This window comes from Arachis ipaensis, chromosome B5 (assembly GCF_059453495.1).
Source record: "Arachis ipaensis isolate K30076 ecotype BB chromosome B5, ASM5945349v1, whole genome shotgun sequence".
NCBI lineage: Eukaryota > Viridiplantae > Streptophyta > Magnoliopsida > Fabales > Fabaceae > Arachis > Arachis ipaensis.
In genome coordinates this window covers 45,109,293-45,181,381 of record NC_142440.1, presented here as the reverse complement: position 1 = coordinate 45,181,381, position 72,089 = coordinate 45,109,293, and the positions used below count along the sequence as shown (strand labels likewise).

The 72,089-nt window shown below is 38.5% G+C and overlaps 1 protein-coding gene and 2 non-coding genes across 3 annotated transcripts; 2 read left to right on the top strand and 1 right to left on the bottom strand.

Annotated features, from left to right (window-relative positions):
- Positions 1 to 21,091: 21,091 nt before the first annotated feature.
- LOC148564044 (small nucleolar RNA R71) lies at positions 21,092 to 21,199 on the top strand. The gene has a single exon (XR_015884453.1). It is a non-coding gene; the product is annotated as a small nucleolar RNA R71 (small nucleolar RNA).
- A 37,266-nt stretch (positions 21,200 to 58,465) lies between these two features.
- On the bottom strand, positions 58,466 to 59,913 carry LOC110272005 (uncharacterized). The gene is made up of 2 exons (XM_021123756.1): positions 59,445 to 59,913; positions 58,466 to 59,211 (listed from the first exon to the last, which is right to left on the bottom strand). The coding sequence occupies exons 1-2, from the start codon at positions 59,911 to 59,913 to the stop codon at positions 58,466 to 58,468; spliced, it is 1,215 nt and encodes a 404-aa protein (XP_020979415.1).
- Positions 59,914 to 67,962: 8,049 nt separating this feature from the next.
- On the top strand, positions 67,963 to 68,070 carry LOC148564043 (small nucleolar RNA R71). The gene has a single exon (XR_015885374.1). It is a non-coding gene; the product is annotated as a small nucleolar RNA R71 (small nucleolar RNA).
- Positions 68,071 to 72,089: the final 4,019 nt, after the last annotated feature.

Here is a 72,089-nt window from a genome sequence, read left to right as displayed (position 1 = left end):
CGCAGCACGCGTTTCTTTAATGAAATCACGTGCAGGGACCTGTGTGCATCCGCACACTCGGCTGAAAATTGACCTGTGCGTACGCACACATGGAAATTCTTCCTGTGCGCGCCCACGCTGAGCTGTGCGCACGCACACTTCGCTGTGTGTGCTTTTCCTTGTTTTCTACATGTTTTCTCCCTTGTACATGCTTTCTTCCTCTTTTGGCCATCCATTCTTGCCTTTAAGGCCTGAAATCACTCACAAACCATATCACGGCATCAAATGGAATAAGAGTGGAATTAAATTGCTCATTTCAAGTACAAAATTGCATGTTTTCACATTTAAGATCAAATCAGGGATCAAACACAAAAGTATGCTATTTTGGTGCTTAAGTGTGAGTTCATGTGCTAGAATCCATCCAAATTGAGTCGAAATATATCATCAAATATGGACTCATCACTGGAGCTCACATTGAGGGAGATACCCCCAATTGGCATTGAGAGACCAATCACAAAGAAGTATATGGAGCATGCTAGAGAGTTTAGGCATGGACCGCAGTAGGAGCCAGTTCCACTGCCTCCACAGGATCTTCCAGAGATGCCTCAGGGAGTTTACTTCCCTCCCCGTGACTACTGGGATCAGTTGACCACATCTATAGCGGAGCTGACATCATCAGTTGATCAGCTGAGGCTAGAGCAGAGGAGGCAGGGGCGTAATATAGAGGAGCTTAAGCGCTCTAGAGGATTTCCCGGAGGGAGCAGCAGCCACTATCACTGAGGTGGTTGAGTTTCATTCTCTCTTCCTTTATCTTATTTCTGTTTTTCAGTATTTTATTCTATTTCCTGTTTTCTTTTCTAAGTTTGCATGATCACTATTAGGATTTTCCTGCTTTCTATTATGAGCTATATATTGTATGTTCTAGTCATTTTGATGCGGTGACACTATCTCTATTCAGAATGTATAAATTAATTGTGCATTTTTTATTTTGGAGTTGAGAATATTGGTTCTTGAGGAACAGGAACTTAGAGAAGTATTATTGATTCTCTAAAATAAGAAAAAGATTGATTCTTATAGCAAAACAAATAGCAAAAGAATTGAAATAAAAAGATAAATCAAAAGAAAAAGTGATAAACCACTATTTTATGGTTTATCTTGTGCTAAATTGAGTGGTTTTTATTAGTTCTTCACACACTTATTCATACAAACTGCATGGTTTTACAAATCCTTCATAATTTTGTTCCATGATTGAAAACTTGCTTCCTAAGCCTTTAAATTGTCTATTTTTAATTTTCCTTTATACCATTTGATGCCGTGATCTGTGTGTTAAGTGTTTTCAGACTGTATAAGGCAGGAATGCCTTAGAGGATGGAAAGGAAGCATGTAAAAGTGGAAGGAACACAAAAAACTAAGGAGCTGAGCAGCGAGGATCGACGCGCACGCATACCTGACACGTGCGCGTGCATTGGCGCATCGTACATAGACGCGTACGCGTGACTGACGCGTACTGACAAATGGATTTTTGAAGGTAATGAATTTCACAAATAATATCTCGTTGCAAGTATAGCTTCTGAACTAACAATAATCCTTTCGTACAAAAAATTGGTTGTCACAAGTAACAAACCCCTAATAAAATTGATAACTGAAGTAATTAAACCTCGGGTCGTCTCTCAAGGAATTGCAGGGAGGTGTATTTATTATTGGTTATGGAAGATTATCTTTTTGGGATTTTTGAATAATGAACAGGAAAAGCAAATTGCAAGAATTAAAGTAATAACTAATAAATCTCTTAGCAAGGTATGAGAACTAGAAATCCTATCCTAGTTATCCTTATCAATTGTGATGAGAATTGTTCATTACTCCTACTTAGTTAACCCTTACTAAATAAAGGAAAGTCAAGTGGACTAATCAATTTGATTCCTCAAGTCTTAGTCAACTCCTAAGGAAAGACTAGCTTTAAAGGGATCCAAATCAACCAGCAAATTCCAATTACTAATCAACAAAGGAGTTTGATAACTCAAGTGTCACCAATTACTCAACCAAAGCCAAAAAGAGAGAAATCTAAATATTGAAAGAATCAACCACATAAATTGAAGAAAGCAACCATAAATCTGAAATACCTCAAATTGCATTAAATAAAGAAATCAAATCTAACATGGAGTTCATAAACCAAATTGGGAAAAATAAACAAATTAAAGTAATAGAATAAATAAAAGTAGAAGAGAAACTAAATTAAAGGAACATTGAACCTGGAATGGAGAAGAAGTAAACCTAACCTAAGAGAAATCCTAAATTCTAAAACCTAGAGAGAGGAGAGAGCCTCTCTCTCTCTAGAAAAACTACATCTAAAACCTAAAATGTGAATAATGAATGAATGATCTATGATTCCCCCATTCTCCAGCCTCTATTCTGTGTTCTTGGGCTTGGAATTGGGCCAAAAAGGAGCCCAGAAATCGCCCCCAGTGCTTTCTGCAACTTTCTGCACGTGGCGCATGTCACGCGTGCGTGTCATTTGGCAAAATTCCTTTTCACACGTACGCGTTAGTCATGCGTACGCGTCGCTCGTCTTCTACGCTAGGCACACGTGCGCGTCGTCCATGCGTGCGCTGGTGTGCGAAATCGTGATCATTCCTTCCTTGGTAACGGCGCCAAAAACTCAATACGCATGTTCATGTTCTTAATTCTGTTTCACAACTTCGTACAACTAACCAGCAAGTGCACTGGGTCGTCCAAGTAATAAACCTTACGTGAGTAAGGTCGATCCCACGGAGATTGTCGGCTTGAAGCAAGCTATGGTCACCTTGTAAATCTCAGTCAGGCGGATTCAACTGATTTTATGAATTGATAAGTAAAAGATAAATAAAATATAAAATAGGATAGTGGTACTTATGTATTTCATTGGTGAGAATTTCAGATAAGTGTATAGAGATGCTTTCGTACCTCTGAACCTCTGCTTTCCTGCTGTCTTCATCCAATCCTTCCTAATTCTTTCCATGGCAAGCTGTATGTTAGGCATCACCGTTGTCAATGGCCACCTGTCCTCTCAGTGAAAATGGTCCAATGCGCTGTCACTGCATGGCTAATCATCTGTCGGTTCTCGATCATACTGGAATAGGATCCATTGATCCTTTTGCGTCTGTCACTACGCCCAGCACTCGCGAGTTTGAAGCTCGTCACAGTCATTCAATCCCTGAATCCTACTCGGAATACCACAGACAAGGTTTAGACTTTCCGAATTCTCAAGAATGGCAGTCCATAGGTTCTAACTTATACCACGAAGACACTAATAACTCGGTCTCGGTCCCCTGTATTAGATATCCAAGAGATACCCATTCAATCTAAGGTAGAGCGGAAGTGGTTGTCAGGCACGCGTTCATAAGTTGACAATGATTATTGAAGTGTGAATGAATATCTTAGAAGCGGAATAAGTTGAATTGAATAGAAAAACAGTAGTACTTTGCATTAATCTTTGTGGAATAGCAGAGCTCCACACCTTAATCTATGGTGTGTAGAAACTCTACCGTTGAAAATACACAAGTGATAAATAATCAGGCATGGCCGAATGGCCAGCCCTCACAAAAGTCTAAGATAGCATAAAACTAATCAAAAATGATCCAAAAGATATAAACATAATAGTAAAAAGTTCTATTTATACTAAACTAGTTACTAGGGTTTGCAGAATCGAGTAAATGATGCAGAAATCTACTTCTGGGGCCCACTTGGTGTGTGATTGGGCTCAGCATTAAGCTTTACACGTGTAGAGGCTTCTCTTGGAGTTGAACGCCAGTTTGTAACCTATTTCTGGCATTTAACTCCACTTTGCAACCTGTTTCTGGCGTTTAACTCCAGAATGCAGCATGGAACTGGCGTTGAATGCCAGTTTGCGTTGTCTAAACGTGGGCAAAGTATGGACTATTATATATTGCTGGAAAGCCTGGATGTCTACTTTCCAACGCAATTGAGAGCGCGCCATTTGGAGTTCTGTAGCTCCAGAAAATCCACTTTGAATACAGGGAGGTCAGAATCCAACAGCATCTGCAGTCCTTCTTCAACCTCTGAATCTGATTTTTGCTCAAGTCCCTCAATTTCAGCCAGAAAATACCTGAAATCACAGAAAAACACACAAACTCATAGTAAAGTCCAAAAATGTGAATTTTAATTAAAAACTAATAAAAATATACTAAAAACTAAATAAATTATACTAAAAACTATGTAGAAACAATGCCAAAAAGCGTATAAATTATCCGCTCATCACAACACCAAACTTAAATTGTTGCTTGTTCCCAAGCAACTGAAAATCAAATAGGATAAAAAGAAGAGAATATACTATAAATTCCAAAATATCAATGAAACTTAGCTCCAATCAGATGAGCGGGACTTGTAGCTTTTTGCCTCTTGAATAGTTTTGGCATCTCACTTTATCCATTGAAGCTCAGAATGATTGGCGTCTATAGGAACTTAGAATTTAGATAGCGTTATTGATTCTCCTAGTTCAGTATGTTGATTCTTGAACACAGCTACTTTATGAGTCTTGGCCGTGGCCCTAAGCACTTTGTTTTCCAGTATTACCACCGGATACATAAATGCCACAGACAAATAACTGGGTGAACCTTTTCAGATTGTGACTCAACTTTGCTAAAGTCCCCAATTAGAGGTGTCCAGGGTTCTTAAGCACACTCTTATTTTTTCTTTGGACCTTGACTTTAACCGCTCACTCTCAAGTTTTCACTTCACACCTTCACGCCACAAGCACATGGTTAGGGACAGCTTGGTTTAGCCGCTTAGGCCATGATTTTATTCCTTTAGGCCCTCCTATCCACTGATGCTCAAAGCCTTGGATCCTTTTTATTACCCTTGCCTTTTGGTTTTAAGGGCTATTGGCTTTTTGCTCTTGCCTTTTGGTTTAAAGAGCTTTCGGCTTTTTCTGCTTGCCTTTTCTTTTTCTTTCTCTTTTTTTTTCGCTATTTTTTTTCTTTTCTTTCTGCAAGCTTTTGTATTCACTGCTTTTTCTTTCTTCAAGAATGATTTTTATGATTTTTCAGATTATCAAATAACATGTCTCCTTTTTCCTTATTCTTCAAGAGCCAACATATTTAACATTCATAAACATCAACTTCAAAAGACATATGCACTGTTCAAGCATTCATTCAGAAAACAAAAAGTATTGTCACCACATCAAAATAATTAAACTAGTTTCAAGGATGAATTCGAAACCATGTACTTCTTGTTCTTTTGTAACTAAAACATTTTTCATTCAAGAGAGGTGATGGATTCATATTCATAACTTTAAGGCATAGACACTTAGACACTAATGATCATGTAATAAAACACAAATATAAATAAACATAAAGCTCAAAAATTGAAAAACAGGAAAATAAATAAACAAGGAGATTAAGGAATGAGTCCACCTTAGTGAGGGTGGCGTCTTCCTCTTCTTGAAGAACCAATGGTGCTCTTGAGCTCCTCTATGTCTCTTCCTTGCCTTTGTTGCTCCTCCCTTATGGCTCTTTGATCTTCTCTAATTTCATGGAGGATGATGGAATGCTCTTGGTGCTCCACCCTTAGTTGTCCCATATTGGAACTTAATTCTCCTAGGGAGGTGTTGATTTGCTCCCAATAGTTTTGTGGAGGAAAGTGCATCCCCTGAGGCATCTTAGGGATTTCATGGTGGGAAATTTCCTCATGCTCTTGTTGAGGTCCATGATCTCTTGTTTGTTCCATCTTTTTCTTTGTGATGGGCTTGTCCTCTTCAATGAGGATGTCTCTGGCCTTAGGTGCCATAAATGGTTATGGAAAAACAAAAAGCAATACTTTTACCACACCAAACTTAAAATGTTTGCTCGTCCCCGAGCAAAAAAAGAAAGAAAGAAGTAGAAGAAGAAGAGAAATGGAGGAGAGGGAAATTATTTTGAATTTGAAGGTGGGTGGGGTTTTTGGGGAAGAGAAGAAGGATGTGATTAGTGAAGAGGTGATGGGGAAGAGTGATTGAGTTGATTGGTGAGGGGTATTTGGGGAAGAGAGTTATGAAAAGGTGTGAAGAGGAGAGAAGAAGGTTAGGTGGGGATCCTGTGGGGTCCACAGATCCTGAGGGAATTTTGTGGGGTCCATAGATCCTGAGGTGTCAAGGATTTTTCATCCCTGCACCCTTTAGACGTGTAAAACGCCCTCTGTAGGCAATCCTGGCGTTTAACGCCAGATTGTAGCATGTTTCTGGCATTAAACGCCACTTCCTTGCTTGTTGTCTATAGCATGTTTCTAGCGTTGAACGCCAGTATGGTGCATGTTTCTGGCGTTAAACGCCAGTCTGATGCTTGTTTCTGGCGTTTAACGCCAGATTTCCTCTGGGTGCAATCCTGGCGTTTAAATGCCAGACTGCTGCTTGTTTCTGGTGTTTAACGCCAGTTTCATGCTCTGTTTTGGCGTTAAACGCCAGCCAGATGCTCCTTACTGGCGTTTAAATGCCAGTAAGCCCTTCCTCCAGGGTGTGCTATTTTCAATGCTATTTTTCATTCTGTTTTCAATTTTTCAGTAGTTTTTGTGACTCCACATGATCATCAACCTAATAAAACATGAAATAACAAAGAGAAAATAAAATAAAAATGATTAAATAACATTGGGTTGCCTCCCAACAAGTGCTTCTTTAATGTCAATAGCTTGACAGTGAGCACTCATGGAGCCTCACAGATAATCAGAGCAAGGTTGGGACCTCCCAACACCAAACTTAGAGTTTGGTTATGGGGATTCAACACCAAACTTAGTGTTTGGTTGTAGCCTCCCAACACCAAACTTAGAGTTTGACTGTGGGGGCTTTTGTTGGCTCTGCAGTGAGAGAAGCTTTTCATGCTTTCTCTCCATGGTTACAGAGGGAGATCCTTGAGTTTGAAACACAAGGTCATCCTCATTCAGTTGAAGGACTAACTCTCCTCTGTCTACATCAATCACAGCTCTTGCTGCGGCTAGGAAGGGTCTTCCAAGGATGATGGATTCATCCTCATCCTTCCCAGTGTCTAGGATTATAAAATCAGCAGGGATGTAAAGGCCTTCAACCTTTACTAGTACGTCCTCTACTTGTCCATAAGCCTGTTTTCTTGAGTTGTCTACCATCTCTAATGAGATTCTGGCAGCTTGCACCTCAAAGATTCCCAGTTTCTCCATTACAGAGAGTGGCATGAGGTTTATCCCTGACCCAAGGTCACATAAAGCCTTCTCAAAGGTCATGGTGCCTATGGTACAAGGTATTAAGAACTTTCCAGGATCCTGTTTCTTCTGAGGCAATGTCAGTTGATCCAGATCACTCAGTTCATTGATGACCAAGGGAGGTTAATCTTTCCAAGTCTCATTACCAAATAATTTGGCATTCAGCTTCATGATTGCACCAAGGTACTTGGCAACTTGCTCTTCAGTAACATCTTCATTCTCTTCAGAAGAAGAATATTCATCAGAGATCATGAATGGCATAAGGAGGTTTAATGGAATCTCTATGGTCTTCAGATGAGCCTCAGAGTCCTTTGGTTCCTCAGAGGGAAACTCCTTATTGATCTCTAGACATCCCAAGAGGTCTTCCTCACTGGGGTTCACGTCCTCTCCCTCCTTTGTAGGTTCGGCCATGATGATCAATTCAATGGCCTTGCACTCTCCTTTTGGGTTTTCTTCTGTATTGCTTGGGAGAGTACTAGGAGGGGTTTCAGTGATCCTTTTACTCAGCTGGCTCACTTGTGCTTCCAAATTTCTAATGGAGGACCTTGTTTCATTCATGAAACTTAGAGTGGCCTTAGATAGATCAGAGACTATGTTTGCCAAGCTAGATGGGGTCTGCTCAGAACTCTCTGTCTTTTGCTGAGTGGATGATGGAAAAGGCTTGCTATTGCTAAACCTGTTTCTTCCAACATTATTAAAGCCTTGTTGAGGCTTTTATTGATCCTTCCATGAGAGATTTGGGTGATTTCTCCATGAGGGATTATAGGTGTTTCTGATGAGACACAGAAGTTGGCGAATTAAAAATTATTAAAATAGTTACGTTGCAAGTATAGTTCTTAACTCACCGAAAATCTGCCTATCAATTTAGAAATATGTCACAGAGAGTTTAAATTAAAAATTACTGGGAGTTTAAGTCCCAGGTCGTCTCCCAACGAGTTGCAGAAAAGTGTGCTATTTTATTAATCAGATGTTCCAAGAAGTTGAGTTAAGTAGGTGGAAAATTAAATTGAAAAAATTCAAATAATATGAATAGAAGCCTTGACTGGGAGTTGATTAGTTGGAATCTCTATCATTGATGGGATGATTTCAAGATTAATTTATAATTAATGGTTGTTCTGTTTAGTTATCCTTTACTAGGTAAGGGAAAGTCAAACAAGTTGGAATGCTAGATCTATTCACGAGTTGCAACCCACTTAGTTCAAAGGGATTGGTGTTAGTGATTAGATAACAATCCAACAGTTAACCCAATTACAATTTTTCTTTCAATCCTTCCAACTCAAGAGTTCCTTTCAATCAACTCCCTACCAAGTGGGGGAACTACTCACTCATTGTAAATAATAAATCCATAACACATGAAAGGGAATTAAAAGAAGACATGATTATTGGAATGGAAAATAAATTAAATTGGAAGAAATAAATTAAAATCATGAAAGTATTCAAATGACAAAGTTGAACAAAGCAAAGAATATGGAAGAATAAAACCAAGTTAAGAGAACGAACTAGAATGATGAAGTCTTGATGAGGAAATAACTCTTCTCAATGTTCCAATGCTAAGACCAATTGAAAATTGAAATTCTTAAACCTAGAGAGAGAAACCTAAGGAGTAAAACTAGATCTAAAACTAAAACTGTGTAGAATGAATGTTCTTCTTTGTTTCTGCATATTCTCTGGCTCTAGTCTGTTGTTCCGGGCCAAAAACTAGGTCGAAATAAGGTCCAAAATCGCCCCCAGCGAATCCTGCAGATTATGCAGATCGCACATGTCACGCGATCGCGTTATCCATGAGGATGCGTCATTCACGCTTTTCCTTGCCACGCGTTCGCGTCGTCCACGCTACCGCGTCGCTTGAGCTTTTCCAATCCGCGCGGCCGCGTGAGCCATGCGGCCGCGTCACTGCAATTTGCTCTCCTTCGCGCGGTCGCGTGAGCCATGCGACCGCGTCACTTCTCGCTGGTTATCTCTTCAAATTCTTGTGTTCCTTCCATTTTTCCTAGCTTCCTTTCCAATCTCCAACTCATTTATGCCCTATAAAGTCTGAAACACTCAACACACAGATCACGGCATCGAATGGAATAAAGGAGAATAAAAATTACATAATTAAAGTCTCTAGGAAACAGTTTTCAAACATGTTATAAATTTAGGAAGGAATTATAATTTCATGCTAATTTAATGAATAAGTGGGTAAGGATCATGATAAAACCACACAATTAAACACAATATAAACCATAAAATAGTGGTTTATCAACCTCCCCACACTTAAACATTAGCATGTCCTCATGCTTAATTGAAGGAGATAAGGAAATAAGTATGAACATGTAGAAACTCATGAAATGCAATGCAAGCCTATATATATATAAATAAGTGCAACTATATGATTCTTGCCCACTTGATCAAAAGTAAATAAGCTCTTCAAAATAATTACAAATCAAATTCCACTAATTCTATCATTAAACAATAAAACAGATAAAGGTGCAAGAAGATAGCTCATGAAAGCAGGGAACATGAAAATTCAAGCATTGAACCCTCACTGATAATGTATGTACGCTCTAATCTCTAGTGTATAGGGTAATCACTCTATCCTTCTCTAATCATGCTTTCTAACTTTTGTTCTTCTCCTAACCAATCAACAATAGTTAATATACCAATGCAAACATCATGAGGTCTTTTCAAGGTTGTAATGGGGCTAAGGTACAGGTAGGGGTATACATTTGGTCAAGTGAGCTAATAAATTGAATCTTTAATTAACCCAAGCTCCAACCCAACTTGTATATTTTTAATGTAATCTTAAAGTTCATACCTAGCTACCCAGAATTCCCTTTTTTAATCCATACTTATGTGTCAACTTTGTATTTGATTTTATCATATGTGCATTGATCTTTGAGTTCTGAATTTAACATTGGGGTAATTTTGTCCCCTTATTTATTTATTATTATTCTTATTATTATTATTTTATTTTTTTTGACATATAGCTTATCAATGCACATAGATTTTTAATTCTTATAGTTTCACATGAGTAGGTATCCAAATTCCCATTAAATTCTCATGACACATTCCCTTAACAACTTTTGTTCCCACAATTTCCCATACTTAACTAGCACACACAATTCTATCTTAAGCTAACCAAAGATTCAATTTGGGATATACAATCATTTTTCAGCTTAAGGTTAGTAACGTGGTAAAATATAGAACAAATGGGATTTAAAGGCTCAAAGTGGTTAACAAAGGTAATTGAAAAGGGTAGGCTTAATTTGGATCAGTGAGTTTAAACAAATAATGGCCTCAATCATGTGCAAGCATGCAAATATAATAAATATTGGACATATAAGATAAAACAAAATATAGATTACAATCATAGAGAAGTAAACACACAAGAATGAAATAATTATGGTTAAATAATGTAACCATACATAAAGGCTCAAATCTTTCACAGGTTGTGTGTTCTTTAGCTCAAATATCATGTTCCAAATACAACTCAAGCAAATTTATCATAAAAATTTTGAAAAATTAGTGAAATTTTGTTCCAAAGATAGAGTCTTAAAAGAAACTTATTGTCTTTTCAATCAAGTAGAACATGCATGTAACTATCCTAACCTATGCAATTTATTTTATTCTATAAAAGAAAGAAAATCTAACTAAAATATCCTAATTATTGGTGCTAGGGAAAAGAAATTACCTCCGAAAGTCAGGTACTGACCGACCTCCCCACACTTAAGGCTTTGCACCGTCCTCGGTGCCGTCTGTCAGGAACAGGGGTGGGCTGGTAGCAGTATCTTCACAGTCGGGACCATTATGGCTCCCGGTGCCGGTAAAAGAAGTGGAGTCCGGGGTATCTGAGTCCCTGAAGTGTCCCTTGAGTAGCTCCTTGAGGTGTTTGAATCGGCGCTCGTTACGGCGCTCTCTCATCTTTGCTTTCTGTGCTTGCCGATCCAACCTCTCGATTATCTGCTGGAGCAATTCATCAGTTGTAGGGGCTTGTGGTGTTGAAGAAGGATAATCTTCAACTGGAGTAGTAGGATGGCTTGTAGTGGCTGCTGGGAGTTTGAGGTATTTCCCGTTAGGGACATACTGATCATCTCGTGGAAGCACGGCCTTGGTGTCACCAGCTCTGTAGGAGACTCCGGCTGCTGAGACAAGATCTGAGACCAAGGCGGGGAAAGGTAAGTTGCCCACAATTTGTACATGTCCCATAGCATTCCGGATATGTCTTGAGAGATGCAGAGGTTGGTCTGTAAGGATGCACCATAGTAGAACAGCCATGTCCGCAGTGAAGGAGGACTCATGAGTTCTCGGAAAGACGTAATGGGACATGATCTGTGCCCAGACGCGAGCCTCCAAGGTGAGTGCTGAAGCCAAGATTCCCTTAAGGCGGGTACGGTGGTATCCGTAGATCCAACGGCTGCCAGGTAATGCGATAACTCTGAGAAAGGAGTCCCAGTCAAATTGGTACCTCTGGCACTTAAATGCGGTTTCTTGGAAGGCGTCCATTCCTTCTGGAATAGGGGAAAGACTCAGAGCTTGCTGAATGGCCTCTTCTGTGATGGGGACTTGCTTCTGCCGGACATAAACAGACTGCAGGGTTGGCATGTAGAAGTTAGAGTAGAACTCAACTACCCAAGAAAGATTGACCTGCCTTGGTTGTCTCCGTAGGAAACCCCATTGTCTTCGTTCAATTTGCGGCTCAACAAAGGTAGCAATATTGGACGGGAGGATAAGAAGGTATTCATTGTTATAGTTTCTTTCTGCCAGGATAGGGAACATCTGCTCACAGTAGCGATTGGGAAATCGTGCAGTGTCCTTTGCTGGAAAGGCTTTCTCCTTTTCATCAACCTTTATTATCCTCTTAACTCTTTTTGTTGAGAGCTTGACTGCGGTTGAAGAGGGCTCTGCTACTAATGCTCTTTTAGTTCCTCTTCTTGCTGGTGGTTTGGAAGTCGCTTTCTCCTTTCCTTTCGTGGTGGCCATCCTGAAAAGAGAGGAGAAAGTAAATTAAATTCAAATAGATATATAGCAAGGAAGAGAATGGAAGAGTGATGATGGATGCACATTAGGATGTCGATGACATTAACACATGCTCTCGAGTACATGTGAAAAGCCAACAATGGAAAATAGCTAGTGCATAGAAAGACAAGTGACTGCAAGGTGTTTATTGGCATGCCGGCAAAGGGCATGAGTAGCATAGACCAAGCAATACTTTGTAACAAACCATCACGTTTGTATTGACAATTAAATTCATTTAATACAATGGTAGAGGAAAGTTGTGAAAAGCAAGCATTGAATAGTATAACAACATAGAGAAGTGCATAATGCCATTTGAGCTTTTTCACAAACACATAGCATGCATGATGAATAAGGTATAGAAAATATGAAGGTGAACATGCAAGCAATCCCTTGAATAGAATAAAAATAATTGTCAAACAATTTGCAACAATCCACAAGCATATAATGAGGGATAATGACTAAAAAAAAAATTTCTAACACCATGTAAAAAGAAAAAGAAAAAGAAAGAAAATATGAATAATGAAAAGAAAAAGAAAAGAAAAGAAAATACATATAAAATAATAAGAATGATAGAAAAAGAAAGAGGGAAGAAGAAAGTAAAACCTTGTTAATGGATGTGAGATAGAGAGTGAAAGGTAAGATAGAAGGGGGAAGGGGGAAATAAGGAAGAAAAAGGAAAATTGGGATTTGGAGGAGAGAAAGATAAGATAAGTGGCAATTTTAGGTTGAGCTGTGCGGCGCATGCGACGCAACCGCGTGGGGCACGCGTTCGCATGGATGCGCTTCAAGTATGGTGACGCGATCGCGTCGGTCACACGGTCGCGTGACCCATGTTATGCGTCTGGCGCGAGTGCAGCCTCGCTCCAGCACAACTCTCTGTTCAAATTAAATTGTTTGCCATAATTGGGACGGCGCGATCGCGTGGGTCACGCGATCGCGTGAGTGTGCGCCAGGAAATGGATGACGCGGCCGCGTCGGCGACGCAGCCGCGTCGGCGACGCGGTCGCGTGATAAAGATTGTGCTTCCAGCACCAATCCAGCATCACTCTCGCACAATATTTCATTGTGCACCCTTTTACGTCGAAAACGCAGGGCACGCGGCCGCGTGGGAGGCCATGATTCCCAAGCGACGCGAATGATTTGTGCCATTGGCACGCCTCCAGCCACACTCCAGCGTAACTTTCTGTTCATTTTTATTTTTCTTTACTCTCCCTGTGACGCGGACGCATCGCTGATGCGATCGCGTCGCATAGCAAAATAATATTTTTTTATATGCAGATGTAAATGCACAAAATGCACTGATAAAAAGAAGAGTTATTGAATAGGAAAAACTAAAAATAAAGAAAAGAACGATCATACCATGGTGGGTTGTCTCCCACCTAGCACTTTGCTTTAACGTCCGTAAGTTGGACGCTCCACTAGCTCAATCTTCTGCTATGTGGGGATCTTCCAAGAGGAAGATCTCAAGCTCCTTGTTTCTCTGCATCTTCTCGCCATGGTATAGCTTCAGGCGTTGTCCATTAACCTTAATAAGTTCAGAGCTTGAAGGATGGCTTAGGTGATAAACTCCGTATGGTTCGGCCTTCTCCACTTTATATGGACCTTCCCATCTTGATCTCAACTTACCTGGCATGAGCCTTAGTCGAGATTTGTAAAGGAGGACTAAATCCCCAGGTTGGAACTCTTTCTTCTTGATGTTTTGATCATGTACAGCCTTCATCTTTTCCTTGTATATTCTGGAGTTTTCATAAGCCTCTAGGCGAAGGCTCTCCAGTTCCTGCAGTTGCAACTTCCTTTCAGCTCTGGCTTTCTCAATTCCCATGTTGCACTCCTTAACTGCCCAAAAAGCTCTGTGTTCTACTTCAACTGGGAGATGACAAGCTTTTCCATAAACCAAGCGGAAAGGGCTCATCCCAATGGGTGTCTTGTATGTTGTTCTATATGCCCAGAGTGCATCTTGTAGCCTGGTGCTCCAGTCTTTTCTATGAGGCTTTACTATCTTTTGCAAGATACACTTAATTTCTCTGTTTGACACCTCGGCTTGCCCATTAGTTTGGGGATGGTAAGCTGTTGCGACTTTATGAATTATCCCATGCTTCTTCATTAATCCTGTTAGTCTCCTGTTACAAAAATGGGTGCCTTGATCGCTCACGATTGCTCGTGGTGATCCGAAGCGACATATAATATGGTTTCTCACAAAGAAAACAACAGTGTTAGCATCATCAGTGTGGGTAGGAATTGCTTCCACCCATTTGGAAACATAATCCACAGCTAACAATATATAAAAATATCCATTAGAATTTGGAAATGGACCCATGAAGTCAATGCCCCAAACATCAAAAATTTCACAGAAAAGCATAATTTGTTGAGGCATCTCATCCCTCCTGGATATATTACCAAATTTTTGGCATCGGAGACAAGATTTACAAAACTCAGCAGCGTCTCTAAAAAGAGTAGGCCACCAGAATCCACAGTCTAAGATCTTTCTAGCTGTTCTTTGAGGGCCAAAATGTCCTCCACTCTCAGATGAGTGACAGGCCTCTAAAATGGACTGGAATTCTGATTGAGGCACACAACGTCTAATTACTTGATCAGCACCACATCTCCATAAATATGGGTCATCCCATGTATAATATTTAGACTCACTTTTCAGCTTGTCTCTTTGATGCTTAGAAAAATTTGGAGGAAATGTGCGGCTAACTAAATAATTAGCAACAGGTGCATACTAAGGGATTACCTCAGATACTGCTTGCAGGTTATCAAAAGGAAAATTATCATCTATAGGAGTAGAATCATCCTTAATATGCTCAAGGCGACTCAAGTGGTCTGCCACTAAATTCTGATTACCACTCCTATCCTTTATTTCTAAATCAAATTCTTGTAACAGCAGTATCCAACGTATAAGTCTTGGTTTGGACTCCTTTTTAGCTAATAGATACTTTAAATCTGCATGGTCTGAATACACTACTACTCTAGTACCAAGTAAATAAGCTCAGAATTTATCCAGAGCAAAAACAATAGCAAGAAGCTCTTTCTCAGTAGTAGTATAGTTGGACTGGGCAGTGTCTAAAGTCTTAGATGCATAGGCAATAACGAAAGGATCCTTACCTTCACGCTAAGCCAGCGCTGCTCCTACTGCATGGTTGGAAGCATCGCACATGATTTCAAACGGCTGGCTCCAATCTGGTCCTCTCACAATTGGAGCTTGAGTCAGAGCAGTCTTCAGCTTATCAAACGCTTGTTTGCAATCCTCACTGAACTCGAACTCAATATCCTTCTGCAATAATCTGGATAAGGGAAGTGCGACCTTACTAAAGTCCTTAATAAATCTCCTGTAAAAACCTGCATGGCCAAGGAACGAACGGACTTCCCTCACAGAAGAGGGGTAAGGTAGACTAGAAATAACATTCACCTTTGCTGGGTCTACAGAAATGCCATTATTAGATACCACATGTCCTAATACAATTCCTTATTTAACCATAAAGTGACATTTTTCGAAATTTAATACAAGGTTTCTATTAACACATCTATCTAATACTCTAGATAATCCATCCAAGCAAAGGCTAAAAGAATCACCATAAACGCTAAAATCGTCCATAAAAACTTCCATACAGTCCTCAATAAGATCAGAGAAAAGACTCATCATGCACCTTTGGAAGGTAGCTGGTGCATTGCACAAGCCAAAGGGCATTCTCTTGTAAGCATAAGTCCCAAAAGGACATGTAAAAGTAGTCTTTTCCTGATCCTCAGGAGCTATATGAATCTGGAAATAACCTGTGTAACCATCTAAAAAGCAATAATGTGATTTACCTGACAGGCGATCCAGCATTTGATCAATGAATGGAAGTGGGTAGTGATCCTTACGGGTAGCTTGGTTGTGACGCCTGTAATCAATGCAGACTCTCCAAGCATTCTGAACTATAGTTGCTATGAGCTCTCCATGCTCATTCTTCACTGTAGTGACTCCAGACTTCTTGGGCACCACTTGTACTGGGCTTACCCATTCACTGTCTGAAATGGGATATATGATACCTGCTTCCAATAGTCTGGTCACTTCCTTTTTGATAACTTCCAAGATGGTGGGATTCAATCTTCTTTGGGGTTGACGGACAGGTCTTGCTCCCTCTTCTAAAAATATTCTGTGCTCACATACTTGAGGGTTGATGCCTACTATGTCTGCCAAGCTCCACCCAATTGCCTTCTTATGCTTCCTCAGCACATCAAGTAACTGCTCTTCTTGTTAAGAAGTAAGTTCCCTTGCAATGATAATTGGGAACCTCTGCTCATCTTCAAGATAAGCATATTTGAGATGCGGAGGGAGGGGTTTCAATTCTAACTTTTGATCATGGGCAGGCTCTGGATTATCTGGAGCTTGTGAAAATGACGAAGTGCCCTCATTGTCAGTTAAGAGGGTCCCCACACTTAGACCTTGTCTAGTGTGCCTCTCTTCAAACTCTTCCTTGTGAACTTCAGCTACACTTTCATCTATGACATCACACTGGAAGATAGAACGATCTTCTGGGGGGTTGTCAATGACTCCATTCAGATTGAAGATTACTATGCGGCCATCTATTTCAAAGGAGTATGTTCCTGAAAAAGCATCCAATTTGAATTTTGATGTCTTCAGGAATAGTCTTCCAAGTAGGATTGATGATGGCTTATCTGAATTATTATGGGGCATCTCCAAGATATAAAAATCAGTGGAAAATGTAAGCCCCTTAATGTTCACCAAAACATCTTCAGCAACTCCAGCCACTGTAATAATGCTTTTATCTACTAACAGAAAACGAGCTGCCGACCTTTTTAAGGGAGGGAGCCTCAAAATATCATATATAGACAAAGGCATTATACTGACACATGCTCCTAAATCACACATGTAATCATAAATTACTACACCACCAATAGTACAGCTAACTATACAAGGACCTGGATCACTACATTTTTCAGGTAATCCTCCCATTAAAGCAGATATAGAACTACCTAAAGGAATAGTTTCTAATTCATTAATTTTTTCTTTATGGATACGTAAGTCTTTTAGAAACTTTGCATATTTAGGTACCTGTTGAATAACATCAAAAAGAGGAACAGTTACCTCAACCTTTTTGAATATTTCTACCATTTTGGGGTCGGGTTCCAGCTGCTTCCTGGGCTTCCTTGCAAGTTGTGAAAATGAAATAGGAGTAGTATTTTCTGTGGTGTCTGCGTCTTTTGATGCTTCCTCCTGTGGTTGAGCTATTTCTTCTTCAGCTATGTCCTGTATGTCCTCTTCCTCTTCAACATCTTCTATTTCTACTACCTCTTCAGCTGAGGTGGGTTCTGGTGAGCTTAGTTCCTCCTGATTCCTCTCCTGTAGTGTGGTTCCAGACCTTAGGGTGATGGCATTAATGCCTCCCTTTGGATTGAGTAATGGTTGAGAGGGGATTCCAGTGGAGCTTGAAGGTTGATTACTGGAATTTTGCGTTCATCCAATCTGTGACATAAGAGCTTGCAAAGTAGAGGTGAGACCATTCAGACTGGCATTAATACTATTCATGATGTTACTTTCCATGGTCTGTTGTCTTCTCTCAAAAGATTGTCGTAGCTCTTCATTAGGAAATAAAGAAGAATGAGTAAATTGAGAGGTCTGTTGTTGATTGTTCTGTAGTCTTTGGTTTTGCCTCAGGTGAGGTGCTCTGTAAGGTTGATTCTGCTACCTGTTGTTGTTATTATTCCACCTCTGATTTCCCTGATTATCTCGGCCTCCTCTGTTATTGTTGTCCCTCAAATTCTGGTTAGAATTGTCCTGCCATCCATGGTTATTATTTCCACTTTGATTGTACCCTTGGTTGGGGCGGTCATAGAAGTTATGAGTGGATGCCACCATGTTGTCTTCTTGTTGGAGCTGCGGGCATTCATCAGTGTAATGGCTATAATCAGCACAGATTCTGTAAATTTTTTGTGGGACTAGTTGTTGGTTTTGCTGTGGTGGAGGAGCTTGAGCTTGCTGAGCCTGTTGTTGATTCAATTGCATCTGTTTCAGTAAGTTGGTCATCTCCCATATACTCTGAGCTAGAGCCGCAGTCTCTCTGCTAGAGGATACTTCTGCAACGGCTTTTGAACGACCTTGCTTTTGTCTGTGGTTCCTAGTAGATTCAGCTAAATCACTGATCAATTGCTAAGCCTCATCAGTGGTCTTGTACTTCTTCATAGACCCATTGCTAGCACTTTCCAATGTGGTCTTATCTTGGGGCCTCATGCCCTGTGTGATATAGCTAAGTAACACTATCTTGTCAATCATGTGGTGGGGGCATGCTTCCAGAAGATTATTGAAGCGCTCCCAGTATTCAAAGAGAGTCTCATTGTCATCCTGAACAATTGTGGAAATATCCTTCCTCAGTTTATCAGTAACTTCAGATGGAAAGAATTTCTCCAAAAACTCCTTTCTGAGTGTATCCCAGTTGGATACATTTGCTAGAGGTTGAGTGTAGTACCACTCTCTTGCTTTTCCCTCGAGAGAAAACGGGAAAGCTTTCAGCAAAATTGAAGTTTCATCAGTACCATCATGCCTGACAGTAGAACAAGCTGCCTGGAAATCTCTCAAGTGCTTAATAGGCTCTTGAGCAGGTAGGCCATGAAACTTGGGCATCAAATTTAGCAGTGCGGTCTTTATTTCAAAATCTGTAGCTACTGCTGGATGATGCGCTTGAAACGGTTGCATTGTAAAATCAGGGGCTCCTTCCTCCTAGATGGTAACTCTCCTAACTGTCATGTTCTGCACGTAAAACAACCGAATCAGTAGAACGGGGGCTGGTTTCTTCCTCAAGTTCACTTTCAGATCCGCCCTCAGAGCGGACTAACCGATGATGTTCTCGCCGTATTCGTGAAATAGTCCTTTCAATTTCAGGATTGAATATTAGCAAGCGCGGATCAGGAAGTGACGCGTCATTTGACGAAAGAAACATACAGCTCATAGTAGCAAAATAAAATAAAATACAAATAAATAAATTCTAATTAATAACTTTAGCACTCTATTGCAACTTCCCGGCAATGGCGCCAAAAATTGATGAGACACAGAAGTTGGCGAATTAAAAATTATTAAAATAGTTACGTTGCAAGTATAGTTCTTAACTCACCGAAAATCTACCTATCAATTTAGAAATATGTCACAGAGAGTTTAAATTAAAAATTACTGGGAGTTTAAGTCCCAGGTCGTCTCCCAACGAGTTGCAGAAAAGTGTGGTATTTTATTAATCAGATGTTCCAAGAAGTTGAGTTAAGTAGGTGGAAAATTAAATTAAAAAAATTCAAATAATATGAATAGAAGCCTTGACTGGGAGTTGATTAGTTGGAATCTCTATCATTGATGGGATGATTTCAAGATTAATTTATAATTAATGGTTGTTCTGTTTAGTTATCCTTTACTAGGTAAGGGAAAGTCAAACAAGTTAGAATGCTAGATCTGTTCACGAGTTGCAACCCACTTAGTTCAAAGGGATTGGTGTTAGTGATTAGATAACAATCCAACAGTTAACCCAATTACAATTTTTCTTTCAATCCTTCTAACTCAAGAGTTCCTTTCAATCAACTCCCTATCAAGTGGGGGAACTACTCACTCATTGTAAATAATAAATCCATAACACATGAAAGGAAATTAAAAGAAGACATGATTATTAGAATAGAAAATAAATTAAATTAGAAGAAATAAATTAAAATCATGAAAGTATTCAAATGACAAAGTTGAACAAAGCAAAGAACATGGAAGAATAAAACCAAGTTAAGAGAACGAACTAGAATGACGAAGTCTTGATGAGGAAATAACTCTTCTCAATGTTCCAATGCTAAGACCAATTGAAAAATGAAATTCTTAAACCTAGAGAGAGAAACGTATGGGAGTAAAACTAGATCTAAAACTAAAACTGTGTAAAATGAATGTTCTTCTTTGTTTCTGCATATTCTCTAGCTCTAGTCTGCTGTTCCGGGCCAAAAACTGGGTCGAAATAAGGTCCAAAATCGCCCCCAGCGAATCCTGCAGATTATGCAGATCGCACATGTCACGCGATCGCGTCATCCATGCGGACGGGTCATTCGCGCTTTTCCTTGCTACGCGTTCGCGTCGTCCACGCTACCGCGTCGCTTGAGCTTTTCCAATCCGTGCGGCCGCGTGAGCCATGCGGCCGCGTCACTGCGATTTGCTCTCCTTCGCGCGGTCGCGTGAGCCATGCGACCGCGTCACTTCTCGCTAGTTATCTCTTCAAATTCTTGTGTTCCTTCCATTTTTCCTAGCTTCCTTTCCAATATCCAACTCATTTATGCCCTGTAAAGTCTGAAACACTCAACACACAGATCACGGCATCGAATGGAATAAAGGAGAATAAAAATTACATAATTAAAGTCTCTAGGAAGCAGTTTTCAAACATGTTATAAATTTAAGAAGGAATTATAACTTCATGCTAATTTAATGAATAAGTGGATAAGGATCATGATAAAACCACACAATTAAACACAATATAAACCATAAAATAGTGGTTTATCAGTTTCCATAGGGTTCACCCATGTAATTCACCTCTACTATTGCAGGGTTCTCAGGATCATAAGCTTCTTCCTCAGAAGATGCCTCTTGAGTACTGTTGGATGCAGCTTGCATTCCATTCAGACTCTGAGAAATCATATTGACTTGCTGAGTCAATATTTTGTTCTGAGCCAATATGGCATTCAGAGTATCAATTTCAAGAACTCCCTTCTTCTGAGGCGTCCCATTACTTACAGGATTCCTCTCAGAAGTGTACGTGAACTGGTTATTAGCAACCATGTCAATGAGTTCTTAAGCTTCAGGAGGCATTTTCTTTAGGTGAATGGACCCACCTGCAGAATGGTCCAATGACATCTTTGATAGTTCAGATAGACCATCATAGAATATATCCAGAATGGTCCATTCTGAAAGCATGTCAGAAGGACACTTTTTGGTCAGTTGCTTATATCTCTCCCAAGCTTCATAGAGGGATTCACCTTCTTTCTGTCTGAAGGTTTGAACATCCACTCTAAGCTTACTAAGCTTTTGAGGAGGAAAGAACTTGGCTAAGAAAGCCGTGACCAGCTTATACCAAGAGTTCAGGCTATCTTTAGGTTGAGAGTCCAACCATACTCTAGCTCTGTCTCTTACAGCAAACGGGAAAAGCATAAGCCTGTAGACCTCGGGATCAACCCCATTGGTCTTAACAGTTTCACAAATCTGCAAGATTTCAGTCAAGAACTGAAAAGGATCTTCAGATGGAAGTCCATGAAACTTGTAGTTCTGTTGCATCAGAGAAACTAATTGAGGTTTCAGCTCAAAATTGTTTACTCCAATGGCAGGGATTGAGATGCTTCTTCCATGTAAATTGGAATTAGGTGCAGTAAAGTCACCAAGCATCTTCCTTGCATTGTTGTTATTTTCGGCCATGTTTTCTTCTTTTTCAAAAATTTCTGTCAGATTTTCTCCAGAGAGTTGTGCTTTAGCTTCCCTTAGCTTCCTCTTCAGAATCCTTTCAAGTTCAGGATCAGCTTCAACAAGAATGTTCTTATCCTTGTTCCTGCTCATTTGAAAAAGAAGAAGAGAGCAGAAAAGAAAATATGAAATCCTCTATGTCACAGTATAAAGATTCCTTTATGTGAGTAGAAGAAAGTAAGAATAGAAGAAGGAAAAGATGAGAATCCAAACACAGGGGTGAGGATAGAAGTGTTAATGGATGAACAAATAAATAGAAGGTGATTAGAGATGAGAGAAGAATTCGAAAATTTAACAAAATAAAATAAAAATATTTTAAATTTAAATTTAAAATTTGAAAATCAAAATTGAAATTAAATTCAATTAAAATTAAAACAATTAGTTAATTAAAATGAAATTTTGAAAAAGAGGGAAGGAATTTTCGAAAATTAAAGGTAGAGAGTTAGTTGGGTGGTGCACAAAATTGTTACTCTCTTACAATTTCGCACACATGACCAGCAAGTGCACTGGGTCGTCCAAGTAATACCTTACGTGAGTAAGGGTCGAATCCCACGGAGATTGTTGGTTTGAAGCAATCTATGGTTATCTTGTAAATCTTAGTCAGGAAGTCAATTATGTTTATCAATTGAATTGTGAATAACCAGTAGAGCATAAATTAAAAGTTACTTGTTGTGCAGTAATGGAGAATATGTTGGAGTTTTGGAGATGCTTTGTCTTCTGAATCTCTGCTTTCCTCTGTCCTCTTGTTCACGCACGCACGTCCCCCTATGGCAAGCTGTGTGTTGGTGGATCACCGTTGTCAATGGTTACCTTCCGTCCTTCCAGTGAAAACTACGCTCACGCGCTCTGTCACAGCACGGCTAATCACCGGTTGGTTCTCGATTCGGTTGGAATAGGATTTACTATCCTTTTGCGTCTGTCACTAACGCCCAGCCTTCAGGAGTTTGAAGCTCGTCACAGTCATTCAATCCTTGAATCCTACTCGGAATACCACAGACAAGGTTTAGACTTTCCGGATTCTCATGAATGCCGCCATCAGTTCTAGCTTATACCACGGAGATTCTGATTAAGGAATCTAAGAGACACTCATTCAATCGGATATAGAACGGAGGTGGTTGTCAGGCACACGTTCGTGGTTTGAGGAAGATGATGACTGTCACAGATCATCACTTCCATCACAGTTAAGCGCGAATGAACATCTTAGATAGGAACAAGCGTGTTTGAATGGAAAACAGAAATACTTGCATTAATTCATCGAGACACAGCAGAGCTCCTCACCCCCAACAATGGGGTTTAGAGACTCATGCCATCAGAGAATACAAAGTTTAGATCTGAAAATGTCATGAGATCCAAAATAAGTCTCTAAAAGTTGTTTAAATACTAAACTAGTAGCCTAGGGTTACAGAATATGAGTGGACTATGATGGATGATGCAGAGATCCACTTCTGGGGCCCACTTGGTGTGTGCTGGGGCTGAGATTTAAGTGAGTCACGTGCAGGGGCCATTTGTGGAGTTGAACGCCAGTTTTTATGCCAGTTTGGGCGTTCAACTCCAGTTTTTTATCCTTTTCTGGCGTTGGACGCCAGGATTGGGCAGAGAACTGGCGTTGAACGCCAGTTTACGTCATCTATCCTTGTGCAAAGTATGGACTATTATATATTGCTGGAAAGCCCTGGATGTCTACTTTCCAATGCAATTGGAAGCATGCCATTTCGAGTTCTGTAGCTCCAGAAAATCCAATTTGAGTGCAGGGAGGTCAGAATCCAACAGCATCAGCAGTCCTTTTTCAGCCTGAATCAGATTTTTGCTCAGCTCCTTCAATTTCAGCCAGAAAAATACCTAAAATTACAGAAAAACACACAACTCATAGTAAAGTTCAGAAATATGAATTTTTCCTAAAAACTACTAGAAATAGACTAAAAACTTACTAAAACATACTCTAAACTATATGAAATTATCCCCAAAAAGCGTATAAAATATCCGCTCATCATTGGCCAGTTTTGAAAAAGATATGATTGAAACAAAAAGATATGATTGATTAAAAGAGATTTGAAATTTGTTTTTGAAAAAGATATGATTGAAATTGAAAAAGATATGATTGAAACAAAAAGATAAGATTGATTGAAAAAGATTTGAAAATCAATTTTAAAAAGATAAGAGGTTAGGGGAGAAGTTAAAAAGAATTTTAAAATTAATTTTGAAAAAGATATGATTGAAATTAAAAAAGATATGATAGGGAATTGAAAAGATTTAATTTTGAAAACTAAAGTTGATTACTTGACTAACAAGAAACAAAAAGATATGATTCTAGAGTTTAAAGATTGAACCTTTCTTACTAAGCAAGTAACAAACTTAATATTTTTTTGAATCAATCACATTAATTGTTAGTAAAGATTTGAAATTATGAAACAAAATAAGAAAAAGATTTTTGAAAATCATTTTGGAATTTTCGAAAATTATGAAATAAAAATGAAAAAGATTTGATTTTTGAAAAAGATTTGAAAAAGATAAGATTTTTAAATTGAAAATTTGATTTGACTCATAAGAAATAACTAAATTTTAAAAATTTTTTACTAAATCAAATCAAATTTTCGAAAATTATGAGTGAAATAAGAGAAAGATATTTTTTTGATTTTTGAATTTTCAATGAAGAAAGAGAAAAACAACCCAAAGACTCAATGCATGAAAATTTTGGATCAAAATATGTGATGCATGCAAGAACACTATGAATGTCAAGATGAACACCAAGAACACTTTGAATGTCAAGATGAACACCAAGAACTTATTTTTGAAAAATTTTCAAGAAAAGAAAACATGCAAAACACCAAACTTAAAAATTTTTTTTCTTTAGACATTAACAAATTGAAAATGCATATGAAAAACAAGAAAAGACACAAAACAATAAAATATGAAGATCAAACAAGAAGACTGGCCAAGAATAACTTGAAGATCATGAAGAATGCAATGCATGAAATTTTCGAAAATAATTTTTTTAGAAAATTAAAAAGATGCAATTGACACCAAACTTAAAACTTGACTCTAGACTCAAACAAGAAACATCAAATTATTTTTGGATTTTATGATTTTGTTAATTTTTTTGGATTTTTCGGAAATTAATTTTGGAAAAACGAAAAAGAAGAAATTTTTTTTTGTATTTTTTTGAAAATAAGAAATAAAAAGCTTAAAAATTAAAATAAAATTACCTAATCTGAGCAACAAGATGAACCGTCAGTTGTCCAAACTCGAACAACCCCCGGCAACGGCGCCAAAAACTTGGTGTGCGAAATCGTGATCATTCCTTCCTTGGTAACGGCGCTAAAAACTCAATACGCACGTTCATGTTCTTAATTCTGTTTCACAACTTCGTACAACTAACCAGCAAGTGCACTGGGTCGTCCAAGTAATAAACCTTACGTGAGTAAGGGTCGATCCCATGGAGATTGTCGACTTGAAGCAAGCTATGGTCACCTTGTAAATCTCAGTCAGGCGGATTCAACTGATTTTATGAATTGATAAGTAAAAGATAAATAAAATATAAAATAGGATAGTGGTACTTATGAAATTCATTGGTGAGAATTTCAGATAAGCGTATAGAGATGCTTTCGTCCCTCTGAACTTCTGCTTTCCTGCTGTCTTCATCCAATCCTTCCTACTCCTTTCCATGGCAAGCTGTATGTTAGGCATCACCGTTGTCAATGGCCACCTGTCCTCTCAGTGAAAATGGTCCAATGCGCTGTCACTGCATGGCTAATCATCTGTCGGTTCTCGATCATACTGGAATAGGATCTATTGATCCTTTTACGTCTGTCACTACGCCCAGCACTCGCAAGTTTGAAGCTCGTCACAGTCATTCAATCCCTGAATCCTACTCGGAATACCACAGAAAAGGTTTAGACTTTCCAGATTCTCAAGAATGGCCGTCCATGGGTTCTAACTTATACCACGAAGACACTAATAACTTGGACTCAGTCCCCTGTATTAGATATCCAAGAGATATCCATTCAATCTAAGGTAGAACGGAAGTGGTTGTCAGGCACGCGTTCATAAGTTGAGAATGATGATGACTGTCATGATCATTACATCCATCATATTGAAATGTGAATGAATATCTTAGAAGTGGAATAAGTTGAATTGAATAGAAAAACAATAGTACTTTGCATTAATCTTTGAGGAACAGCAGAGCTCCACACCTTAATCTATGGTGTGTAGAAACTCTACCGTTGAAAATACACAAGTGATAAATGTTCAGGCATGGCCGAAGGGCCAGCCCTCACAAAAGTCTAAGATAGCATAAAACTAATCAAAGATGATCCAAAAGATATAAACATAATAGTAAAAAGTCCTATTTATACTAAACTAGTTACTAGGGTTTGCATAATCGAGTAAATGATGCAGAAATCCACTTCTGGGGCCCACTTGGTGTGTGATTGGGCTGAGCATTGAGCTTTACACGTGTAGAGGCTTCTCTTGGAGTTGAACGCCAGTTTGTAACCTGTTTCTGGCGTTTAACTCCACTTTGCAACCTGTTTCTGGCGTTTAACTCCAGAATGCAGCATGGAACTGGCGTTGAATGCCAGTTTGCGTCGTCCAAACGCAGGCAAGGTATGGACTATTATATATTGCTGGAAAGCCCTGGATGTCTACTTTCCAACGCAATTAAGAGCGCATCATTTAGAGTTCTGTAGCTCCAAAAAATCCACTTTTAGTGCAGGGAGGTCAGAATCCAACAGCATCTGCAGTCCTTCTTCAACCTCTGAATCTGATTTTTGCTCAAGTCCCTCAATTTCAGCCAGAAAATACCTGAAATCATAGAAAAAAACACAAACTCATAGTAAAGTCCAGAAATGTGAATTTTAATTAAAAACTAATAAAAATATACTAAAAACTAACTAAATTATACTAAAAACTATGTAAAAACAATGCCAAAAAGCGTATAAATTATCCGCTCATCATGCGCGTCGCTGCCAACTCTTCAAAACTCCATTTTTCGCGTTCTTTCCGCTTTTGCATGTTTTCTTTCCATCCTCTAAGCCATTCCTGCCCTATAAAGCCTAAAAATACTTAACACACAAATCACGGCATCGAATGGTAATAAAGGGTATTCAAAATTAACAGTTTAAAGGTCTAGGAAACATGTTTTCAACTATATCACAGAATAAGGAAGGATTTGTAAAACCATGCAAATCATATGAATAAGTAAGCAAAGACTTGATAAAAACCACTCAAATTAGCACAAAATAAACCATAAAATAGTGGTTTATCATGTACGCGTGACGTACGTCACATGCTGCAATTACAGAAGACGCTGAGGGTGATTTCTAGGCTGTTTTGGACCCAATTTTTGGCCCAAAAATACATACTAGAGCCAGAGGGCAAGCAGAGACTCAACACACATTCACTTTCACTTTAGTTTTAGTTTTAGTTTGGAATTTGAGGGAGAAAATACTACTTCTCCTAGGGTTCTTAGATTTTAGTTTTATGCTTTTGGATTGGATATTGAGAGAGCTACTTCTACCTTTGATTGAAGTCTTCATCGTTATAGTTTGCTTTTCTATTACTCTAGTCTTTTGTTTTCCATTTAATTTTCTCGTGGTCATATATGGATATTGTTAATTTTGGGTTTTATTAATGCAATGAACAATTTTTACATTTAATTCCATTTCTTGTTTGATTTCCTTTAATTAATTATCAGCTGCAAAATTTTATTTTATTAATTTATTTTAATTACCATGTTACTTATCTATTATTATTCCATGTTGTTGAAAAATGACATTCATTTTATGATTTAAAACTCTCAACTTGGTTTGGGAGTTGATTAATTAGAACCCCTTGAGTTAGAAAACTCAAGTATTAATTTGTAATTGGAGATTGCTGGCTAACTCACTTTTCACTAACTCTAATCCTTCCCTAGGAAAGGATTAGGACTTTTGAATCAGAGTTAGTGTTACCCACTTGACCTTCCTTCGCAACTGCAAGAGGATAACTGAGTGGAAGCAACAACCTTTTACTATTATACTTGGGAAAGTCAACAAGGATAGAAACTCCAATTAATCTTCTCTCAGCCAAGGCCTTTTAATTCAAATACATAACATCTCTTGCTATCATTCACTGCTTTGATTTTTAGTTATTTATTTTTCCGTTCTCAACCTTAAAAATTTCTCAGAAAATTCCTAACCAATAAATTGCACCTTGTGCCAACTCTTTGGGAAACGACCTGGGAATTCTACTCCCAGTTATTTATTCTTAATTGTGACATCTTCTAAATTGACCGTGGGAATTTCGTCGGTTAAGACTGTACTTACAACGCTACTTTTATTAAAATTTCTTAACCGGCATTTTTCCACCAGTCGAAAAGGTCCAAGGCTTTGAGCATCAATGGTTAGGAAAGTCAAAATTGATCTAAAGCTTAAAAGAGTGGTTCTCCCTAACCATATGCTTGTGGTGTGAAAGTATCAAGTAACCCTTGAAACTGAGCACTTAAAGTCGTGACCCATTGCTGTTACAGAGTATGACAAAGGCTCTAAGCACCACTTTCTAGGAGAAATAGAAAGAAGAATTCAAACTCAAGAAGTCCCTCAGTTAAGTGCTTGTGCTGTTCTTGTATTAAGTTAAGCTTGAAGACAAAACACTTAGAGTCACGGCTTGGTTCAAGGTGCAAAGCACCAAGGAAATGAAAGAGCTATGTTCAAGAATCAATTAGAGCCTAAAGAAGAGAATCTATAATACCATCTGAGTTTTAGTTCTGAAGAATGCTAATATTTCTGAGCTTCAAAGGATAGTGGGATGCCTAAGTAATTCAGAAATAAGGTGCCATTAGCCCCATTCAGTAGCTAGACCTGAGCTTAAATGACAACTCAGAATCTTAAGCATTTTCTCTTCTTGGTCCTATATTATTTTGGTTGCTTGAGGGCATGCAACAGTTTAAGTTTGGGGTTGTGATGCGTGAGCATTTTATACCCTTTTTCTAGTCATTTTTCAGTTGTTTTTAGTTAGATTTTATTTACTTTTACTTGATTTTAGTGCAAACCCCCCTTCCCCCCCTTTTAGATGCTACTTTGAATTGTTTTAGTATTTTTATGACTGAGATGAAATTCGCAGTAGTTTGACGGAGTTTAGAGCTGAAAAGAAGAAAGCTAGAAGCACCTTCCCTGGGTGCTAACTGGTTAGCACCAGCAAGGGATAAAGATCAGAAATGTGCATTTTGGCCGAATCTGAATCACACTCATTTTGGCCTCCAAGTGGACTTAGAAAAAAGATCATGGTTGGGGCGTCTATTGGAATTGCCCACATAATTAACCTGTTTAGAGAAAAATTGACCATAATCATAATTCTCACCTTAAGAAAATCCACCACTCATGTCATAAGAAGCATCTTGGGTATTAATGGCTGAAACTTGTAATCCACCCAAGTGTTGAGTAATGGCATTTATTTGTTGAGACATGGCTTTATTCTGAGCAAGAATAGTATCCAAGGCATCTAGTTCCATGACTCCCTTCCTCATGGCAGTCCTCTCAGAAGAGTATAAATACTAGAAGTTAGCATCCATCTCAATCAACTCTAGAGCCTCTTCAGTAGTCTTCTTCACGTGAAGGGATCCTCCTGTAGAATTATCCAAAAAACTCCTGGCAGCCTGAGTAATCCCATCATAAAAGATCTGTAACTGTATCCAGCCTGGAAACATGTCGGGAGGACAATTTATGAGCATAACCTTGTACCTCTTCCAAGCTTCATAGAGAGATTCACCCTCTTATTTCTTGCCTAAAGGTTTGAACATCAGTCCATAGCTTAGTCAGTCTCTGAGGTGGAAAGAATTTAGTCAAAATTTTGCTGACCACATTGTCCCATCTATCTAGGCTCTCCTTAGATTGTGTATCAAGTCACTGTTTGGCTCGGTCCCGTATAGCAAACAGAAAGAGCAACAACTGAAAAATATCAGGATAGACTCTATTGATCTTCACTGTATCACAAATCTGTAGGAAATTAGAGAGATGAACAAGTTTCGATCTTCTTGCCGGTGAAACTGACAGTTTTATTGCACCAAAGTGATGAGCTGAGGCTTCAACTCAAAATTGTTGGCATTCACAAGAAGCACAACAATGTTACTGCCATAGAAAGTGGGATTTGGAGCAGTGTAAGAACCAAGAGTCCTTCTAGGTTGCTCAGGAGCATTAGGAATAGCAACATTATTTTTGTGATTTGGCTCCATAGTGATTTCTTCAGCTTTCTCTCGCAATTTTCCTTGAGACTTTCAGCAGCTCTATAAGCTCTAGTCTGCTGTTGGAGGCTTCTAACGGTCCTTTTAATCTCGAGATCAAAATCAAGAAGATGTTCCTTGTCCCTGTTTCTACTCATAAACAAACAGAAAAAAGAAAATGTGAGAATCTCTATGTCAGAGTGAAGAGATTCTCAGTAAGGTAAACTAAGTAAAAGAAATAAAATAAAATAAAATGAACTAAATAAAAGAGAAAAAATTTTGAAAATAAGGGGAATTTTAAAGTAAAAATTTTCAAAATTTCTAAGGAAAAATAAGAAAATAAAAAGAATAAAACTAAGGAAAATTAACATAAGAATTACGAAAATTAAGAGAGAAATTCAAACAAATTAAAGCAAGAAAACGTCTAATCTAGGTAATCAAACAATGGCTAGTTGTCAATCACAGTTAATCCTCCACAACGGTGCCAAAAATATTGTCGGATTTTGAATAGCACAAACTAATCGGCAAGTGCACCGGGTTGTACCAAGTAATAACTCAAGTGAGTGAGTGTCGATCCCACAAGGATTAATAGACTAAGCAACAATAGTTGAGTGATTAGGCTAGTTAGACAAGCTAAATTGAGTGGTTTCAAGTTCAAGTTGCATAAAACAGTAAATCAAAGAGTGTAAGAAAGCAAAGTGTGAACAGTTGGTGAAATTGATATGAGAAAATAGTTAAGGCTTTAGAGATGTTTAAATTTCCAGATTAACAGTTCTTATCAACTACTTTAATCAAGCAAGAATTCAATTCATAACAAACCTTAAGTGATTAAACCCTAATTCCTAAGTAATTTAATCTCATCTAACTCAATCAACCGCCAATTCCTTGGTCACTTGATTTAAATTTGAAGATTAAGTCCAATTCTAGTTTATTAACCACACAAACTCTAAGTACCCAAAAATAAGGAGATTATATATCACATATCCATTTAAATCCAGACAATTAAAGAGTTGTGAGGAATTGATTTCAAGTTTTAATTATAGTGATATAACTTTTCCAAGATTCAACATGAATTCAAATAGCAAAAAGAGTTATCTTCCAATATACTCTAATTCCTAGAATGAAGAACGAAATCAATTCTTGAATTCAAATCAGTGCATTGATTAAGAGTAGAATGACAATAGTATTAATCAATTAAAATAAACAGAGCTCTGATGAATGGGTTTTTGACGGTCTAGAATTCACAAATGAATTCTCGTCGAAGTATATTTTCTAAACCAGCAATAATCCTTTCATGCAAAAATTTTGTTTGTCACAAGTACAAACCCCTAATTATTCTAATAACTGAAGTATTTAAACCTCGGGTCGTCTCTCAAAGGAATTGCAGGGTAGTGTTCTTGTTATTGGCTATGGACATGTATATTTTGGGGTTTTAGATAGGAAACAAGAAAAGTAAATTACAATGGAAATCAAATGACAAAAAGGTCTTGGCAAGGTTTGGTGGTCAAGGCTCTCTATCCTTATCACTAACCACAATATGACAAAAAGGTCTTGGCAAGGTTTGGTGCGCGTCCCTTGAGTTTTTGCGATCCACGCGTGCGCGTCCCGTGCGCGTGCGCATGGATGAGCTCATCCCATTCTTTGGCTTTTTCCATGTGTTCTCCACTTTGCATGCTTTCCTCTTCACTTCTTTGATCCATTCCTAGCCTTTTCAACCTGAAATCACTTAACAAACAAATCAAGGCATCTAGTAGAATTAAAGATGGATTAAAATCATCAAATTAAAGGTCTAAAAGCATGTTTTCACATTTAAGCACAAATTAAGGGAGAATCACAAAACCATGCTATTTCATTGAGTAAATGTGAGAAAAGGTTGATAAAATACTCTAAATCCAACACATGATAAACCCTAAAAACGGGGTTTATCAAGCTCCTAACCTTAACAATGGGGGTTTAGTTGCTCATGGCTCGGAGAAAAACCTTGAGTTCTAAAAAGTGTAAATTACGGAATGAGGAAGAAGAGAAGAAGAGAGCCCGAAGGGCTGAATCTTTTCTCCTTTTTATATCTAATCCTAATTAATCTAGAATTAAAATTTTAAACCTAAAAATTATATTTTCTTAATTTAAAAGTTAAATTAAAAACTAAAATGAGCTTTTCGAGAGAGTTGTGGACGCGGGCTTGGCGCTAAACGCCGAGTAGTGGTGTTTAGCACCACCTTCGCAGAACTTTGGCACACTTTATGGCCCACCAAAGTTGGTCAAAAATCAAGTTTTTACCAAAAATCTCAATCCAAACCAATATTTCACACCCCCAAATAATACTAAATATGTTCAAAATAGTTACATATCCCTTCCATCTCTTCCACAACATACCAAATCTCAATTTTATCAATTTCATTCCAAACAATGCACAATCAATATATGATCATCATAAACTCAACCTCATCAAACAAAATCATCTAACCTCAATAAGTTCACATAGTTCAACTTATCATACAGTCATCTAACCTAAATTTTCACGTAACATTACACATTATCTACAAGAAACCAAAACCATACCTTGACCAATTCCTCCATAAGCTCGGAACACCCCAAAAGTCCTCAATTCACAAGCTTCAAGCCTCCACCAAAAGAATTTTCAGCACCCAATACTCAGCCCAAGCTTCCAACTTCACCAATTTTGGATTCAATTCACATATGTACCACCTAATTCACATCATTCACATCCATATTCTCAAATTTAATACCTAACCTCCTATAATTAAAGACTTGACAAGGGTTTTGAGTTTCTTACCATTACCCACGGATTATTTACACAAAGCCCATCAATTTTTTCAAGTTAATTCAATCCTAATACATCAAAACATCAAAATCCTCAATACTCAATAACTAAAATTTCAAATTTGAAGGCAAGAGTGGTTGGGTGAGTGATTCAGGTGAGTTTCGTGAAAAATAGATTAAGTGAAAAATAATGGTTAAGACGAGAGATTCAGGGTAAGTATACTTGTGAGAAAAATACTTCTATTAATGACGAATAAGCAATACATGAACTAATAATGAGGAATAGAGGTGGAGAACAAGTGTTGAGACCTCCACTAATGTCACAAGAGGATAAACGAGCTTTGTTTAAAGTGGACAGGGGTTGGTTAATGGTTGTTGAGTGTTTTGGCGGAACAGCCAAATGCCAGTTTTTACTCGTGAGGGTGATGAATAGAAATGATGAACAATGAGAGAAAATTTGGGGAGAGAAAAAGATGGGTTTTTTAGCTTCTCAACTTCAGAAGTGAAAAAGAAGGTAAAGATAAAAGGTTGCTTACAGAGGTGGCTTGAGGTCCTTTTTATAGTGTAAAACCATTATCAAGAGGAAATCCTATTGTTCAATGGTTTTTTAGTCTGATATTTGGTTTACTCCTTTTATCCCAAATATTTTTAGGTATTCGTGTCACCTCAAGTCTTTTCAACTGAAAAGGTAAGAAGTTGATTTTCACAAGTCAAACTAAAGCTCCTGACACGTGACATTAGTGGACATCTAGTTTGGTTTTCTTTTAACTAAATAACACCTTTACGCTCCAAATTAAACCAATCCATTTCCATCAATATAGTTCCCACTGAAGAAAAATTCAACTCCTCAAAGTGTTCTTCTGAGTTCCATCCTTTTACCCAATACCTTTAGGAGGAACTTGACTCTTTTTTTACCATGTTCTTAGGTCATTATAAAAATTATTTATGTACAAAAAAGGTTTATATGTTTAGTACACAATCATAAGCCTCCATGCAGTCTTTGAGGGTACAAAGTATTTCCTCAAGCTGCATTGAACTTTTTTGTACTCAAAAGAGCTATAATAATAAATTTTTTTTAACAAAATATCAAAATAATATATATATATATTTTAAAAACATATCATAACTCTAAAGAATCAAATCTCTCCTCTTTTATTTATTTTTTTGTTATAATGATATATATTTGTGTATATATGATATTAAAATATGAATATGTTTGTGTCATTTGAATGTACTCATAAAAAATGAATAAAAGAATGTTATTGTGCAAATATTTTAAATATTAATAAAATAAATAAATAAGATTAGTAAAAACATATATTCATAACTTATTTGTATGTACGTATGTATTTATTTTTTAAAGGTAGTGTATGCATGTGTACATAATATTATTATTATTTATTTATATATATATTTTAAATGAAGAAAGAGGGATGATTTGATTTAATATAATAATTTTATATATATGGAAATACTGCTGTGTAAAAAATGCCCTAGCAGAGATGATGAGAAACATGCTCTCCCCTATCCTTTCAGGTGTTCTCTCTCCTTATGTGTCTCTCCAAATTCAGGTACTCAAATTTAAAACGCGTCCAATTAAAAGAGTAAGAGTTTCTCCCCTTCTTATTTTCTTATAAGGAGAGAGAACACCTGAAAGGATAGGGGAGAGCGTGTTCCTCATCATCTCTGCTAGGGCATTTTTTACACAGCAGTATTTCCATTATCATCACTATTATCACCACCACCATCCAAGCCCTTTGTCTTCTTCAACAATTGGAAGTTTTTTTTAGGGCAAAGGACACTCCCACATTCAACTTCGATCTGTCTTTTCACTCTGTCTTCTTACTTGGTAAGACTCTTTTTCTTCTTTTCTTGCTTTTGTCCTCAGTGTTGCTCCCTTTTTTTCATATAATGTGTACTCCTATTTTCTTGTATGAGATTCTGACGCTTGAATATCTGCTATTGTATATTTAACATTTTTGGTATTATTCTAAATTTTGTTACTCTGAATTTGTGTGATTCTGAACTCTGATCATCATTCGTACTTTTGTTACTATGAATCCATGTTATTATGTTCTTTACTTCGTTCTCATTTAACCCCTTCCAGTCCCCATGTGTATTGGATTGCTAATTTTGGAATTAGCTATAGGGATTATCCAATAAAGGTCTTTCACTTTACAACTTTAGATGTTATATCCTTGTTTGTACATGTTCTCATTTGTATATGTTTCCAATGGCATCACAAAATAAAAGAAATTGAATTAAAAATTATAAGCAATGTTCATTTGTAACTATAAAATAGATATTTAAAAATAAATTTTTTTTAAAAAAAAATAACAAATTACTTATGAGTTAAAAATATTTATTCCGTTCTCCTTTTTTTTTATAGTATAGTCATAACTCATAAGTAATTTGTTTATGAACTTTTTCAATTAGAGCAATTTACTAGTATTCAATATTCGTATTCTTTCGAAGCTATAAACGTATAATATTGTGCTTGTTTGGGCGCCATTATTTTGATTAAAAAATATCTTTTTTCAATGAAAAAAGATATTTTTTTTATTTTTTAGCGTGTTTGGCAAATTTCGAGTAGTAAAAGTAAAAGCACTAGAAAAATCAGAAAAACATCTTTTTTTAGAAGCTGTAATTTACATCTTTTTTTAAAAGATATTTTTTTCTTAAAAAAAGATGTTTTTTATGTAATAAATAAACAAAAAAGTACTTTTATATTATTATATCCAAACATAATTGATAGATAAAAAGATCTTTTTGCATGAGATACCCAAACATAAAATTACTTTTACTTTTTCATAAGATCTTTTAAAAAAAGATAACTCAAAAAAAGATCTTTTCTTAGAAGCTCACCCAAACAAGCCCAATGTCTTGCAAAATTTTCATATGCTTCACCAAATGAAATATGATATTGTGAATATATGAGGAGTTAGTGGCCTTATCAAGTAAAGAATATGATGAATAATTTTCATACCTTTGCTTTTTGTTTCATTTGAGAACTCCTTGGTTGTTTTCTCAACATGCGATACTCTTTGACTTTTTCAGAATTTCTTAAGTGTTCTGCAATATTCTCCTTTATATTTTGAGTTGGTGTTCTTGGAAATCTTATGGTTGGGATTGTGATGATATTGGTACTCTTTCGTTTTTGCTATTAGTGCTGAGTATTTTTGTCATTAGTATTCATGTGTTCTTGATATTCACTCTATTTTGTTGTTGCTGTACTCCTTCTTTCCCCCTTTTTTAGGAACTGTTTCTTTTTGTTGTCATGTCTCGTGTGAAACTTGCTGAGATAGTGGATAGTGACCCGGAGGATTTTAGTAATAGTTTGGGTACCGACTCTTCTGTGGATGATATGGATGACGTTCCTCAAGAATATGCAATCGAGTTTTCTGAATCTGTCCCCCAACCTTGGGTTAAAGCATCAGATAAGAGGGCTATTTTTGTGGATCCTCCTCTGATTAAGAAACATTTTTTGGACCCTCCTTCCTCTGGTTCTCTATTAGGTATGGATAAAACTATGAAACCCGGCTTTTTCTTCAGATTGTAGAGTTTTGGGTAAATTTGTTGAGAAGCCTTCATATCAACTGGGTCCTGCTCTACTTCGTTCTCGGTTGAAGCACCAAGAATTTCCATGGACGTCTTTTAAATCTGAGGCAGCTATTCATGTGAATAAGGTTTGGCAAAAGTGGGTATTCACAGTGTTGTTTAAAGAGAATGGTAATTATGTGAGCAGATTAAAATTTGCTGGTGTTGCTGATGCACGGAAACTTGTACTTTAACAAATCTCCCTCGGCAAGTATACTGAATTGTCGTCAAGTAAAAACTCACAATAGAGTGAGGTCGAATCCCACAGGGATTGATTGGTCAAACAACTTTAATTGGTAGAATGCTCTAGTTGAGCTAAGCAGAAATTGGGTTGAGTATTGCAGGAAATTAAATGGCAGGAAAGTAAATTGCAGAAAATAAATGACGGAAGGTAAATTGCAGAATCTTAAATGGGAAAGGGGAGTTTAGCATGAAAGTAAATAGTAGAAAGTAAAGAGAATGGGTAAGATCAGAAATGGGGAGTTCATTGGGCTTAGGAGATGTTGCATTCTCCGGATCAAGTTCATTTTCATCTCTTCCTCAATCAATGCATTCATTGATCTCGTTGGCAATCTTAAGTGATTGAATTCCAATTCCTTGGTAATTCAATCTCTCAAATCAGATCAATAGCCAATTCCTTGGTCTAATTGCTCATGAGAAGAGATGAAGTGTGGTCACTGATTATACCACATGTATTTCCAAATCAAAGTATTGGGAGAATTATATGTCACCATATCCGTCCAAACCCCAATTTGGTCCAACATGAGAAAGCAATTCTAGCATGATCTCTTCATTCCTCTTCCAAGGTTCAGAAGAGATCCAAGTATGAATAGCTTCTTTTCCAAGATAACTACTCAATTGGATAAAGATTGAAAGCTTTCTAGTAAAATCAAGAGAAAAGAGAGAAGAAGGATAATGAAAACTATTATTGATCCATCAAATTACAACAGAGCTCTCTAACCCAATGAAAGGGGTTTAGTTGTTCATAGCTCTGGGAATGAAAAGCATAGATGGAGAGTACATTCTGAGAATTAAACTAAAAGTTGTAGAGAAAGTAAAATACAGAGAGTAATTCTAATAATGCAAAAAGCTCCTTTATAGTTCAAAGCTCTCCCTATTTATATTATTCGTCTGATCTTCTAGTTGGCTCTTCAAGTCTTGGATATGGGCCTTTGGATCTTGAGTTGAAGTAGTTATCTTCTTCAGTGGGCTTAGCTTTACTTGCAGAGAGAAAGTGTGAAGTAGGCAGGGATTCTGGCTTAGGACGTTAGTGGCGTTAACGTTAAGTGAAAGTGTGGGTTTGAGAACGTTAGTGACAATCATCTTTTTCACTAACGTCCTAACCCAAGGATGCTCCACGTTAACTTCAACGTTAGTGGCATCAACGTGACTACTAACGTTGCCTCTTGGTCCTTCGCACACGTTATTGGGACTTACCTTTTCCAATAACGTTGAGAATCCTCCTTTCTCCCTACTTAACGTGACCTTTAACGTAAGCTTGCCACATCTTCGAGAACGTTAGTGACACTTACCTTTGTCACTAACGTTCCAAAATGCCCCTACTTCCCACGTTAGAGTTCACGTTAACTAGGTTAACGTGGCTTCTAACGTGGTATTGCTAGCCATCTCCAACGTTAGTGACAAAGGTGAGTGTCACTAACGTTGACTCATCATCCCTTTTACTCACGTTAGCTTCCACGTTAATATTGTTAACGTGGGAGTTAACGTGGCTCATAGTGGCTCATCCCAACGTTAGTGACAAAGGTGAGTGTCACTAACGTTGGCGATTCTTTGCTCCCTCCACGTTAACTGAGTTAACGTGGCAACTAACGTGGCTCAAAGTGGCTTAGCTCAACGTTAGTGACAAAGGTGAGTGTCACTAACGTTGGTCATTCTTTTGTTTCCCCACGTTAGAGTCCACGTTAAATGAGTTAACGTGGCTCTTAACGTGGCCAATATGAGCTTGGTCCAACGTTAGTGACAAAGGTGAGTGTCACTAACGTTGGCTTCATTTTCTTCTTCCACGTTAACTACCACGTTAATGTAGTTAACGTGGCAATTAACGTGGGCTATGATGGCTTCGAGGACGTTATTGGCGATTACTTTTCTCATTAACGTTGCAAGCTAGCTCCCCTTCCACGTTAGAGGTCACGTTAGTTAGACTAACGTGGCTGCTAACATGGTTCTTCCTTGCTTCCTTTGTCCTGAAATCAAGCAATAAAGTGCATCAAAGTTCTAGTCCAAGTTATGAGACATGCATCATCCAATTTGTCATTCAATTCATGCATAATTCTCATGAATTCATATAAAAATCACAATGTTAGCTTGAATCAAGATGTAAGTGAAATTCTACCCAAAACTTGCTTATTTCTTAAGAAAGTGCATGAAACTACCCTAAAACCATAAAAAAAATGTCAGTAAAACTGGCCAAAATGCCCTGGCATCACAACACCAAACTTAAAGCTTGCTTGTCCCTAAGCAAGCACTGGAACAAGAGAATGATGAATGAAATGACAAGATGAATGAATTATTATTGTGGAAGTCATATTCTTGGTTTTATGGGGTTTCATGCATAGCAACTTAGGTTCATTCCTTTACTGGCTTTCAGACCTTTATCATGCCTTGGAATACTCACTTGATTGCACCCTTTGAGACTTTTATTTATTGATCCCTTTGTCTTTCCAAGATTCATTTCTTCCTTAGGCTAAGTGTTCTGTGAGGGGGCGACTCTTTAAGATAAGTTTTCAGCCAACACTCCCGAACCAGTTGGTTCAAGGTGCTAGGTGTTGAAACACCCCTAAGGACTTACTCCCTCAAGTCTCTCTCCCCCATACATGCACACCACAGGCACATGGTTTGTTATTTTCTTCCCTTGAGGTCTTGGTGTTTAGCACCTCTTTGGGTTACTAAATGTTCTGTAGCAAGGTTGCTCTTGATAGTGGATTTTCAGTTGATAATCCCGGGTTAGTTAACCCAAGTTACCAAGTGATGAAGCACTCCTAAGAACTTATTCATCCAAGTAGATCCTTGGTACAAGAGCACCACAGACACATCCCTCAAGATTCAAGCCCTTGGTGCCTAGCCTTATTCTTTATTAACTTTTCTTTCTTTTTCAACTCTTATTGTTATTTTCTTTTTTCTTATTAGGATCTTATTATTTAGCTAGTCTCATGGGGTGTGTTTCAAGCATATGATTTAGGACAGATAATTGCCTTCCTACCTTGTTGGTGAACCAACTTAGCTAAGTGATTACTACACCACAAATCTAAGAACTTACTCCACAAATTAAACTTCACTCTGGTCTTTCATAACATCTCTTTTTATTTAGCTTAAAAAGGACAAGCATACAATAAGCAAGATGGAATTGAAAATAGGCAATTTGACTAGCAATCATAGACCTAAGCAAGGAGAATGCTAAAAACAAAATTGAAAATTCTAAACTACCTTGGAATCATGTTCTATTTCATACATGATTTTCCTTATTTAAAACTTGAAAAAGATGGGACAGTGAGGGAACTCCACCACCTTTTAATCATGGGGTTGTCCATGCTCTCCTTCTTGCTTGTCCTCTTTGCGTCCACTTGTGCTTCCTTGTATCCGTGCTAGTCTGGCTCTTTTCCAGTCTTCAAGTGCCTTCCTTACTAATTCATGACTCTTCTCCACCCTTTCTCTTTCTTCTCGTGCTAACTCATCCTTCACTTCATCATATTTTGTGATTCCCGGATGTACTATAGGTATCTGTCTGACTAAGTATCCGAGCCTAGCTAGCATGTTTACATGATTTCCACTTTCACTCATGTAAACCCCTTCAGAGAATGCCCTGTGCTCGTCAAAGAGTTCTGCTTGTTCTATTTGTTTTCGATGCATCTCATGTATGTGTGAACCTTGATGTGCTTGGATGTTGATTAGCTTCTGGATAGATTCTTGTTGTTCATTTTGCCTTTGTTCTATCCTGTGGAAGGATTCACCCCATTGTTTTCCTTGTTCTAATTGCTGCTCCATCATTTGCTTCTGCCACTCCCCTTGTTGATTCATCCATCTCGAGAGCGATTCCTCTTGAGTTGGAATGTTAACTCAGACAGTATCTTTTTGAGTTCATGTTAGTGTGGCTAACGTGACCTTTAACGTAGGCTTGCAACATCTTCGAGAATGTTAGTGACACTTACCTTTGTCACTAACATTCCAAAATGCCCCTACTTCCCACGTTAGAGTTCACGTTAACTAGGTTAATGATGAGCGGATATTTTATACATTTTTTGGGGTTAATTTCATATAGTTTTTAGTATGTTTTAGTTAGTTTTTAGTTTATTTTCATTAGTTTCTAGGCAAAATTCATATTTCTGGACTTTACTATGATTTTGTGTGTTTTTTTGTAATTTCAAGTATTTTCTGGCTGAAATTGAGGGAGCTGAGCAAAAATCTGATTCAGGCTGAAAAAGGACTGCTGATGCTGTTGAATCCTGACCTCTCTGCACTCGGAATGGAATTTTCGGAGCTACAGGAGTCCAATTGACGCGCTTCTAATTGCGTTGGAAAGTAGACATCCAGGGCTTTCCAGCAATATATATTAGTCCATACTTTACTCAATGATAGACGACGTAAACTGGCGTTCAACGCCAGTTCCATGTTGCAGTCTGGCGTCCAGCGCCAGAAACACGTTACAAGTTGGAGTTCAACGCCAGAAACAGGTTACAGCCTGGCGTTGAATGCCCAAAACAGCCCAGGCACGTGAGAAGCTTTAGTCTTAGCCCCAGCACACACAAGTGGGCCCCAGAAGTGGATTTCTGTACTATCTATCATAGTTTACTCATTTTCTGTAAACCTAGGTTACTAGTTTAGTATTTAAACAACTTTTAGAGATTTATTTTAGGTATCTCATGACATTTTTTAGATCTGAACTTTGTAATCTCTGACGGCATGAGTCTCTAAACTCCATTGTTGGGGGTGAGGAGCTCTGCTGTGTTTTGATGAATTAATGCAACTATTTCTGTTTTCTATTCAAACATGCGTGTTCCTATCTAAGATATTCATTTGCGCTTAATTATAGAGAAGGTGATGATCCGTGACACTCATCACCTTCCTTAATCCATGAACGTGTGTCTGACAACCACCTCTGTTCTACATCAGATTGAATGAGTATCTCTTAGATTTCTTAATCAGAATCTCCGTGGTATAAGCTAGAATCCATTGGCAGCATCCTTGAGAATCCGGAAAGTCTAAACCTTGTCTGTGGTATTCCGAGTAGGATTCTGGGATTGGATGACTATGATGAGCTTCAAACTCGCGAGTGCTGGGCGTAGTAACAAACGAAAAAGGATAGTAAATCCTATTCCGGTATGATCGAGAACCTACAGTTGATTAGCCGTGCGGTGACAGCGCACCTGGACCATTTTCACTGAGAGGAAGGATGGTAGCCATTGACAACAGTGATTCACCAACACACAGCTTGCCATAGAAGGGACGTGCGTGCGTGAAGAAGAAGATAGGGAGAAAGCAGAGATTCAAAAGACAAAGCATCTCCAAAACTCCAACATATTCTCATTTACTGCATAACAAGTAACCTTTAATTCATGCTCTCTTGTTCATTTGCAAGTCAATTGATAACCACAAATTAATATCCTGACTAAGAGTTGCAAGATAACCATAGCTTGCTTCAAACCAACAATCTCCGTGGGATCGACCCTTACTCACGTAAGGTATTACTTGGACGACCCAGTGCACTTGCTGGTTAGTTGTGCGGAATTACATAGTGTGAAGTAATTTTCGTGCACCAAGTTTTTGGCGCCGTTGCCGGGGATTGTTTGAGTTTGAACAACTGACGGTGAATCCTGTTGCTTAGATTAGGAAAATTTTGTCTTTTGGGTCAGAGTCTTTTATATTCTTTTCAAAAATTTTTCAAAAAATATTATTTTTCTGTATTAGTTTTTAGTTTTTCTTGTTCTGTTTCTTTTCTTGTTTTTCATGTGCCTTTTCAGAACATTAGTTTTCAAAAAAATATTTTTTCTTAGTTATTAAAAATACTTCTTCAAAACAAGTGTTACATTTATAGCTCAATTGGCTAGAGCATTGGTTTATGTTCTTGATGATTGGGCACCGGTTCTATAAAAAATCTTTTTCAAAAATAATTTTTCTTGATCTTGTGCCAAACCTTAAGTTTGGTGTTTTCTTGTTAATCTTTCTATAATTTTCGAAAATTTTAGTTTGGTTTTCTAAAAATTTTAAGTTTGGTGTTCTTTCTTCATGTTCTTGTGTTCTTGTGAGTCTTCAAAGTGTTCTTGAGTTTTCCTTGTGTCTTGATCTTAAAATTTTTAAGTTTGGTGTTCCTTGGTGTTTTTCCTCCAAAATTTTCGAAAACAAGGAGCATTAGATCTAAAAATTTTAAATCTTGTGATATCTTATTGTTTTTCTCTTTCCTCTTTAAATTCAAAAATATCTTTTCTCTCTATTTTAAAGCAAATTTTCGAAATTTACTTTTAAAATTCAGATTTTTTTTTCAAAATTTAAAATCTTTTTTTCAAATCATATCTTTTCCAATCAAATCCTTTCAATCTTATCTTTTTCAAAACTTCCCAACCAATTTTTTCTCTCTCTCCATTTTTCGAAAATCTTCACCCATTTTTATTTATTTTATTTTAATTTATTTTATTTTCAAAATAAATAAATAAATAAATAAATAAAAATATATTTTTTATTTTACATCATCTCCCTTTCTCCATCATGGATCTAAGTGGAAATGAACAGTCCAGAAGGACTCTGGGGTCATATGCTAACCCCACTACTGCTTCATATGGGAGTAGTATCAGTATACCCTCCATTGGAGTCAGTAGCTTTGAGTTGAATCCTCAGCTCATTATCATGGTGCAGCAAAGTTGCCAGTATTCCGGTCTTCCACAGGAAGAACCTACAGAGTTTCTGGCACAGTTTTTACAAATTGCTGACATAGTACATGATAAGGAAGTAGATCAGGATGTCTACAGATTATTACTTTTTCCATTTGCTGTAAAAGGCAAAGCTAAGAGGTGGTTAAATAACCAACCTAAGGCTAATATAAAGACATGGAAACAGCTGACAGAAAAATTTCTGAATCAATACTTTTCTCCAAAACGGATGACACAGCTAAGGCTGGACATCCAAGGCTTTAAATAAGGAGATAATGAATCTCTTTATGATGCCTGGGAGAGATACAGAGAGATGCTAAGAAAATGCCCCTCTGAAATGTTTTCAGAGTGGGTTCAGTTAGACATCTTCTATTATGGGCTTACAGAAAGGGCTCAGCTTTCTCTAGATTACTCAGCTGGTGGATCTATCCACATGAGAAAGACAATTGAAGAAGCTCAAGGGCTCATTGATACAGTTGCCAGAAATCAGCATCTGTACCTAAGCAGTGACCCTTCCATGAAAGAAGAGGCTAAAACAGTAACTGCTGAACTCAGTCCTGTAGAACAAGCTGCTGAATTCAATCAGCAATTGGATTTTCTAACAAAGCAGTTAGCCGAATTCAAGGATAGACTACAAGAGACAAGGATGGCTAATATAAATATGGAAGTACAATTAAAGCAAACAAAGCAGCAGCTGTCAAAATAAATAACAAAAGAATGCCAAGCAGTTCAATTAAGAAGTGGGAAGACATTAAATACCCCACCTCAAGGTAGCAGGAAGCCAAGAAATGAGCAAACTATCCAAAATCTATCTGAGGACAGTAAGAGCCCGGAGAGAAATAATTCTGGCGCTAAAACGCCAGCGATTGGGTGGAAAACTGGCGCTGAACGCCCAAACCATGCTCAGGACTGGCGTTCAATGCTAGAAATAAGCAAGGAACTGGCGTTGAATGCCCAAAGGAAGCACAGTTCTGGCGTTCAGACGCCAGGAGCAGATGAGGAGTTGGCGTCTAACGTCACTCCAACTTCCAACCCTGGCACTCATATGCCAGTGAGGGATCAGACACACACAAATGCTGATGACAACCCCTCTAAAAAGGCTTCTTCAACCACTTCTGTAGGAAATAAACCTGCAGCAACCAAAGTTGAGAAGTATAAAGCCAAGATACCTTATCCCCAAAAACTCCGCCAAGAGGAGCAGGATAAGCAATTTGCTCGCTTTGCAGATTGTCTCAGGACTCTTGAAATAAAGATTCCGTTTGCAGAAGCACTTGAGCAAATACCTTCTTATGCCAAGTTCATGAAAAAGATCTTAAGTCATAAGAAGGATTGGAGAGAAACTGAAAAAGTTCTCCTCACTGAAGAATGCAGTGCAGTTATTCTGAAAAGCTTCCCTGAAAAGCTTAAAGATCCCGGAAGCTTTCTGATACCATGCATATTAGAGGGTAATTGCACTAAGACAGCATTATGTGATCTTGGAGCAAGCATCAACCTAATACCTGCATCCACTATCAGAAAGCTTGGTTTAACTGAAGAAGTTAAACCAACCCGGATATGTCTCCAACTTGCTGATGGCTCTATTAAATACCCACCAGGCGTGATTGAGGATATGATTGTCAGGGTTGGGCCATTCGCCTTTCCCACTGACTTTGTTGTGCTGGAAATGGAGGAGCACAAGAGTGCTACTCTCATTCTAGGAAGACCTTTCCTAGCAACCGGACGAACTCTCATTGACGTCCAACAGGGGGAAATAACCCTGAGAGTCAATGAGGATGAGTTTAAGTTGAATGCTGTCAATGCCATGTAGCATCCAGACACACCAAAAGACTGCATGAAAGTTGATCTTGTTGACTCTCTGGTGGAGGAGATCAACATGGCTGAGAGTCTCGAATCAGAGCTGGAAAACATTTTTAAAGATGTTCCGCCTGATCTAGAGGATTCAGAGGAATTGAAAGAGCCTCTGAAATTTCCTCAGGGAGAGGAAAAACCTCCTAAACCCGAGCTCAAACCATTACTACCATCCCTGAAATATGCATTTCTGGGAGATGGTGATACTTTTCCAGTGATCATAAGCTCTGCTTTAAATCCACAGGAAGAGGAAGCACTAATCCAAGTGCTAAGGACACACAAGACAGCTGTTGGGTGGTCCATAAGTGACCTTAGGGGGCATAAGCCCAGCTAGATGCATGCACAAAATCCTATTGGAGGATGATGCTAAGCCAGTGGTTCAACCACAGAGGCGGCTAAATCCAGCCATGAAGGAAGTGGTGCAAAAAGAGGTCACTAAATTACTAGAGGCTGGGATTATTTATCCTATTTCTGATAGCCCCTGGGTGAGTCCTATTCAAGTTATCCCTAAAAAGGGAGGCATGACAGTGGTTCATAATGAAAAAATGAACTGGTTCCTACAAGAACAGTTACAGGGTGGCGCATGTGTATTGATTACAGAAGGCTCAATACAGCCACCAGAAAGGATCATTTTCCTTTACCATTCATAGACCAAATGCTAGAAAGGCTAGCAGGTCATAATTATTACTGCTTTCTGGATGGCTATTCAGGCTACAACCAAATTGCAGTAGATCCCCAAGATCAAGAGAAAACAGCATTCACATGTCCATCTGGAGTATTTGCTTACAGAAGGATGCCTTTTGGGCTGTGTAATGCGCCTGCAACCTTTCAGAGATGCATGCTCTCTATTTTCTCTGATATGGTGGAAAAATTTCTGGAAGTCTTCATGGATGACTTCTCAGTATATGGAGACTCATTCAGCTCCTGTCTTGATCACCTGACACTGGTTTTGAAAAGATGCCAAGAGACCAACCTGGTTTTAAACTGGGAAAAATGTCACTTTATGGTGACTGAAGGGATTGTCCTTGGGCATAAAATTTCAAACAAGGGAATAGAGGTGGATCAAGCTAAAATAGAGGTAATTGAAAAATTACCACCACCTGCCAATGTTAACGCAATCAGAAGCTTTCTGGGGCATGCAGGATTCTACAAAAGGTTTATAAAGGATTTTTCAAAAATTGCAAAACCTCTGAGCAATCTGCTAGCTGCTGACACGCCATTTGTGTTTGACACAGAGTGCCTGCAGGCGTTTGAAACTCTGAAAGCTAAGCTGGTCACAGCACCAGTTATCTCTGCACCAGACTGGACATTGCCATTCGAATTAATGTGTGATGCCAGTGATCACGCCATTGGTGCAGTACTGGGGCAGAGGCATGACAAACTTCTGCATGTCATTTATTATGCTAGCCGTGTTTTAAATGATGCCCAGAAAAATTACACAACCACAGAAAAGGAATTGCTTGCAGTGGTCTATGCCATTGACAAGTTTAGATCATACTTAGTAGAATCAAAAGTGATTGTGTACACTGACCATGCTACTCTTAAATATCTACTTACAAAGCAGGATTCAAAACCCAGGCTTATAAGATGGGTATTGCTTCTGCAAGAGTTTGATATAGAAATAAGAGACAGAAAAGGGACAGAAAACCAAGTGGCTGATCATCTATCCCGAATAGAGCCAGTAGAAGGGGCGCCCTCTCTCTCTATTGAATTCTCTGAAACCTTTCCGGATGAGCATTTATTCGCCATTCAGGAAACACCATGGTTTACAGACATTGCAAACTATAAAGCTGCAAGGTTCATACCCAAGGCGTACAGCAGGCAACAAAAGAAAAAATTAATTTCTGATGCAAAGTACTACTTGTGGGATGAACCCTATCTCTTTAAGATATGTGCAGACAGAATAATCCGTAGGTGTGTGCCTAGAGAAGAATCACAGAGGATCCTATGGCATTGCCATGGATCACAATATGGAGGCCATTTTGGAGGTGAGCGAACAGCCACCAAGGTCTTCCAATGTGGTTTCTACTGGCCTACACTCTACATAGATTCCCGAGAGTTTGTACGTAACTGTGATAGTTGCCAGAGAGCTGGTAATTTACCTCATAGTTACGCCATACCTCAACAAGGAATCTTGGAGATTGAGTTGTTTGATGTATGGGGAATTGATTTCATGGGGCCTTTCCCACCATCATACTCAAACACTTATATTCTGGTGGCAGTTGACTATGTATCAAAATGGGTAGAGGCCATTGCCACACCCACCAATGATACTAAAACAGTACTGAAGTTCCTCCAGAAACATATATTCAGCAGATTTGGTGTCCCTAGGGTACTAATCAGTGATGGGGGCACTCACTTCTGCAACAAACAGCTTTACTCCGCCATGGTCCGGTATGGGATTCGCCACAAGGTGGTGACTCCATATCATCCACAGACAAATGGGCAAGCTGAAGTTTCTAACAGAGAACTAAAAAGAATCCTAGAACGGACTGTAAGTACCCGTAGAAAGGATTGGGCATGAAGCTTGGATGATGATCTGTGGGCTTACAAAACAGCATTCAAGACTCCTATAGGGACCTCTCCGTACCAAATTGTGTATGGTAAGGCTTGTCACCTGCCCGTGGAACTGGAACATAAGGCCTACTGGGCAACCAGATTCCTAAACTTTGATGCCAAACTAGCTGGAGAAAAAAGATTGCTCCAGCTGAATGAGCTAGAGGAATTCAGATTCACTGCTTTCGAAAATGCCAAGCTTTATAAAGAGAAATAAAAAAGATGGCATGACAGAAAGCTATCTTCTAGAATCTTTGAACCAGGACAAAAGGTTCTGTTGTTTAACTCTAGGCTCAGGCTATTCCCTGGGAAACTGAAGTCCCGGTGGAGGGGACCATATGTGATTACTAGTGTATCACCATATGGTTATGTGGAGCTTCAAGACATTGACTCTGATAGGAAGTTCATTGTTAATGGACAGAGAATCAAGCATTATCTTGAAGGTAATATTGAGCAAGAATGCTCAAGGCTGAGGCTAGATTAAAAAGCTCAACAAGGTCCAGCTAAAGACAATAAAGAAGCGCTTGCTGGGAGGCAACCCAGCCATTGGCATCACTTTCTCTAAGCATTTTTCCCTATTCTTGATTTTATTTATTTATATAAAGTTCATTGATACTAAGGTAAAAGAGTCAATTGCATAAGTTTACAGGGTTACAGAAGGATTCAGCACACAAAATAGAGAAAAAGAGCTCACTAGCAAGAAAACGCCAGTAAGAGGCACAATTGGGCGTTCAATGCCCAAAAGAAGCATCCACTGGGCGTTAAACGCCAGTAAGGATAGCTACCTAGGCGTTAAACGCCAGAAAGAAGCTCCTTCTGGGCGTTTAACGCCAAATTTACAGCATCCTGGGTGTTCAGAAAAACGCCCAGTGACAAAGGAGTTCCTGGCGTTCAACGCCAGAAAGAAGCAACAGCTGGGCGTTGAACGCCCAGGAGAAGCAGCAATTGGGCGTTAAACGCCCAAAACATGCAGCGTTTGGGCGTTTAACGCCAGGATGGTGGGGAGGAGGTAATTTCGTTTTTACTTCATATTTTTATTTTAATTTTAATTTTCATGTTTCAATTCATGATTTCTTGCATAAACATGTTACAAACCCTAATTTCTAAAATCCCTAATTTCTAAAAACCCTACTTTAAAAATATCAAATGTATCTTAATCCATAAGCACAAATCCTTTTTTTTCAATCCAATTCAACTCTTTTTCAAATTTTCAAAACAAATCTATCTCTTTTCATTCTAAAATCTTTTCAACTAATCAATATCTTTTTCAAATCTCCATATTATCTTTTTCAAAAATCCAAACTTATATTTTTCAAATATCTTTCATATCTTTTCAATTTTAAATTATATCCTTTCTTATCATACTTATTTCTTTTTAAATCATATCTTCTATCTTATCTTTCTCCTTATTTTCGAAAACCCACCCCCCTTCCTTTTTAAAAACACATTCGGCCTCCCTCCTCTCATCCACCATTCAACACTAGCTCTCCTTCTATCCCTCTCCTTTCTTTTCTTTTGCTTGAGGACAAGCAAACCTCTAAGTTTGGTGTGTTTATCCGTGATCACTAAACCATACCCACTAAGATCATGGCTCCTAAAGGAAAACAACCCACTCCAAGAGGCAAGAAAGAGAGTATTCCAAAATCACTTTGGAATCAAGGGAGGTTCTTAACCAAAGAACATTCAGACCATTACTACAAAATAATGGGTCTAAGATCAGTGATCCCGGAAGTCAAGTTCGATCTGAAAGAAGATAAATATCCAGAGATCCAAGAGCAGATTCGAAACAGGAACTGGGAAGTCCTAGCTAATCCTGAAACGAAAGTGGGAAGGAATATGGTTCAGGAATTCTACGCTAATCTGTGGCAAACAGACAGGCAGAGAATATCTGGAACTGCCCTCTATGACTATCGAACTTTGGTCAGAGGAAAGATTGTTCACATCCACCCTGACAAAATCAGGGAGATCTTTAAGCTACCTCAGCTGAAAGATGACCCAGACTCCTTCAATAGGAGAATAATGAGAACAAACAAGGGCCTGGATAAGATTCTAGAGGATATATGAATCCCTGGAGCCAGGTGGACCACCAGCAGCAAGGGTGTCCCAAATCAACTCAAGAGAGAAGATCTCAAACCAGTCGCCAGAGGTTGGCTGGACTTCATTGGGCATTCTATATTGCCCACAAGCAACCATTCTGAAGTCACTGTTAAAAGAGCAGTGATGATCCATTGCATTATGTTGGGAAAAGAAGTAGAAGTTCATCAACTGATCCCATCTGAATTTTACATACTTGCTAACAAGAATTCCAAGGATGCCAGGTTGGCTTATCCAAGCTTAATCTCTATGCTCTGCAAAGATGCTGGAGTAAAGATGGGAATAACAAAGTATATCTCAGTGGATCAACCAATCACTAAAATCACAATAGAAAAACAACAAATGCAGGATGACCCCACCAAGAGGAGGGCGCAAGAATTCCTCCCAGAAGTCCCTCAATTTGAATATTGGGAACAGCTTGAAGCATCTGCTTCCAAGTTGCAAGAATCTATGGACCAAATAAAGGAAGAACAGCAAAATCAAAACAGTATGATCTGCAAACTGCTCAGGGAACAAGAAGAGCAAGGGCGTGACTTAAAGGAACTGAAGCGTCAGAAGTTGTCTCTTGAGGGACCAAGCACTCCACAGACTAGAGGAACATCCACATCCCAAACTCAAGGTTGTTGAGCCCTAATCTTAGCCTTAACTCTGTAATAATTGTTCTTATTTGAATTCTACCTTAGTAGTTATAGTAGTAATTAGTAGTTATTTTATCTCCAATTAAGCCATAATTTATTTTTCTCATCATCATTAAACATGAAATAAAATAGAAGATTTCCTTTAGGATAAGGAGGCAATATTTTTCGAGTTTTTAATACAAGAAATTCTGATTAATTACATGTGGTGGCAATGCTTTCTGCCTTCTGAATGAATGCTTGAACAGTGCATATGTCTTTGGAATTTGATGTTCTTGAATGTTAAATATGTTGGCTCTTGAAAGAATGATAAACATGAGACATGTTATTGGTAATCTGAAAAATCATAAAAATGATTCTTGAAGCAAGAAAAAGCAGTGAATACAAAGCTTGCAAAAAAAAAAAGCAAGCAGAAAAAGCCAATAACCCTTAAAACCAAAAGGCAAAGGTAATAAAAAGGATCCAAGGCTTTGAGCATCAGTGGATAGGAGGGCCTAAGGGAATCAAATCCTGGTCTAAGCGGCTAAACCAAGCTGTCCCTAACCATGTGCTTGTGGCGTGAAGGTGTCAAGTGAAAACTTGAGACTGAGCGGTTAAAGTCAAGGTCCAAAGCAAAAAGAAGAGTGTGCTTAAGAACCCTGGACACCTCTAATTGGGGACTTTAGCAAAGCTGAGTCACAATCTGAAAAGGTTCACCCAATTATGTGTCTGTGGCATTTATGTATCCGGTGGTAACAATGGAAAACAAAATGATTAGGGCCACGGCCAAGACTCATAAAAGTAGCTGTGTTCAAGAATCAATATACTGAACTAGGAGAATCAATAACACTATCTGAATTCTAAGTTCCTATAGATGCCAATCATTCTGAGCTTCAATGGATAAAGTGAGATGCCAAAACTGTTCGGAAGCAAAAAGCTACTAGCCCCGCTCATTTAATTAGAATCTGAGCTTCACTCAAAAACTCTGAGATATTATTGTTTCTTGACTCATTTTTATTCTATTTTATTTTTCTAGTTGCTTGGGGACAAGCAACAGTTCAAGTTTGGTGTTGTGATGAGCGGATATTTTATACGCTTTTTGGGGTTAATTTCATATAGTTTTTAGTATGTTTTAGTTAGTTTTTAGTTTATTTTCATTAGTTTCTAGGAAAAATTCATATTTCTGAACTTTACTATGAGTTTGTGTATTTTTCTGTAATTTCAGGTATTTTCTGGCTGAAATTGAGGGAGCTGAGCAAAAATCTGATTCAGGCTGAAAAAGGACTGCTGATGCTGTTGGATCCTGACCTCTCTGCACTCGGAATGGAATTTTCGGAGCTACAGGAGTCCAATTGACGCGCTTCCAATTGCGTTGGAAAGTAGACATCCAGGGCTTTCCAGCAATATATAATAGTCCATACTTTTCTCAAGGATAGACGACGTAAACTGGCGTTCAACGCCAGTTCCATGTTGTAGTCTGGCGTCCAGCGCCAGAAACACGTTACAAGTTGGAGTTCAACGCCAAAAATAGGTTACAGCCTGGCGTTGAACGCCCAAAACAGCCCAGGCACGTGAGAAGCTTTAGTCTCAGCCCCAGCACACACCAAGTGGGCCCCAGAAGTGGATTTCTACACTATCTATCATAGTTTACTCATTTTCTGTAAACCTAGGTTACTAGTTTAGTATTTAAACAACTTTTAGAGATTTATTTTAGGTATCTCATGACATTTTTTAGATCTGAACTTTGTAATCTCTGACGGCATGAGTCTCTAAACTCCATTGTTGGGGGTGAGGAGCTCTGCTGTGTTTTGATGAATTAATGCAACTATTTCTGTTTTCCATTCAAACATGTGTGTTCCTATCTAAGATATTCATTTACGCTTAATTATAGAGAAGGTGATGATCCGTGACACTCATCACCTTCCTCAATCTATGAACGTGTGTCTGACAACCACCTCCGTTCTACGTCAGATTGAATGAGTATCTCTTAGATTCCTTAATCAGAATCTCCGTGGTATAAGCTATAATCCATTGGCAGCATCCTTGAGAATCCGGAAAGTCTAAACCTTGTCTGTGGTATTCCGAGTAGGATTCTGGGATTGAATGACTGTGATGAACTTCAAACTCGCGAGTGCTGGGCGTAGTGACAAACAAAAAAGGATAGTAAATCCTATTCCGGTATGATCGAGAACCTACAGTTGATTAGCCGTGCAGTGACAGCGCACCTGGACCATTTTCACTGAGAGGAAGGATGGTAGCCATTAACAACGGTGATCCACCAACACACAGCTTGCCATAGGAGGGACGTGCGTGCGTGAAGAAGAAGATAGGGAGAAAGCAGAGATTCAAAAGACAAAGCATCTCCAAAACTCCAACATATTGTCATTTACTGCATAACAAGTAACCTTTAATTCATGCTCTCTTGTTCATTTGCAAGTCAATTGATAACCACAAATTAATATCCTGACTAAGAGTTGCAAGATAACCATAGCTTGCTTCAAACCAACAATCTCCGTGGGATCGACCCAGTGCACTTGCTGGTTAGTTGTGCGGAATTACATAGTGTGAAGTAATTTTTGTTCACCAGTTAACGTGGCTTCTAACGTGGTATTGCTAGCCATCTCCAACGTTAGTGACAAAGGTGAGTGTCACTAACGTTGGCTCATCATCCCTTTTACTCACGTTAGCTTCCACGTTAATGTAGTTAATGTGGGAGTTAACGTGGCTCATAGTGGCTCATCCCAACGTTAGTGACAAAGGTGAGTGTCACTAACATTGGCGATTCTTTGCTCCCTCCATGTTAGAGTCTACGTTAACTGAGTTAACGTGGCAACTAACATGGCTCAAAGTGGCTTAGCTCAACGTTAGTGACAAAGGTGAGTGTCACTAGTGTTGGTCATTCTTTTGTTTCCCCACGTTAGAGTCCACGCACGTTAACTGAGTTAACGTGGCTCTTAACGTGGCCAATATGAGCTTGGTCCAACGTTAGTGACAAAGGTAAGTGTCACTAACGTTGGCTTCATTTTCTTCTTCCACGTTAACTACCACGTTAATGTAGTTAACGTGGAAATTAACGTGGGCTATGATGGCTTCGAAGACGTTATTGGCAATTACTTTTCTCATTAACGTTGCAAGCTAGCTCCCCTTCCACGTTAGAGGTCACATTAGTTAGACTAACGTTGCTGCTAACGTGGTTCTTCCTTACTTCCTTTATCCTGAAATCAAGCAATAAAGTGCATCAAAGTTCTAGTCCAAGTTACGAGACATGCATCATCCAATTTGTCATTCAATTCATGCATAATTCTCATGAATTCATATAAAAATCACAATGTTAGCTTGAATCAAGATGTAAGTGAAATTCTACCCAAAACTTGCTTATTTCCTAAGAAAGTGCATGAAACTACCCTAAAACCATAAAGAAAAGGTCAGTGAAACTGGCCAAAATGCCCTGGCATCAGTTGCTGAAGCTATCTGCACATCTGCAGGTTGGTTGTTCTCTACCATCCATCGTCATAATTGATTCTTATCATTTCTTTACTTTGTTGATATATATTGAAGAAGCACTAATTGATTTCTTCTTGGCAGGCTTGGGTGTTCAACGAAATAGATATGATATGAGTTTACTTTGGCAGAGGTGGTGTTCTCAGACTTATACTTTTCTGACTTCTTGGGGTGAATTTTCACCAACTTTGGAAGATGTTGTGGTTCTTCTTCAACTGCCAATGTTTGGCAGTATGGATCTCACTCTTCTTCGCCCGAATTCTGATATGCTTAAGCTTGCGAGACATCTTCAAACAAGTTTAAGTGACGCTGGTCGGTATGCAAAAGAGTTGTCCAAGAGTAGGTGTGTTAAGAAATCTTCCTCCAAGGATGAGCATTGAAAGACTCGTGGGTCCTCGAAAGGAAAAGAGGTGGTTGGCGACAAGCGAGATTCCAAGAAAAATAAGATTACTGTTAAGTATTCTTACTCTAATTGTTCTCGTTATTTCTTTGGTGATTTCCTCAATGGTGAGTTTGTTCCTACTAATGCTATTCCTTTAGATCTTAGGGAAGCTGCTTTTGTCGCTTATTGGTTAAGTAAATATGTGTTTTTGGGACCGGCAGATGAGTGTATGAGCCATGGGGTGTTTCTTTTAGCTTGCTTGATTGCTGGAGGAGAATGTCTGCATTGGCTTCTCTGTATCTCGGTAGTTTATATACGGGGCTTGATCAATTTTCCCAGCAACTCAAGATTGCTCATGGTCACTTTCTAGTATTGGCTTTCATTGACGAAATATTTCTTCAACTCTTCTTTTTGAGCGGTTCTCTTAGTTTGCTCCCATCTGTAGGCCCCCTACCATTCTTCCAAATAAGAAGGCAAGTCCTCGTGCTTGGATTTGGGGTTAAGCTCATCCTTCCAAATCTTTGGAGGATTTTATTGATTTGGAGGAAAATTTTTGTTTTCGCCCGTACGTAACCTCTTACCAGCCTGATGCATCGGTTATTCATCGTATATATTCTGCTTGTCTTGAACATGACCGCAATGATATTTCCACTGGCAAGGAAGGGGCCTATGACTTTTGGCTTCTGTGTACTTCTCCTACCCCCATTCCTGGTTTGATTGTTATGGATAGGGACTTCCATTGTGGAGCTTTGATCTGTCCAATGATCTACCGTCCTGATAGGGTAAGTCGCCAACTAGGGTGGGATCAAGATCCAAAAAATGTGGAGCATATTTTCTTTCCACCGGAAAATTTAATGAAAAAGGTTCTATTTCAAAAAGAACTCCCGGAGTACAATCCTTGCTTGGTTGTTCCTCTTGATAGGGATGGGAGAGTTACAATGGAGTATGTGGATTACCTCATGCGTATGAAGAAGCATATTAGGCAATATGAGGGTACCTCCGTTCCAGATGTCAGATCATTTGTTCCAGTTTTGATCAAGGATCCATATTTCATGACTGGCAACCTTTCTCCTTCGACCATTGCAAGTAATATCTTCTCTTTGTTGATTCTTGTTTTTTGTTTCTTCACTTCTTTTTCGTCTCTTTTTTTTGGGCTTTGTGTGTTTGACTGTTGTATCTTCTATGCTGGTGTTTTGTAGACTTGGACGCCAGGTGTTACAAACATCCACCTTCTTCAAAGAGAAAATCTGATGATTCGGTTGTTACTGCTGAAGTGGTCAACCACAGTAAAGTGGAAAGTTCAAATCTTAAGGTTGCAAAGAGGTCTCTTAAAAAACCGCCTAGGCCTTCCATTGATGCTACACTTTCACCAATTTCCACTGGCTCAGGAATTTCTTCTTCTTCGACAGCAAAAGCTAAAGGTTCTTCTGCCGTCGCTGCTTGCTTTGTTAAGTTATCACAGTCTCCTGGTAAGGCTGTGGTTAGCTTATCTAGTAGTGCTGTGACGCGTAGGTCTCATCGTCTTTTGGGTAAAATGAAAACAATTCCGAATACCCCTTCTGATCCGGTAAATGTAGGTGATGAGAACTCCCAAGAAAGGGTCAGTAGGGACTCTCCTAATTCATTTGTTGTTGGTGACGTCCCTGATGAGGGTACTACCCAAGATGTTGTTCGAGATGACCCACAAGCAATATCATGTGCTAAGAACAATGTTGACATTGAGCCTGGATGTTACATGCCAAGGGGATCCTACTAGAAGTGATGTTGCTCCTATCCGAACGGCATTTCCTGGTACAGGTATAACTATTTTACTCTACTTCTTCTTCTTCTTCTTCTTCTTCTTCTTCTTCTTCTTCTTCTTCTTCTTCTTCTTCTTCTTCTTCTTTCTTCTTCTTACGTGTTCCATTGTATTTCTTTTCATTTTTCAGGCATGCCAGCATTTTATAAGTTCTTGATGGAAAAAAGGTGTTTTCTTACATGTTTGTTTTGCTTTTCAGTTTATGTCCGTGATGAGTTTGAGCATTTCGATGGCGATGCGAAGAACTTGTTATCAGAGATTGCATCCCGGGCTCCTTCCTTCCTACTTCAAAATGACCTAAACTGCCTTTTCAAGAAGCTTGGGTATCAAGCCTTTCTGGATGCCTGTGATTTCTTTACTTCGCACTCCCTTGCAGACTTGTGGGGTACTCATTAAAATATGGTAGAAAATTATCTAAATAACCTTAAGTTGTTTAAATTTAGTGGTCGTTGGCTTGAAAATCTTTCTGCTAAACTAGAGCCTCCACCTGGGGTATCTGATCTTGCTAGAGAAGAATTGTTGTCTAAAGAGTATCACGTTCTCTCTTCTGATGTTTCTGCTCTTCAAGAAAAGGTTGACAAGCTTACATTTAAATTGAACACCATGAAGGCTAAGTTAGCCAGCATCAGCCTGGAACGAGAGCAATTGGCCAAGCATAAGGAGGCTGCTTCTTCTATGATTTCTTACAGTGATATTTTGTGGCTGTGATAGTTTTCTAGCATTTTATTTTGTAAAATATGTAACGCTTTGACAAAGTGTATTTTTGTCCTGCTATGACTTTCATTGTACACCTCTTTTTGGGTGTTATGTTTTTCCCTCTTTTTTTTATAATATGCATACTCTTCCAGGGATTTTACCTGCTTGTGAGATCATTTTATTTTGGATACACACTTTTTTTGCAGGGAGACGGTATGATTTTAAGAAGAGCAGGATTATCTACTGCTATTTTTTTCTCTGCCTTTTTTTTAGGCCAAAAAAGGAAGGTACCTAGAATTTTCTTGCTCTATTTATGCTCTCTCTTTTTTTTTTTAAAGGAGCTTAGAGGGTAGGATACTTCACTTTTTAGAAATATTTTATGCTGCAAATTTATTAAGATGCATCATTCACAACTTTTGAGTGAATGATTGCTAATGCAGTTTTTTCATGCATTGCAGGATGCTTGCAGACTAATATAACATAAACATTGGCTCTTGCTAAAGAAGCCTTTTGGAATTGAAATTCTAACTACTAAAGCTGAAATTAGGCATAGTACTTCTTTGACATACTTGAAATTGATGGGGCCAGTGGTTGTTCCCTGATCTAGGTCTAGCAGGATACAGTGTCCGTTGGAGTGTACTTTAGAAACAATGTAAGGACCCTCCCATTTGGGAGCCCATTTTGGCAAAGACATCTTCCCATTACTGCATCTACTAATTTTAGTACCAGATTACCCACTAGGAACACCCTGGGCCGAACATGCTTGTCATAAGCTAATGCTAGTCTCCGGTGGTATTCTTCTATCTTGCTTCCCACAACTTCTCTTTTTTCTTCCAATTCTTGCAAACTCGGCTTCATGATCCCTTGCTTCATCTAACAACATTCTGGCAATGGGTACTTCAATCTCTGCTAGCAGTACAGCTTCAACCCCATAAAACCAACGAGAAGGGTGTTACTCCGGTTGTTCCATGCCTGGTTGTTCTGTAAGCCCAAAGAGCAAGTGGTAGGTATTCACTCCAATCTTTATGGGCATCTGTCACCATCTTTGTGAGTATTTTCAAAAGGCTCTTGTTGGTAGCCTCTGCTTGGCCATTGCCTTGCGGGTAGTAGGGGGAAGACTTGTGATGTTTGATTTGGTACTGTTCAAGAACACCCCATACTCTTTGGTTAACAAAGTGGGTTCCATTGTCGGACACTAGAACGCTTGGCAGCCTGAACCTACATATTATATTTTCTTTGATAAATCTCACTACTGCTTCAGCATTTGCTTCCCTGACGGCCACAGCCTCCGCCCACTTGGTGAAACTTTTTGTTGCAACTAGAATCCATTTCTTTCCCATTGATGGGGGGTTGATCGGTCCCACAAAATCTACCGCCCATGTATGAAATGGGTATGGTGTTTTGAGGCTATTCTTCTGCACGCTTGGCGCATGTATCAAGTTTGCGTGCTTTTGGCATTGCGGACACCTCTTGGCCCAGTTGATTGCATCTTCCTTCATTTTTGGCCAATAATAGCCGATCCGGATTAGTTCATACCACAACGACCTTCCTCCTTGGTGTCTTCCACATACTCCTTGATGGACTTCTTCCAAGACTTTATCTTTTTCTTCATCTTAAACGTATTTCAGCATCTCCCCGGTAAAACTCTTTTTGAACAACTTACCTTCCTACAAGAAGTAGCGTTCTGATTTCTTCTTCAATCTCTCAACTTCTATTTTTTCTGAAGGCAATACTCCAGCATCGAGGTACTCTATGATTGGTTGTTGCCAATTGTGAACATTACATATCTGCGTACTTTCTCTTGTTTCTTAACAAGCCTGGCAGGAAGCTTGTAATTCATCACAATGAGACTTCATTTTCGGCCAATAAATACCCCACCTTTGGAGCCTTCAGTACAAACTGGGGCCCTCTTCTCCGCAAGTGGCTCCATTCAGTTGTTCTGCTTTTTCTTTCCCTTCCTCTTCTCCTACACATTTCATGAGGAGTCCATCATTGTTTTTTCTGAACATTTGCCCATTGAGGAGGCAAAATCCTCTTATTTCTTTGGTGATATTGAGCGTTCTGAGCTGTTCATGTATAGGCGTTCGCCAATCATTGGTTTTTTCTCCCACGGACATCCTTTCTTCTCTGGCAGAACTTTCAGCTACCCGATGTTCCAAAGCATGTTGTCCATTTTGAATAGTGACTCTACTCCCTAATGTTGCTAAAGCATCCGCATGCTTGTTTTCTATTCGGGATACATGCTCAAATGAGATCTTATCAAATACCTTCACCATGCGCCACACTTGTTCTCTACATAAGGCCAGACTTCTTTCCTTCGTGTCGTACCTTCCTAGGATCTGTTGTATTATTAGGTTGGAGTCTCCTTTGACATGGAGTTTCTTGATACTAACTTCTTGATCCATCTTTAGACCGAGCATTAGCGCTTCATATTCTGCCTCATTGTTGGTGCAAGAGAAATCCAATTGAAACATGAAGGACAGATTTCTTCCATGGGAGTCTGTAAGGACGACTCCTGCCCCTCCTTGAGGGTTCGAGGGTGTTCCATCAAACATGAGGGTCCATGTTTCCTCTTTATTGCAAGCATAAACAACCTCTATTGTTTCCGGAATCTGATCCGGCAACTCTTCAATCGCTGCTTTTTCAGGACATATTCACAAGAGGTCAGACAAAGCTTGGCTCTTAGTGGTGGTAGGTGTCACCAATTTTACATCATATTCGCTTATTAGGAGTGCCCAATGACTCATTCTTCCAGACAACATTGGCTTTTCGATTAAAAATCTGAGACCTTCATTTTTTATATGACTTCTACTTGGTGTGCTTGAAAGTAGTGTCGGTATCTTTGTGAGATGTACACCAGAGTGAGACAATGTTTCTCTGGTGAGGAGTATCTTTGTTCTGGCCCTTTCATGGCTCTGCTAACATAAGCAATGGGTTTCTCTTTGCCTTCACTTTCTTGTGCAATTAACCCACTAACTGTTTCTTCTCCTATGGCTAAGTATACCTTCAATGGTGCACCAGGTTGAGGGGAAGTCATGGTGTGAGTGGATGTGAGAACGTCCTTGATCTTGTCCATTATAGCTTGGTGGTGTTGTTCCCACTTAAAAGTGTTCTTCTCTTTCAACAAAGGTCTTAAGGGTCCTAAGAGCTCCCCTAATGCTGGTACGAACCTTCGAATGTACCCCAGCTTGCCTATTAACTTCTGAAGTCCCTTGATGTCTTTCGGAGGTTCCATGTCTTGGATAGCTTTAATCTTATCCTCGTCAGCTGAAATGCCTCCTTTGTGGACACTGAATCCCAAGAACTTTCTAGATGACACCCCAACGGCACATTTCATGGGTTCATCTTGAGTCTATACTTTCTGCATCTAGTGAACACAGCTCTGAGGTATTCTGTGTGTTGCTTCCCGGATGTTGACTTGACAACCAAATCGTCTACATAGTCTTCCACAAAGTCATGCATTATGTCGTGGAATATAGAAGTCATGGCTCTTTGGTAGGTTGCTCCAGCATTCTTTAGGCCAAAAGGCATGACAGTATAGTAAAAATTATCTACGGGTGTTTGAAATGCTGTCTTTTCTTCATCTCCCAGAGCCATTCTAATTTGGTTGTACCCGCTAAATCCATCCATGAAGGAGAACCATTCAAATCTGGCTGTAGCATCTACCATTCTATCAACATCTGGCAGAGGAAAATCATCCTTAAGGCAAGCTTTGTTTAAATCTCTAAAATCCATGTAGCACCGGATCTGCCCATTCTTCTTTTTCACTGGTACTATGTTGGCTAACCAAGAGGGGTGTTGTATTGGTTTGACGAATTTGGCTACGAGTAACTTTTCGATTTCTTTCTTTACTTGAGCTTCTATTTCGTTGGAGAATTTTCTAGGAGCTTGCTTGACAGGAGTTGCTCCTTTCCTCACAGCTAAATTGTGGGTTACCAGGTTTGGGTCTAACCTCAGCATTTCATCATAGTTCCAAGCGAACACATCTCTGAACTCTCTGTTAATAGCGCTATCAAATCCCTTTTCTCCTTCTCCCCTAGAGCTTTGCACACGAACAAAGGCCTCGGGTGTTCTTCAGTCCCTAAATCGATTTCTTCTAATTCTTCCTCCTTCTACTTTGATTCATCTTGGAATTGGAGAGGGGCATTTCCTATGTTTCTTTGCAGATGTTCTTTCTCTTGTATACTTACGATGTCTGGGCCAGGGGAGTTCTAGTAATTTTCCTCCGCTGGACCCCCGAGTTCCTATATGATACATGGTGCACGAAATTGTGATCCCTGGTAATGGCTCCAAAAACTTGGTGCTCTAATCTTAACTTATAATTTGTCACAACTTCGATACAACTAACCAGCAAGTGCACTGGGTCGTCCAAGTAATAAAACCTTACGTAAGTAAGGGTCGATCCCACGGAGATTGTCGGCTTGAAGCAAGCTATGGTCACCTTGTAAATCTCAGTCAGGCGGATTCAAATGGTTTTATGAATTGATAAGTAAAAGATAAATAAAATATAACTAAGATAGAGATACTTATGAAATTCATTGGTGAGAATTTTAGATAAGCGTATGGAGATACTTTCGTTCCTCCTGAACCTCTGCTTTCCTGCTGTCTTCATCCAATCATTCCTACTCCTTTCCATGGCAAGCTTTATGTAGGGCATCACCGTTGTCAATGGCTACATCCCATCCTCTCTGTGAAAAAGGTCCAAATGCTCTGTCACGGCACGGCTAATCATCTGTCGGTTCTCGATCATACTGGAATAGGATCCATTGATCCTTTTGCGTCTGTCACTACGCCCAGCACTCGCGAGTTTGAAGCTCGTCACAGCCATCCCTTCCCAGATCCTACTCGGAATACCACAGACAAGGTTTTAGACTTTCCGAATCTCAGGAATGGCCATCCATGGGTTCTAACTTATACCACAAAGACACTAATAACTCGGACTCGGTCCCCTGTATTAGATATCCAAGAGATATCCATTCAATCTAAGGTAGAACGGAAGTGGTTGTTAGGCACGCGTTCATAAGTTTAGAATAATGATGACTGTCACGATCATCACATCCATCATATTGAAGTGCGAATGAATATCTTAGAAGCGGAATAAGTTGAATTGAATAGAAAAACAGTAGTACTTTGCATTAATCTTTGAGGAACAGCAGAGCTCCACACCTTAATCTATGATGTGTAGAAACTCTACCGTTGAAAAATACATAAGTGATGAAGGTCCAGGCACGGCCGAGAGGCCAGCCCCCAAACGTGATATAAAGATGAAACTAAAGATGAAAACTCAATAGTAAAAAGTGCTATTTATACTAAACTAGTTACTAGGGTTTACAGAATTGAGTAAATGATGTAGAAATCCACTTCCGGGGCCCACTTGGTGTGTGCTTGGGCTGAGCTTGAAGTTTACACGTGGAGAGGTCATTCTTGGAGTTGAACGCCAGTTTGTAACGTGTTTCTGGCGTTGAACTCCACTTTGTAACTTGTTCCTGGCGCTGAACGCCAGACTGCAACATGGAACTGGCGTTCAACGCCAGTTTGCGTCGTCTAAACTCAGGCAAAGTATGGACTATTATATATTTCTGGAAAGCCCTGGATGTCTACTTTCCAACGCAATTAGAAGCGCGCCATTTGGAGTTCTGTAGCTCCAGAAAATCCACTTTGAGTGCAGGGAGGTCAGAATCCAACAGCATCTGCAGTCCTTCTTTAACCTCTGAATCTGATTTTTGCTCAGGTCCCTCAATTTTAGCCAGAAAATACCTAAAATCACAGAAAAATACACAAACTCATAGTAAAGTCCAGAAATGTAAATTTTAATTAAAAACTAATAAAAATAGACTAAAAACTAATTAAATAATACTGAAAACTATGTAAAAATAATGCCAAAAAGCGTATAAAAGAACATAGTTCCAACAAAGGGAACCCACGGACCATATTCTTCCCCAATCTGAGTTTTGCTTACATCTCGAATGAATTCGAGGACATATTCAAAGAAATTCTGACCAAAAGTGGGAATGATTTGCGGATTTCTAACAACTAAAATGGCTAAAACCAATAAGATAGCAATTACGACCCAAGAAGTTATAAGTACTTGGGCTTTTTAGGCTTTCACAGTTTTGGTTTGTATATTCATAATGATACCATGAGCGCTTTAGGGCGCCCCCAAGATAATATACCAATATTGGGGCTCATTACTTCAATCGAGATAATGAAAAATCATTTCGTCTTTTTAGTTGGAACTTTAGGGGGTTCTCTAAAAAAGATAGCAAAAAAAATTATTCCTAAAGTCGAGACTAAGAGGAATATATAAACCAATGCTTCCATAGATTTCATCCTGGTTTACAATCCTCCTAGCCATTATCCTACTGCAATAATTCTTGCTAAGAAGAATGCCCATGTTGTGGCAATTCCACCCAGAAGGTAATGGGTTACTCCTACAGCACGTCCCTGTACAATACTCAAGGCTCTAGGCTGAGTAGCAGGAGCAACTTTTAATTTATTATGAGCCCAAACGATGGATTCAATAAGTTCTTGCCAATAACCACGCCCGCTGAATAGAAACATTAAACTAAAAGCCCATACAAAATGGGCTGGGCATGCGAGTTTTATATAGCCCATTTGATATCTACGTATCCGAGAATCAACAAATTCTACCCCACATTGTTCGCAAAATTTTTGGTTGTCTTTTTTTTTCTCTCCGATCACTCGATAATTTCCACAAGCACAAATTCCACTTTTTACAGGTCCAAAAATTCTTTCGCAAAATAATCCATCTTTTTCAGGCTTATTAGTTTTGTAATGAAAGAACAAAAATCGAAAGCTCTGATTCAAAATTCTCTGGATTCAGCCCCACGTGAGGAATTGCCAAACCATTTAACCCTTCATCCATTCCAATATAAAGGATTAGTAAATCAAATAATAGATAGTCAATGGGTTGGTTTGAAAATCAACGAATTGCTGGTTGTAGAATATTATTCTCGTCAGAATAGTTATAGAACAGATATCGAAATGAAATAGATAGAATAAAAGAATATTTTAATAAAAAATAGAAGATAATAAAAAACAGAGGTTTGCGATGATTTTTCAATCTTTTATACTGGATAATCTAGTATACTTATGCATGAAGATAATGAATTCGGTCGTTGTGGTCGGACTCTTCTTTAGAGGAGGCGGAAATCATAAAATCTTTTAATAATTTGCAATCAATTCATTCCATTTTTTCCTTTTTCGAGGATAAATTTACATATTTAAAATTTTTCCGAACTATGCGTAAGTAGCGACGTAATTTCATAGAGTCATTCGGTCTGAATGCTACATGAAGAACATAAGCCAGATGAAGGAACAGGAAGACCTAGGATGTAGACGATCATAACATGAGTGATTCGGCGGATTTGGATTCCTATATATCCACTCATGCGGTACTTCATTGTGTGATATATTTAAGATCCATCTGTATAGATATCATACAAACTTAAATTGTTGCTTGTCCCCAAGTAACTGAAAATCAAATAGGATAAAAAGAAGAGAATATACTATAAATTCCAAAATATCAATGAAACTTAGCTCTAATCAAATGAGCGGGACTTGTAGCTTTTTGCCTCTTGAATAGTTTTGGCATCTCGCTTTATCCATTGAGGTTCAGAATGATTGGCATCTATAGGAACTCAGAGTTCAGATAGTGTTATTGACTCTCCTAGATTAGCATGTTGATTCTTGAACACAGCTACTTTATGAGTCTTGGCCGTGACCCTAAGCACTTTGTTTTTCAGTATTACCACCGGATACATAAATGCCACAGACACATAACTGGGTGAACCTTTTCAGATTATGACTTAGCTTTGCTAAAGTCCCCAATTAGAGGTGTCCAGGGTTCTTAAGCACGCTCTTCTTTTGCTTTGGACCTTGACTTTAACCGCTCAGTCTCAATTTTTCACTTGACACCTTCACGCCACAAGCACATGGTTAGGGACAGCTTGGTTTAGCCGCTTAGGCAGGATTTTATTCCTTTAGGCCCTCCTATCCACTGATGCTCAAAGCCTTGGATCCTTTTTATTACCGTTGCCTTTTGGTTTTAAGGGTTACTGGCTTTTTGCTCTTGCCTCTTGGTTTAAAGAGCTTTTGGCTTTTTCTGCTTGCTTTTTCTTCTTTTTTTTTCTTTCTATTTTTTTTTTGCCATTTTTTTTTTCTGCAAGCTTTTGTATTCACTGCTTTTTCTTGCTTCAAGAATCAATTTTATGACTTTTCAGATTATCAAATAACATTTCTCCTTATCATCATTCTTTCAAGAGCCAACATATTTAACATTCTTAAACAACAACTTCAAAAGACATATGCACTGTTCAAGCATTCATTCAGAAAACAAAAAGTGTTGCCACCACATCAAAATAATTAAACTAGTTTCAAGGATGAATTTGAAATCATGTACTTCTTGTTCTTTTGTTTTTAAAACATTTTTCATTCAAGAGAGGTGATGGATTCATATTCACTACTTTAAGGCATAGACACTTAAATACTAATGATCATGTAATAAGACACAAACATAAATAAACATAAAGCTCAAAAATCGAAAAACAGTAAATTTAAGAACAAGGAATGAGTCCACCTTAGTGATGGTGGCGTTTTCTTCTTGAGGAACCAATGATGTCCTTGAGCTCTTCTATGTCTCTTCCTTGTCTTTGTTGCTCCTCCCTCATAGCTCTTTGATCTTTTCTAATTTCATGGAGGATGATGGAGTGCTATTGGTGCTCCTATCCTTAGTTGCTCCCAATAATTGTGTGGAGGAAAATGTATCCCCTGAGGTATCTCAGGGATCTCTTGATTTGCAGTCAAATGTTCTACCACTGAGCTATAGACCCTTGAGATGAATCTCTCCATCTCCTATGACTCAGAGGTGGAAGCTTTTGTCTTCCCTTTCCTCTTTCTAGAGGTTTCTCTGGCCTTAGGTGCCATCAATGGTTATGGAAAAACAAAAAAAGCTATGCTTTTACCACACCAAACTTAGAATGTTGCTCGCCCTCGAGCAAAAGAAGAAAGAATAGTAGAAGAAAAAGAAGATATGGAGGAGATGGAGGGATGTGTGTATTCGGCTATATGGGTGGGATTGGGTGGGAAAAGAGATTTTGAGTTTTGAAGGTAGGTGGGGTGTATGGATGTGAGTGGTGAAGAGGTAATGGGGAAGAGAGATTGAGGTGATTGGTGAAGTGTTCTTGGGAAAGGGTGATATAGGATTATGAGGAGGAAAGGTGAGTGGAGGTATGTGGGGATCCTATGGGGTCCACAGATCCTGAGGTGTCAAGGATTTACATCCCTGCACTAATTAGGCATGTAAAATGCCTTTGCATGCATTTCTGGCGTTTAAACGCCGAAGTGATGCTTGTTCTGGGCGTTCAACGCCCATGTGCAGCATATTTCTGGCGTTGAACGCCAGCTCCATGCTTGTTTCTGGCGTTCAGTGCCAGCTCCATGCTCTGTTCTGGTGTTGAACGCCAACCAGATGCTCCTTACTGGCGTTTGAACGCCAATGAGTCCTTCCTCCAGGGTGTGATTTTTCTTCTGTTGTTTTTTATTCTGTTTTTAATTTTTGTATTTATTTTGTGACTTCACATGATCATCAACCTATTAAATCATGACATAACAAAGAGAAACAAAAATAAAATATATTAAATAATATTGGGTTGCCTCCCAACAAGCGCTTCTTTAATGTCAATAGCTTGACAGTGGGCTCTCACTGAACCACACAGGTGATTAGGTCAATTTTATAGATTCCCAACACCAAACTTAGAGTTTGTATGTGGGGATTCAACACCAAACTTAGAGTTTGGCTGAGGCCTCCCAACACCAAACTTAGAGTTTGACTGTGGGGGCTTTAGTTGACTCTGTAGTGAGAGAAGCTTTTCATGCTTCTTCTCCATAGTTACAGAAGGAGATACTTGAGTTTTAAACACAAGGTTGTCCTCATTTAGTTGAAGGACCAACTCTCCTCTTGTCCACATCAATCACAGCTCTTGCTGTGGCTAGGAAGGGTCTTCCAAGGATGATGGATTCATCCTCATCCTTCCCAGTATCCAAGATTATGAAATCAGCAGGGATGTAAAGGCCTTCAACCTTTACTAACATGTCCTCTACTTGTCCATAAGCCTATTTTCTGGAATTGTCTGCCATCTCTAATGAGATTCTAGCAGCTTGTACCTCAAAGATTTCCAGTTTCTCCATTACATAGAGCCTTCTCAAAGGTCATGGTGCCTATGGTACAAGGTATTAGGAACTTTCCAGGATCCTGTTTCTTCTGAGGCAATCTCAGTAGATCCAATGAATTTAGTTCATTGGTGAACAGGGGAGGTTCATCTCCCCAAGTCTCATTACCAAATAAATTGGCATTCAGCTTCATGATTGCACCAAGGAACTTGGCAACTTGCTCTTCAGTAATATCCTCATTCTCTTCAGAAGAGGAATACTCACCAGAGCTCATGAAGGGCGTAAGGAGGTTTAATGGAATCTTTATGGTCTCTAGATGAGCCTCAGATTCTTTTGGTTCCTCAAAGGGAAACTCCTTATTGATCACTGGACATCCCAGGAGGTCTTCCTCACTGGGATTCACGTCCTTCTCCTCTCTTGTGGGTTTGGCCATGATGGTCAATTCAATGGCCTTGCACTCTCCTTTTGGATTTTCTTCTGTATTGCTTGGGAGAGTACTAGGAGGGATTTCAGTGATCCTTTTACTCAGCTGGCCCACTTGTGCTTCCAAATTTCTAATGGATGACCTTATTTCATTCATGAAACTCAGAGTGGCCTTAGATAGATCAGAGACTAAATTTGCTAAGCTAGATGGATTTTGCTCAGAATTCTCTGTCTGTTGCTGAGTGGATGATGGAAAAGGTTTACTATTGTTAAACCTGTTTCTTCCACCATTATTAAAGCCTTGTTGAGGCTTTTGTTGATCCTTCCATGAGAAATTTGGGTGATTTCTCCATGAGGGGTTATAGGTGTTTCCATAAGGTTCACCCATATAATTTACCTCTGCTATTGCAGGGTTCTCAGGATCATAAGCTTCTTCTTCAGAAGATGCCTCTTGAGTACTGTTGGATGCAGCTTGCATTCCATTCAGACTCTGAGAAATCATATTGACTTGCTGAGTCAATATTTTATTCTGAGCCAATATGGCATTCAGAGTATCAATTTCAAGAACTCCCTTCTTCTGAGGCGTCCCATTATTCACAGGATTCCTCTCAGAAGTGTACATGAACTGGTTATTAGCAACCATGTCAATGAGTTCTTGAGCTTCTGCAGGCATTTTCTTTAGGTGAATGGATCCACCTGCAGAAGTATCCAATGACATTTTAGCTAATTCAGACAGACCATCATAGAATATATCCAGGATGGTCCATTCTGAAAGCATGTCAGAAGGACACTTTTTGGTCAGTTCCTTGTATCTCTCCCAAGCTTCATAGAGGGATTCACCTTCTTTCTGTCTGAAGGTTTGAACGTCCACTCTAAGCTTACTAAGCTTTTGAGGAGGAAAGAACTTGGCTAAGAAAGCCTTGACCAGCTTATCCCAAGAGTTCAGGCTATCCTGAGGTTGGGAGTCCAACCATATTCTAGCTCTGTCTCTTACAGCAAACGGGAAAAGCATAAGCCTGTAGACCTCGGGATCAACCCCATTGGTCTTAACAGTATCACAGATTTGCAAGAATTTAGTCAAGAACTGAAAAGGATCTTCAGATGGAAGTCCATGAAACTTGCAGTTTTGTTACATCAGAGAAACTAATTGAGGTTTCAGCTCAAAATTGTTTGCTCCAATGGCAGGAATGGAGATGTTTCTTCCATGTAAATTGGAATTAGGTGCAGTAAAGTCACCAAGCATCCTCCTTGCATTATTGTTGTTAGGTTCGGCTGCCATCTCCTTTTCTTGTTCAAAAATTTCAGTAAGGTTGTCTCTGGATTGTTGTATTTTAGCTTCTCTTAGTTTCCTCTTCAGAGTCCTTTCAGGTTCTGGATCAGCTTCAACAAGAATGTCCTTTTCCTTGTCCCTGCTCATATGAAAGAGAAGAGAACAAGAAAATAAGAGGAATCCTCTATGTTACAGTAAAGAGGTTCCTTATTGTTAGTAGAAGAAGAAAGGGAATAAGAGTGAAGAAGAATGGATAATCCAAACACAAGGGTGAGGATAGGAGCAGAGATATGAGATGAAGAGAAGTGTTAGTAAGTAATTAAATAAATAGCAGAAGATGAGAGAGAGAAATTTTCGAAAATAATTTTTGAAAAGGAGTTGATGATTTTCGAAAATTTAAAAGGAAAATAAAATTAAAATTAAAATTTAAAATAATTAATTAATTAAAAAGAATTTTTGAAAAAAAAGAGGGAGGTATTTTTGAAAATTAGAGAGGGAAGAGTAGTTAGGTGGTTTTCAAAAAAATAGGAAACAAACAAAAAGTCAATTAGTTAGTTGAAAAAGATTTGAAAATCAATTTTGAAAAGATAAGAAGATAAAAAGTTAGAAAAGATATTTTAAAAAGATATGATAGAAAGATATGATTAAAATTAGTTTTGAAAAAGATTTGAATTTTAAAATCAAAATTACTGACTTGACTCACAAGTAATCACAAGATATGATTCTAGAACTTAAAGTTTGAATCTTTCTTAACAAGTAAGTAACAAATTTGAAATTTTTGAATCAAAACATTAATTGTTGATAATATTTTCGAAAATTATGAGATAAAATTAAGAAAAAGTTTTTTGAAAAATATTTTTAAAATTTTCGAAAATAAATAAGAAAAATGAAAAAGATTTAATTTTTGAAAAAGATTTTGAAAAAGATAAGATTTTCAAATTGAAAATTTGATTTGACTCATAAGGAACAACTAGATTTTTAAAAATTTTGAACAAGTCAATCCAAATTTTCGAAATTTATGAGTAAAAAGGGAAATATATTTTTTTGATTTTTGAATTTTTTAATTATGAGAGAGAAAAACATAAAAAATGACTCAATGCATGAAAATTATGAATCAAAATACATGATGCATGCAAGAACACTATGAATGTCAAGATGAACACCAAGAACACTTTGAAGATCATGATGAACATCAAGAACATATTTTTGAAAAATTTTTTATGCAAAGAAAACATGCAGGACACAAAACTTAGAAATCTTTAATGCTTAGGAACTAACAAATTAAAAATGCATATGAAAAACAAGAAATGACACAAAATAAGAAAACATCAAGATCAAATAAGAAGACTTACCAAGAACAACTTGAAGATCATGAAGAACACTATGAATGCATGAATTTTCAAAAAATGCATAATTTTTAGAAAAAATGCAATTGACACCAACTTAAAAATTGACTCAAGACTCAAACAAACAACATAAAATATTTTTTATTTTTATGATTTTATTAATTTTTTTTTTGGATTTTTGTATATTTTTATTTTATTTTTTTTTTTTTGAAAACATATAGGAAAAAGGAAGCAATGAATTCAAAGTCCTCAATCAAGATTCCAGGAATCATACCAGGTTAGTCTAAAGCTTGATGGCCAGCCAAACTTCAGCATACCAATTTGAAACTTTAGAATTCATTCTTAAAAATTTTAAAATAATTTTCGAAAACAAAGGGAAAAAAATTTTTTGAAAGATTTTTGAAGAAAAATTTTTTTTTTTAAAATAAAACAAAAATAAAATTACCTAATCTGAGCAACAAGATGAAACGTCAGTTGTCCAAACTCGAACAATCCCCGGCAACGGCGCCAAAAACTTGGGGCACGAAATTGTGATCCCTGGTAATGGCTCCAAAAACTTGGTGCTCTAATCTTAATTTATAATTTGTCACAACTTCGATACAACTAACCAGCAAGTGCACTGGGTCGTCCAAGTAATAAAACCTTACGTGAGTAAGGGTCGATCCCACGGAGATTGTCGGCTTGAAGCAATCTATGGTCACCTTCTAAATCTCAGTCAGGCGGATTCAAATGGTTTTATGAATTGATAAGTAAAAGATAAATAAAATATAACTAGGTAGAGATACTTATGTAATTCATTGGTGAGAATTTCAGATAAGCGTATGGAGATGCTTTCGTTCCTCCTGAACCTCTGCTTTCCTGCTGTCTTCATCCAATCATTCCTACTCCTTTCCATGGCAAGCTTTATGTAGGGCATCACCGTTGTCAATGGCTACATCCCATCCTCTCTGTGAAAAAGGTCCAAATGCTCTGTCACGGCATGGCTAATCATCTGTCGGTTCTCGATCATACTGGAATAGGATCCATTGATCCTTTTGCGTCTGTCACTACGCCCAGCACTCGCGAGTTTGAAGCTCGTCACAGCCATCCCTTCCCAGATCCTACTCGAAATACCACAGACAAGGTTTTAGACTTTCTGGATCTCAGGAATGGCCATCCATGGGTTCTAACTTATACCACGAAGACACTAATAACTCGGACTCGGTCCCCTGTATTAGATATCCAAGAGATATCCATTCAATCTAAGGTAGAACGGAAGTGGTTGTCAGGCATGCGTTCATAAGTTGAGAATGATGATGACTGTCAAGATCATCACATCCATCATATTGAAGTGCGAATGAATATCTTAGAAGCGAAATAAGTTGAATTGAATAGAAAAACAGTAGTACTTTGCATTAATCTTTGAGGAACAGCAGAGCTCCACACCTTAATCTATGGTGTGTAGAAACTCTACCGTTGAAAAATACATAAGTGATGAAGGTCCAGGCATGGCCGAGAGGCCAGCCCCCAAACGTGATCTAAAGATGAAACTAAAGATGAAAACTCAATAGTAAAAAGTCCTATTTATACTAAACTAGTTACTAGGGTTTACAGAATTGAGTAAATGATGTAGAAATCCACTTCCGGGGCCCACTTGGTGTGTGCTTGGGCTGAGCTTGAAGTTTACACATGGAGAGGTCATTCTTGGAGTTGAACGCCAGTTTGTAGCGTGTTTCTGGCGTTGAACTCCACTTTGCAACTTGTTTCTGGCGCTGAACGCCAGATTGCAACATGGAACTGGCGCTGAACGCCAGATTGCAACATGGAACTGGCGTTCAACGCCAGTTTGCGTCATCTAAACGCGAGCAAAGTATGGATTATTATATATTGCTGGAAAGCCCGGGATATCTACTTTCCAACGCAATTAGAAGCGCGCCATTTGGAGTTCTGTAGCTCCAGAAAATCCACTTTGAGTGCAGGGAGGTCAGAATCCAACAGCATCTGCAGTCCTTCTTTAACCTCTGAATCTGATTTTTGCTCAGGTCCCTCAATTTCAGCTAGAAAATACCTGAATTCACAGAAAAATACACAAACTCATAGTAAAGTCCAGAAATGTGAATTTTAATTAAAAACTAATAAAAATAGACTAAAAACTAATTAAATGATACTTATAACTATGTAAAAACAATGCCAAAAAGCGTATAAATTATCCGCTCATCAATACACCACCTATATCCTCCACCTGGGAGAATTTCCTTACGAAGCCCTAGGTCTTCGATTGTTGTTGCTTGTTTTTTGGTGTTT

Excerpts from the sequence above, each read along its gene's own strand:
- LOC110272005 (XM_021123756.1), bottom strand. The coding sequence starts at position 59,913 with ATGAAATGTGCCGTTGGGGTGTCATCTAGAAAGTTCTTGGGATTCAGT. Across the intron at positions 59,212-59,444 it reads CTCCTCACCAGAGAAACATT|CGATTGAAGAGTTGCCGGAT; the intron begins GTCTCACTCTGG and ends CTGAAAAAGCAG.